At 43.1% G+C, this 57,176-nt stretch overlaps 1 protein-coding gene and 1 long non-coding RNA gene across 3 annotated transcripts; one reads left to right on the forward strand and one right to left on the reverse strand.

Moving 5' to 3' along the window:
- Positions 1–2,036: 2,036 nt before the first annotated feature.
- LOC146173796 (uncharacterized) lies at positions 2,037–34,023 on the reverse strand. 2 transcript variants are annotated; one of them, XM_084583817.1, is made up of 5 exons: positions 33,907–34,023; positions 13,809–13,963; positions 13,273–13,355; positions 10,651–10,746; positions 2,037–2,326 (listed from the first exon to the last, which is right to left on the reverse strand). In XM_084583817.1, the coding sequence occupies exons 1-5, from the start codon at positions 33,937–33,939 to the stop codon at positions 2,175–2,177; spliced, it is 519 nt and encodes a 172-aa protein (XP_084439943.1). In that variant the 5' UTR covers positions 33,940–34,023; the 3' UTR covers positions 2,037–2,174. The 2 variants fall into 2 exon arrangements, with proteins under 2 accessions (XP_084439943.1, XP_084439944.1); XM_084583818.1 differs by lacking the exon at positions 33,907–34,023 and adding an exon at positions 32,793–32,893.
- Positions 10,322–34,082, forward strand: LOC146173797 (uncharacterized). The gene is made up of 3 exons (XR_014701928.1): positions 10,322–10,470; positions 21,818–22,027; positions 33,989–34,082. It is a non-coding gene; the product is annotated as an uncharacterized LOC146173797 (long non-coding RNA).
- The last annotated feature ends 23,094 nt before the right edge of the window (positions 34,083–57,176 follow it).

Below are 57,176 nucleotides of genomic sequence, written 5' to 3' on the forward strand. Positions count from 1 at the left end.
ATCACTGTGACAGGGATGCCAGACCTGCTCGAACTTATTTTCGAGAGAGTATAGAGTGGTTTATTGCCATTCAAAAATTGGCTGCAGAACCTCCTGAATGGCTCTCAAGGGTAGAGCTTTTGTTGTCTCTGCAGGAGTTTTAAAGCGACGAGGCCAGTCTAGCACTGGCTGATCATGACATTCATTCATGTACATTGCCTTGTGTGCTTTTTTGTTTTATCGGAGTTTCCTTGTGTTTAATGTTGTGTGCGGGCAGCAAAGAAAAAATGCGGGGCGTGGCGCAGTGGTAAAGCGGTCTGCTGGGGAACGAAGGGATGGAGGTTCGAGGAATATTCAATAAACCAATTCCAATTCCCTGGTGGGAGAAAATGTGTTTTATTTATTTTTTAAATATCAGAGCCGCCGCAAAAGCGTGAACCTTTACTGACAAAAATGAATAGCTATTAAAAGTCTCCGCCCTAATATTTTGGCTTGCAGCCGCGAGAAACATATAGCATGCTCTAATAGCAACCATTGGAAGAGCGCCGGACAATCAAATGAGTGTCATACTTAAAGCATGGATGCTAGGCATATAATGTGCTATGTCTCTGCGTCAGCAAAACTAGCATGCCCCGGATCCCATAAGTGTAGATATTCTGATTCAGAATTTTACATGATAATGTCAAGAAGGCAATTGCGGGGTAATATCTTTACACTGCAGCCAATACCAGGTGGTTTTATCATTTTTATCACTTCATCATCGGAATTACGACTATGTATATGGTTCATCTGGAATTATCAAGGCACCCACAACATCTTGTTCGTTCTTCCAGTTTTCTAGATTGAATTATAACGCCTTTTTAAAGATTGCTCAGCAAATTTATAATCAAGGTCGCCCTACAGCAGACGCCATTACGTTTGTGAATTATCCTCGAGCGCTCTGTATGTGCTAGCACCAAAGAGCCGTGATAGCAGAAAACCACTACTTCACAGGGTAAATCGACAAACCCAGAGGTATGTGAGAGGGCTCGAACTTTGCGTTTCCCCCTGAAATCTATTGTAGTGGATTAAAACTCCGGAAAGGTTTTAGGAAAGCGAATAAAATACTTTAGAGCTATCGCTGCAGTCGACCGAAATGCCTGCTAACTATGCCTACGTTCTTATTACTGTATTCCCTCCCGCTTTCAAAATAGCAGTAAACATACGGCCAACACTGGCGTTGGTACACGCAGGTAATGAACCACTGTCAGTTCCCTGGCTGGTGTTGTTATCGTCACGTTGCGCCTTGCAGTCCTAACGTGGCTTTACTGGGTGCTGCTGTGTCATGCGACTTCACTTCTTCAAGTGCTTTGTCGATTTGTCGTTTCGGTGTGATGCCTTATCGCCCTAAAAGACTAGCTTTTGAAAAATTCTCCTATGCAAGCGGGGGCGCTGTGTTTGTAGAAGTGTTCTAACAGCTGCGGCAAAAAATCTAACTTACTCCATAGATGGTAATGGGGAGTAAAGTAGGTGTTTCTACAATGGACACTGCTCTCGATGCAAGCAGGTCTCGAATTCTGAGGCTGCCAGTGCAGGACTTGGACGCGAGCATTCGGATGAGAATTAAGGTAACCTTAATTGCGTGTATGGGCATTGTCAAATGGTGTGGACAGCTTCACCATGGAGTTACTAGAGTGAAAAGCTGCTGAACGGTTTGGAAAAGTTGCACGTTGTGGCGCTGAAGAGCGGTATACAAGGGCCGGTTACGGGACTCTGATGTTGAATTCGCGAAAATATGTATCAAAGAAAGGGCTGGGACAAATATAGAAAGAGGCTTATGTTTTCAATTAGAGTAACGTATTGAATATCTGCAGTTTACGGCTAATTGAATCGTGCCTGTGAGCGACCCTACCTGAACCTTTGCCAGCAGTCAACGTGTGACCTTGTCAAACATTTTCCTTCGCATGTTCAAGTTGAGCTGAGGTTGATATGCGCAGTTAGCAAAAATAACATAGTTCTCATCAAGGCCAAATTCATTTTGTAAAGAATAATTATTCAAGTATGGTGAAAAGCAAACCAATATATTTTTACATCTTTATTTGCCGCAAAATATCTGTGCTACCCAACCCTTTATTTTTACCCCTGCCAAGAATCAATCACGCCAATGTTCACTCATTATATTCTTTCAGCCAAGGAGTACTTTGTAAAGGCATTTGTTAAGGCATTTGTAAAGGCACGACCGGTAGGCCTTGACATGACGGTTCATATAGAGTGATCCTTTCACCGGGGCAATTCTGATCAAAAACGTTCCAGCAATCTCCGGGAATGGTGTCATTTGCAAACTCTGCTGGTTGCAAGAGCTGGCATTCTGAAAAAAAAAAAGTTATACACTCATTTAAAATATCAGATATTTCGACCCGACTGTAAAAAACATTTCTAGGGAATGCTGTATGGGTGAATATCAGTTTTTGGAACTTTTACTATATCTCTTATTCCGAATAAATTAACTACAGGTGAAACACCTTCCCTATTTACAACATCACCGGATTGAGGGCATCTAAACACACTCGCTACAGTCGTGCTGTCTACTGATGCTGAACTACCTCCCCTTTTGCGTAGAAGGTTGGCAGAGCTGCACAATCTATTCGCCAGGGTAGTCATGCACAAATATTGTTTGTATTATGACATTGCCAATGCAGTTTGACAGAGACATCCCAGGCAGCACATTTCATCGGCCAAATAATGGGGATTGATTGGGGATTACTGGCCCACAAGTGGCCCAATGGTGCCATTGAGCTACCAATAATGTGCAGCCACGCTATACCATAATCATTATTGGCCCAGTGAACTTCACCCATATCCGTTATTGGCATTCAACCGGCTAAGAGCGGTCAATAATGCCCATTCATATTGAACAGTTTGCCATTATTGTATACACAATGAGGCAGTCTGGTCATTATTGGACAACCAGCTGCAATTGTTTGCCAATATCTTCCACACCATGGTATAACCTGGTAAATATTGTCCGGTCAATAACAACGGCTTCTCAATATTGAATATATCTAGGCATACAGTGGTCAATAATGTCCAACCAACTTTGGCGGCTTCCTAACATTGTAATATCTTGGTTTCTAGTGGTCGATATTGTCTAATGAGCCTTGATGGCTGACCAGCATTGCACATATCATGGCATAGCTTGGCTAATATTGTCCGGCCATTATGGTTGCCTCGTCAACATTGAATATATCTTGGCATACATTGGTCAATATTGCCCCACCAGCTTTGGCGGCATCCTAACATTGTATATATCTTGGATTATAGCGGTCAATATTGCATAATGAGGTCTGATGGCTGGCCAGCATTGCACATATAATGGCATAAATAGGTTAATATTGTCCGGCCATTATGGTTGTCTTGTCAGCAATAAATAAATCATGGCATATAGTGGTCAATAGTGACCCGCCTGTCATGGCGGCCTGCCAACAATGTATACATATGCATTATATTGTTCAATATTGTTCGATGGACTGTGATGGCTAGCCAGCATTGCACCCTAATGGCATAGGTTGGACAATAATGCTCTGCCAATATGGATGGCTTGTCAACATTGCATACATCTTGACATAGATTGGTCAATATTGTCCCATCAGCTTTGATGGCATCCCAACATTGTATATATCATGGTTTCTAGTGGTCGATATTGTCTAACGAGCTTTGATGGCTGGCCACCTTTGTACATTTCAGGCTGCGGCGGCGCTAAAAAAACAGTAGAAGCAGCTCTGACCGACAGAGACGTTTCTAATGCTTGCATCTCAATATGACAGTGTGTTGGGGCTAATTTCGTCGCAACTAAATTTTTCGCTGGCCCGGACGTCAGTTTATGTTCAACTGTAGAAGATATTCATACGCCATACGTAATTTGGGCCACCATATATATAATGTTTATTGGGATTAATGTATAGATTGTCCTAAAATTGTTTGACTGAGCTGACCAGACAAAATAAACAGAAGTGCCCATCATGGAAAATGTAGAATATATTTTTTTTAATACATTTTTCGTGATTCGCTAATTGTTGTGTATGACCTGCGATTATACTTGACCATTTTGGTAGAGAACTCTTTTATTTACGACTTTAGGCACGATTAATTCTTATGTAAATTTCTGCATATATCTTCGAGACAATTCCTGCAGACTAGAGGCCCGGATGCCGATCACGCGTGGACGTAGCTAACACAGATGGTGTTCCGAACTTTAGCAAAGTGTTGAAAAAATTCTGACAGCACATGGAATCTACACTGCAGAAATTAGTGAAGGCGAGATTAATGCTACTGCATACGGTGCATTACGTATCATTATCGTTATCAACTAAACGCAGCGTCATTACCATTGATTCTGTCATCATTGTCATTATCACTAATTGCAGCGTCATTCTCGTCGCTATCATCACAGTAGACAATGAGAATTACGTATGGTGCTAGTTTCGCGATCCAGGGTTTAGCGCAGTTGGTTAAAGCGTTAACTAGCCTAGGAATTCGATTCCCGGTGGAGACGATTTGTTTTTCTGATCTCGTCAAATCAGGATGATTGAAAGTGATTGACACATCAATGCACAATGCACAGATATATCCATGCACAGATCTCGAACACATCTCGCGCACAACTCTCGCGCACGGAATTTCGTTCCATGGGCCTATTTATACGCATACGAGTACAAGCATACGCGCACGCTCGAGCACACATCTGATCTGACAAGCAAATGTTTAATAGATGCGTGTCCGCGAAAAAAATCCTGTGCAGTCAAGAAACGCAAGGTACTCGAATGCAAAGAACACTACAGAACGTGTGTGTCGCTTGAACAAACACCAGGGGTTACGTTTGGATAGTAAACGCAGAAACGATCGAATATATCCGGTGAATGCACATCCTGTAAACGTTTGTCCATGATTGGAAACACGCACGCGTAGCATCATTATTTCCGCCTTTTTTTTACGTGATGGAAAGAAACCCAACATGTTCAAGCTAAGCAGAGGTGGGAGAGATCGATCGCGCTAGCCAATCAAACACGCACTGCATGATTCGCCATTACGCTAGCTGTTTCCGGCATTTAGCATAAGCACCGACTATACCACGCCTCAGTACTAGCTGTTCTTATAGACAGATATGTTGGGCTGCTTTCAGGGCCTTCGAGTTCTAATATCTACTAAACACAAATTTGTACTGCACTCCTTTGCGCTCTGCTGTGGGCTTCAGCAACAGACAAAGACTGAACGACTTTGGCCATCGGTGCAGCAGCGCATAAAATATTTCAGCTCAAATAAAAAATACAAGCAACATATATTCTAAGTTATGTCTAGCTAATTCACTTGACAAGAAAACAAATCTGAACTGTTCTGGAATGGTTCGTATTCTAATGCGACGTAAATCGCACACTGCCAAAAATTAGTGTACATGATAAAAGATAATAAAAAAAAATCAACAGCACTGCATGGGGCAAGGCAAACGAAAAAAAAATAAAAATTTAAAACAATTACCAACAGTGTAATGAATGCGCGCACATGTGTCGCCAGCATATATGGTAACAAAATTGAAATTGCATAATAACGATGTTCTTTACGGAAGTTATTTTTGTTCGAAAGCGGTAATATATGGCTCATAATGATGCATTTGACCACAGCGTTTGACAGCGCTCTCCTAAGCATTGTTCAAAAACTATTCTTCAAACATTCAATGCCTTATTATCCAACCATATGATCACCGCACCGAAGGTGTTTCCCTTCAGAGAACTACATAATTCTATCCCATCATGTCAACCAGGCAGCTAATTGCGATACATATATATTAAAAGTAATGCGAGTGCGTTACTTTAGCAGTTTTGAGGCATTTTTAGAGAACACCACTCTCGAAGAATTTAACACATGATTGAGAATTAGGGTTCCTTTGTGAAATATTCTGCCGCTTTCACAAGCGCTGCTTCCGCGGGCTGAAAGATGATTATACCGCGCTTCTTTCTGAGGACAACCTTGTCCCAAGTTCGTAGATATAGTTTCAATGTTGACCCTTGCTTTCTTTCTGTTTTCTTTACTGCAAATTTAGTTCTTCAGATCGTAGCTCGTCGAGTATTTTGTATTTCTTGATATGCCCACGCTTAGTTCTACGCGGATTTTTTCTTGCTCTAAATGTCCACCTGATTTGAAAAAAAAAAATGAATAACATGGGAATCTTTAACCTTGAAGTACTCGTAGTTATGGTCGTTTTCGCTTTTCTTTTCCTTAATAGGAATACAGCAAGTATACGGGCTGTTGCATCACTCAGTTGCGCGTGATGACGTTTCAAGAGCACTCCGTCATGAACAGCGACCTGTGTGCCACCTTTAATAAAAAAAAAATATGTCCATTTGTTCGAACCGAGGACGATTCCGTGAAAACTGAAGATTGTTTTAGGTATGTGATTATTATTTGAAACTATGAGGCAAAACGTATTTTGCATTAACAAAAAAAAAATATAGCGAAATTATCATTCCATTGAAAATGTTACCGAGCCAACAGTCGAGGCGACCAAAGAGCTCCGAACGCACTCCTCTTTGTTTTAGCGAAGCCAAGGGCAAAACTCTGCGCCTTCCTCCTCACACGCTTGGCGCAAAGAACATATGGTTTTCATTCTCTGGTCCTTTTGTCGCCTCTCAGCCCGAGGGCCTTGACTAAAGCAATTCTCCAAACCGCTTTCAACTTCCCGTCTTGTAGCCTTTTCTCCCCGTAAAGCAGTCATCGCGGAAGGGCAGCGACCTTCACTGCCCTCTCTTTCCTCTCGGCTAGGCAGGCGTTGCTCACAATGCCCCCCACTCTACTCCCCCTCACTCTTCCCTTCCTTCCCGCCAACTTTCCTGGCCGGCAGCCTTCTGGGCTCACGTGGTCCTGCGGGACCTCTTTCATTTCTCTCACCCCCTTTCGAGCTTTATGCCTACTCTTCCGATAGATCTCAAGCAAAAAAAAAGGGGGAGAGAAAACACAACCATCCTTCTGCCCCCTTCCAACCGTGCCTCAAACCTCGACACAAGCCGCTGATTCAGAGGCGTCTGGTCGGCCACACAATCCCCACCAGCTCGAGCTGCTCGAGCTCCCGCAGCTTTGGACAGCAGAACCGAAAAACCACGCCTTGTGAAAGTTCCGATTCGGTTTAATGGCCATGCCTGAAAGAGGATATTTGTGAGTACCACCAGCATTTTAAGTTGTTTGTTCATAACTGAGCTCTCTGAGATTATTTCTTGCTTTGTCTCCTTGTAAGATCGCTACTTTTTCTTACCAGGTGTATAAAGCATCAGATCCCTGGGATGTACTTTGCGTGGCAGCATTCATTTTAGATTGTTGAAACTGAGGTCTGCAAATCTGCGCTAGCCGTATGGTAAGATACTTTTTTTTGCATTATTTGATGCAGTATGTTTTCAGCCTTGATCATCATGTCAATAACCGATATGCTTGCGAGAACGGAAAGTCATTTATTTCGACCGCACCACGCCAGTCAGTTCTGAACTGTATTTTCAGCGCACTATTTTGTATGCATAAACTCTGGTCATAATGACAAAATTTACGGCGCAGAGGTGGCCAATTTGTATTGCAAAAGAAAAACGTGGTCCTGTAAAACAAGACGCGTGTTTTGTGTGATTTTCAGGTTACAACTTCATCGCGCGTGTGTTATGTGTCTGAAGTGGTCAGTTTCTTTTACAAACTATATTCAAAACTCAGAGTTAAGTCTAGCTTTCTGGGACATAATTTTTAGTTGCGAGCGAATATTTAATATTGTAATTTGACGTTATGAATGCGCTATTGGAATGGTCTAAACGACGCGTAGCTTATTCACTTGTTTGATCTTTCTCTTGCGCTAATCCCGAGTAGTAGAAGGGTCATAAAATAGCCGCTTAAAATAGGTTATTTACAGTTGCTACCATAGTTCTTATACTTTAGCACATATAAGAAACTTGTTCCCACAACAAACGTGATGCTAAGTTACGGATTTCTTTATTTTTCAGTTCGAGTGTATCATACAAACCCCAAAGCATCTGTGTCGTACGTTGTTTTAGCTGCAGCTTTGATAACTTTTAAAACGTTCTGTTTGCAGTAATGATGCGGTGCACACTAAATTTAGCAGCCGCGGTCGGAGTGCGGCTGCCATTTTTTGTGTCTGTTTTTTCCTTTGTAGTTTCTTTTTAGTTCTTGCGGCAATCTATTCAAAGGAAAGCTATTGATTTGAAGCTTCCAGTTATGACGACGTCTTTCTTCTACAGGTGTTCGATCACAAAGGCACTGCAAGTATAAGGGGGCAAGCACTGACTACTGTTTAACGAATAGATAACGGCAAATATAATTTTGTTTTATGTTTCCAGCGTCAACAACACATCCACATGGGAAGCCGTGCACTGCCAGATGTCGCAACCAATGTAACCAAGTTAATATGGCCGGCCTCACTGAGCATGCAGCTTATTTCAACCTGAGTAAATCAGACAAGAAAGTTGCCTGAGGGCCAGCAGGTAGTGCTTTATTTTGCATTTTTACTCCACGGTCTAGCTGCACTTCCACTTTCCAAAATTTTTCTGTCTTAATGGGATTTATGAATGTTGCTTTTATTTCCAGGTGCTATCTGCTAAAGGAAATACATTGTTATGCACGCTGCTCAAGTCCATATCTTTAAAGGCTGCATGGAGCTGCTGCCCCTACAACCGACCACAAAACAAGCTGCGATGAACGCAGCGCCTTCCTCCAACCTGGGACCTGAGAACACCTTGCCAAGGGACGCAAAGACAGGAGGAGCACTGAAGTCTAAGAGTTCTGCCTAAATGTTTCCATGCCCTGTAACACGTGCACACCTAATAAATCCCCATGCAGTGAACCTTTCAGCTGTATTATTTTCTGTGCATGGATATCCTCGGCATGCTTTATTTAAATAAAAAGCTGCATGAAAAATATCTGCACTGCATAAGTAGGGGATGGCTTTGCAGGTGCCTATTAGTCATAGCACGAAAAAGCAACTAGCCGGATTGCCAATTGCTCTGGCTGGATGCCAATAATGCAAAACCACTGGGCAAGATTGGACTGGAAATATTGGGTAGCCGATAAATCTGGCTGGATGCCAGTTGTGAATATCCAGTGAATAAGCATGGATACAAGATATTGGATGGCCAGTGAGCTTGGCCGGATGGCCGTGATATAACAACCAGTGAGTGAGCTTGGGTGGAAGATATTGAGTAGCCATTGAGTGCCGTTGAATGCTGGTAAACAAGGTAGTATGCCAATACTGGTTTTGATAGGAGAGCGGATCAAATTGGTTGGCATATATCTTGGCTCTTTGTGCGCCCCAATCAGATGCCATTATTGACCAATATTGGGACCAATATATCCCAATATTGGACCATTGGCGGTCCATTGACGGCGTGCTGCTTGGGATAGTACGAGTGCTCGAGTGAGTGCTTCTGCGAACCTAGTACGTTAAATGGGACTACAGCGGGGAGGGGTGGCTAGTATGCTGTGTATTCGCAATGAGCGCACTTTATTTTTCTTTAAATATTTTTAAAAGCCATTACCTTAAAAAATGTGACATCCTCTCAAGTAGTGTTAATTCTAAACTGTATTTTTTAAATACTCTAAACTTTAACACGTTACGGGCAGGTAGAAGACACATTTGAGCGATGTCTCCGTTTTTTCTAGAAAGCCCGCATAGCTCAGCTAGTGTTGTGCTGACCAAATATCATTTACAGAACTCGCTTTATTGGCTCCGTACAAGTCTCCTATGTAGATATTTATGTGTTTCTCTTCAACAGCTGGCGCCATCTGCTGCATCATACATGTACACTCAAACTTACTCGTTTTTGCGATTTCGAACCAAATAGCGTGTAAAGAAGCCTGATGTAGGTGTATTAAACTAGTCTCACCTCGATGTTTGGCGAGAAGAAATTTGCAGATGAAACATGGACAAGAAGCAGGCAAAGCACAGACTCAAAATAGTGCTCCTCATTAATGTGTATTTGCGCAGTTTTACTGCTAAAGAGTGCACGGCGAGTTCGCACAACAACCTGATAGATATTAGCTTTCCAGTGCCCTTACGGCTTCATGTAACCTATATTGCCCGCATTGTACACAACATTCGGAATTCAAAAGTTTTAGGTAATCGTAAATTTCAAGTCCACAAAGTTATTGTCTATGCTTCTTTAGAGGAAAGAAGGAGCGAGGTCGTATCAAAGTTGTCGGCGAAGCCTAAATGCTTTGTCGTTGAATAAACATTAACTTTGTGAAAGGCGGCATTATTCTTCCTTGGAGGAATATTGTTTCTTTTAGGTTTTTATATGGAGCCTTTATCATTGCTCCCTTTCAGGAATGCGTCCTTTTTCTGCGCATGAGAATTTTATGTCAGTATGAAAACAAGATTGGTTCTTGTCGTTGCAAACATCGGTCCTGGTGACCTACGACCAACGAAAATAACACATTCTACTTTATTCAACGATAATTCACAACGGGCACAACACGGTGAGCAATGAATACTATAGTAATAAATGCAGCGCCGTTATTCTGTGAAACAAATAACATAATAATAATCGGGTACAGTGAGAAATATTTGTCTCTTGAAACTTATTAGACAAAATAGATGATCGAATTCTCATTACTATAGGCATTTGGGCTCTGTTTCAAGAACTAATCGGTACTTACTTGCTGTTTCATGTGAGGTATTTCGGTTATTTACAATAACCAAGCATGTTCTGTTTTTGTTTATGTACATCATTTTCCGGAGCATCGGCGGAGCCCCTAAAAGGATAGAAAGCGCTCAGACAGTAAGCCAAAAATACAAAAAATGATTCTTACCCTGTGCCATTTTAATGTTTTCACTCTAATTCAGCTTTGTGAACAAAAATTGAATAAACTCGCGCTTAGAATAAAAACATTGTGCAATTAAAGATGCATGCACATAAAGCTATTTGCTAACTCGTAATAATAACTTTACTTTTACGAATAGGTATCTCGCGCTAGGCCGTGAATGATGCTCTTATGATCTCTATGAATGTTCTTTGGTGCAGGGCGGCAGCACAACAGTAGATGCATAGGTATCAATAAACAGAATGGGGATAACCTTATATAAATATCCTTACGTTCGACTGGATTGTTTTATTTAAAATCATGCGCTCTCTGAGATATGAACTAGCAAATATATCTGGTAGTTTGATCTTCGTAGCTCCAGAAGAGATTAGCGCGCCTCAGTTTTAGAAAAACGGAACTTAGCTGAATGTCCATTCACTACCCATTTAAAATAAGGCTTCCCGAATGAGAACCTTTAGAGCTTGAAAAAGGAATCTGTATAAAGCACCGTACGAGTGCCTCTGATTTTCGTCTGTGGTCAGTTTTGTAGTGTTACGCCACTCATGGCACAAAGCGTCAGCCTGCTAGCGCTCAGTTGGTCTGCGTAGTACGTGATATAACCAAGCTTATATATGAGCCGCATGCACAAAAGTTCACTTCTTTGTAATTTTTTTCTTATTTAGACAAAACTTCATCCCTGCTTGCACAACTTGAAGGACGCACAGTCATAATATCAGTAAACTAAGTACAGAAACGCTGCTAATAACCAATTTGAGCACTTTTGGTGTTATATAGATTTTTGTTATTGGGGTTTTATTTTAAACTTTGCAGTTTTAGGGCGCCAGATTTCAAAATTCCGGCAATAATCTTCAAATAGTCACACTTATTGTGCCACAGAAGTAAGGTCAAACGTTCTGTAATGCAATGAAATTGGGAGAAGTTGCATTGTACTTATCTCAAGAAAATTATACTTCTGCCATATAATACAGATTGTTTTGCCCGGCCGAAGTAGTTATTAGCAAAATTGTTTATACTTTAGTGGACATGTTAATCAACAATTATATTTTTTATTCGAATTAAGTGAAATTTATGTTGTTCCAATTATAGAGTTTCATCTCCTCTTTACGCCGATCAAATTTCAGGCATAAGTGAAAAAAATGGGGGCTTGTGCAGCTTTAGGATAAATCAGTAATCATGCCAGATGAGTGCGAGATTACTCTTCTTCTTTCTAACACACGGATATACAAAGCTGAGGAATGAATGCCGGGCTTTCGGAATGACTATATTTAGAAAATATTATTTATGGTGCATAATTCTCAGAAACAGGTGGGTGTTTAAAAAAATCGTCTGAAAAATATTAGTCATTGCATTAAAGCCTGATAGCTGCATCCCGTGCATAAACGAAAATCATTACCAACAAAACATACCTTGATGTTTTAGAGAATTACATAAAATCCAAAATACAAAAATCATGTGTAGATAAAGTGCAAAGCTGAGAAAATGCCGCCTAATATCAGCAGACATGTTCTCGCGGAACTTAATTTTTGGGGTAAATGCGTTTTTTCTAAGTTCAACTAGGGAAAAAGAGTTGTACCTCTACCTACTTCTGCAACGTTGTAACACGTGATTTCGGTAATTACGTCCTTCAAAATTGATAAGGCCTCCATCTTTCTAATCTAACAAGCTCTTTATTTTATTTTCTATCGCCATTGTGATTGTCTTTTGGTGTAAAAACAATGTCAACCAGACAGCCAGAACGCCAAAACAGGTTTTTAAGATGATTACAATTTTCAGAATGCTTATACGCATAAAATTGCATTGAGGAAAACTATTAATTTCCTCAGTCTACAGATACCACAATGTCACCCAGCATAAACCGCTCATTTAGCAGTCTTCATATGGACCACAAGTTGCTAAAAATATTAAATTTATTCAAGCCCCTGACGACGTTTAAAGTAAAATGTGTTCGCTATACCAATTTCAAGCGCAAAATAAAAAAATAAAAACTATGTACGATTGTGATTCTATGCATAACGAGTCCAACTATGGCTCTTCGCATAGGCTCACAAAAGTGTGACTCAAAATGCTAGACTATTTATGTGTATTGCTTATTCGTTCATTCAAGCATTCGTTTTTGATAAACAAACGCAAACATACATATAAACAGCAACAGAGTGAATTTATTCAAATAATAAATACTTTAGAACATGCATAGTGTTGCAGGAGAAATTAAAATTTAGATTTTTGTGCACGAAATATGCATCAAGCCACTTTCTTTCCTCCAAAGTAAACGACGAAAATTTATTTGTCGAACACATAATTTGCACATTTGGACTCCCAGTCGTCAATGTTATTTGCCTTTCTGAACATATTGTACATATAATTATACACCACTCGGCACTTGCCGCGCACACAGACGGCCATTGGACAAGGATGAAATCAATGCATTATCTAGTACATAGACTAAGAACCGCTTACATGGGCTGAACTTGTAGGTCATTCCATTGTACTTCTGGTGCGATCCCGTCTTCGAAAGTTTGAGTGTTGTCTCAAATGTTGTCCTGAAAAAAATGAAATCGTGATCCTGTACCTTGCTCCGCGCGCGTCCTGATCAGCAGGACGTTCTTTATAAAGCAATTTGAGACGATGTAAAAGCTGAAAACTGATTGTTTATTACACTTCTGAAGTTTTCGTTCTGAATATGCTGCATATAGTTCTGTGAATTTGTGCATTCGTCTTCATTCCTACCCATGCCTGAGAGAAGCCTGCAGCATCATTCACCGCCAGTGCCTGCAAAGGAAGTGTCTAGTTGTTGCGAAATATTAGATATCATAGCAGCGAGTTTATATATGCCGTAATGTACGGTTTTTGTATATAGCTTATTTATTTGCAAAGGTGCGAAAAGTATGGATCCTGAATAACCGGAATAACACATAGTGTTACTAATAAATTTGCAGTTCAAAAGGAATCTCATCGCATTTAGTATGATAAATATAGGGTAAAGATGCGCTTACAGGTGTGTTTGATTATTCCGTAGCGTTGATCCAAGAGTGAATATGTAACGGGTCTTACTGATGGTACTTTTGCGTTCTGCGAAGAGGCACATTGCATCTGTGGTCAAGTTGTAATTGACCGTTGTGAGATAAACTTTTCCTGTTATATTCACTGCCTGTTCACGGGAAAAGGAACAAAACGAAAACTTCAAAAATGTTATGAATGCACCATCGGTGACTATTGCTTGAGAGCAAATATTCATAAAGGCATGCCTGATTTTTACTTTTCTGAGGAGCCGGTGCTAAATTAGCGATCGCTTAGTTAAAAAATTTATTACTCTTTCTTTACCGATTGTTCAAAAATGAACATTTGGGCCAGTGCGCTCTCTTATTCATGCATTTCTAATGCCTCTTATGGTATAGGGTATGGATCAAAATTAGGATATAATGTACAAATGAACAAGGAAAATTGACATGTTGGAATACTGAAAACCTGCTAGTCATTTGGACTTTGTATTATAAACAAGCACAGAGTTGTCAGTATATTTAAAACAAGGGAATCTGAGTATTTTTTAGGCAGACCTTTGTAATTTCAAGCGGTGCCCTTCGCCCAAAGGCGTCATCATTTAAATCGGTTTATTTCGGGTATGCATCAATCTCTGAATGGACTAAAAGAACTTGCCTTCCATTGCAACGAGGCGCGAAATGCGTGCACAAGGTCTAAAGTCAATACTTCTAGCCATAGAATTGATCTTTTACGCGATGTAGAAGCATCTTTTTTTGGTGTGTGAAAACCACTATCATGAATATAACTTTGCAATTTGCATTTTTTTGCCAAAAGCTGATTATACCACTTCTACAGAGTGCTGAGTCTGTAAGCTGGAGAGGAAGAATAAGCGATATCTCAGCAAATATTCCCAATAAAATACTTTCCGAAAAGTTGTGTCTTTTTCGCATAGCATTGTGCCTTGCTGTGATGGCCACCTTTCGAATAAGTAGCTATAAATCAAACACAACAGGATTTATATATTTTTACTTTGAATCGTAACACAAGGTTGACCATAAACAATTTTCTTTATACTTTCTTTTATAGAACTAGTGACGCTCTAACTAGAACGGTTAAGAATGTATAGAATGCAGGGTGCGATGATATAAAGATAATTGTTGAATAAAGAAGGTTTGAAATTTTATTGTTTGTGCATCCATTGCAGCGAAACCCGCAATATAAACGAACAAGGGTAGGACCCGCTTCGCGCTTTATTTCCTTTGTTGAGGAGAACGCTTCATTAGTTGAAGACAACGCAGAGGGCCATGGAACCAAAAGTGATAAGAAGCGTCTAGAGTTGGTCAGAAAAATAACCTATTACTCCTTAAGTTATGTGAGCGGATGAACTTAAGAAGTTTCCAGAGGTCAAGTAAATGCAGCTAGCACAGGACAGGGTTAATTGGAGGAATATGAGAGAGGCTTTCGCTCTGCAGTGAGTGTAGCCTACCTGACCATGATAATTCTGAATAGTGCAATTTGGGACCCAACTGTCGCAACCACTTATAAGATTCGCCACTAGGTACATGTGCTTTTTTACGGCATGTATGGGCACATCTTTAGCAAGCGCGCACCCCACCATTCTCTATAAATAATTCTCTAGCGTTCTAGCAGGGTACCATGTTCAGGACAGTGTAATGGTTGCAGCTATGAAATTAGGAGACGCTAGCTTTTGGGAAAGAGATCCATGGCTAGCGCTGACCGCCTAGTTAAGAGCAGAGACATCAGGAGGAGGAGGAAGAGGAAGATGAGGAGGAAAGGCAGGAATGTTAACCCGTAAAAGCAATCGGTTTGCTACCCTGCACAAGGGAAAGGAGGTGAGTGGATATGAAAGTTATAAGAGAGGAATGATTGAAGTTATCACAGTCACATAACAGACATGGCACATCACATCACGTCAGAGTCGTATATCACTTAATATAACAGCAAACTCATAGTCTTTCGATTAGGCCTGTGTTTTTCATAAAGCGGAACAGTGCCTGGGATGCCTTCACCGCAGACGATGGCCGTGGCCAGGGGTTTTTCAGAGACATCAGACTGGCAACCAAGATCCGTATAGCTCGTGCTATGGTCTTTCTAGTTGTGATGTATGGATGCGAGAGTTGGACTGTGAAAAAGGCTGATCGCCGAAGAATTGACGCGCTTGAATTGTGGTGCTGGCGGAGACTCTTGAGAGATCCTTAGACTGCCAGAAGATCAAATCAGTCGATATTGTCGACCATAAACCCTGACTGCTCATTGGAGGGTCAAATTTTAAAGTTAAAGCTCAGCTACTTTGGTCATCTGATGAGAAGAGAGGAGTCGCTGGAGAAAGATTTGATGTTGGGAAAGGTTGAGGGTCGCCGGAGAAGGGGTAGGCAGCGAACGCGATGGTTAGATGGCATCCCCGAGGCACTGCAGATGAAGTTATGTGATTTTAGGAACATAGTAAGAGACCGGAAAGCATTGTGTGACATAGCTTATAGGTTCACGAAGAGTCGGACACGACTGAACGACTGAACTGAACTGAATTGTTGAACGCCAATCCAACCATATTTTCATCGCATTTACTCCGCGGTCAGCCCAGTGTGGCTTCTTCTTGATTCTAGCTACGCAAAAGATGTTCTGATGTTCATTCATAAAGTTCAATCTCTGGAAACGGTTGCAGTGACAAAATTATTTGTTGGACCGGTTGAGATGAGTACGCCAAAAACAGCCATGGCACTTTTATATGTCTCAAGTAGAGGAAAGGTATTCTAATATGAAGGAAACTAGAGCACAGTGTGTGGCTCAACTTGCATAACAGCTGAACAATTTTGTTCGATTCTGTACATATTTCACGTGGTTTGGTTGTTTCGAAATGCCTAAAACAATTTTCAAACTAAACATATATTTTAGGTATTTGAACCAAACATCTAATTTGAATAATTGCGTTATATTGATGATTATTTTTAAACAATATTTAAAAACTTTTTGGGGGTCTTGACACGGGTCTTCAAAGGCTTTTATTTTTCCAGGGGCTTTAAAATCAACTCTCCAACTTCGAAAAGACAACAGCATTTGTTAATCTTCATTCCTTCTTTTTTTGATGTCAACATGTCCTCTTCTGTGATTATATTTTTAATTATTGACTTCATTCCAAGGGGTAAAATGTGGCATTGCTACAAGATGGCTGATACGTGTCTTTACAAAATTATGCACGAATTGTGTAACGCGTCTTTGGACCGAAAACTCTAACGCACTTATATGGCCTCGAATGGGCTGTTCAGCTTTCTTGTTTGCAACGGTTTACTGTTTGGAAGTTTCAATGTTTCTCTCGGCGTTTTCGCGAAAGCGCATCTTCTCGGATTGAGGGCATTTTTACTGAGTACAGTTGCAAATCGGCTCCTGCCTTGTGCTTGCCTCTCTTTTGTCGTACGCATAGCGTACACGTTAATATTAAATTGCTTTTCCACTTTGTTTTCAAGACTACGATTGAAGAAATGCCTCCCTTTACATGCTACAGAAGGAAGCCTTTCTTGGTAGTGCATTATTACTTGATTTGTAAAAACGTGGAGCTCCTATAGGTTCATAATATTGATAAGGAACATTACTAGAGGATATATTTTGTGCAGTACAATGACGCGCTTCGTTCGTAAAATATTTTCGAGCTTTAATTCGTTGGCTATTAGGAAGACACAAAATAAAGTCAACATCCTATTCCCAAAGGAAAGAAAATCAAAATGAGGAAACTGCTTTTCTCTCCTTGTGGGCGAGACCTTGTCCTGATAATAAAAGGTAGCATGGGCCATGAAGCCCTCTGAGAGGCGAAAACCATTCCTACACAATTATCATGTTTTTACGATATTCTTACCGCAATCACTGGGCCAGCGTGACGTATTGAACCCGAAGTTTTGCTTGTCCGAATGTTCTACGTTCAATCATGCGGTAAATGCTACGATTCTGAGCTCTAACTCATATGAACAGGCAAAAAAAAATGTAATAAATAATGTGCTAACCAGAATAGAGCTCATTTCGTTATCTTTCTTGAGACCTTTCTTCCAATACACCCTCTATTTAGAGGCGAGAGACTGTGGGAAGGTTGGTTGGTTGGTTTGTGGGGTTTAACGTCCCAAAGCGACTCAGGCTATGAGAGGTTACAGTTGTAAAAAAATGATTGAATTTGGAATCTTGGTAATGGTTGCGTACGCTGCATCTCAATATCTCTTAATTATGACAGATTGTTTTCATATTGGACGGTACTGCGGAGGTTTATATCACTTAGTATCAAATCGACAAAAACATAATTTACATATGCAGAGGATAAAAACAGCGGGTTTTTCACTGTGATTGTAATATATTTAGGATGCAAAAACGGTCTTACCGCTCTAGCATTCTGTTCAGAGAAATGACTGGGGTCTTCTTCATACGGAACAGTGGCGTTGCTATCGTTTTCCAATTTGGCCCCATAGATGCAGGGCATAATGGCTAGTGCTACGATTAAAGAAGCAAGCATCTTCATTGTGGGCAACTACGTTATCCAGGTGCGGAGTTAACGCCATTTATATATTTGGTTGGGTTCGTTCTAGGTATGGTTTTAATAGATCTACTGTTTTCCCAAAGTCATTAATCTATCTCAAGAATAATGACGTCTACAATAAGGCCCGTTGTGAGTATAAGAAAAAAATGCGCATCCCATCAAAGCATGTGATCATAGAGGGCAATTTGGAGTCGCACCTGTTTTGAACGTAGAAACATATAATTACAAGCATCTCGAGCACACCAGAAGCATGTTGTCAAAGGTTTGTTGGGATGGAATTCTTTCTGCGAATTTTTTAATAAATGGCCGAGCCATACAAGTCAATGCTTTTTATTTTATTCCCTCCGTCATCATTTAAAGAACAATTTTTCTTTTTCCTTTTTTGAGCAACGAACCATACCGCTCCATATCTTGACACTCAGCAGGTGGCTCAGGTTTTATTTTTTATGAACTTTAATGCTCTTCCTCTTTTCGAACAATACATGATAATATGAATATCCTCATTTGAAAACATGCTCTTCGATGTGTGAAACAAATGTACATAACCCCAGCCCCTCTCAAGAAAAATAGACGCAATATGTGGCTTTAACAATATAAACTTATTATTCACATGTGTAGTTTTGAATATCATTTTTTTTAACACTCATCTATTTTATGTGCAAAATTATTAGTTTAGCTAATTAGCTCGATAAATATGCTATATGCAGTATCATTCTTGCCGTCAAAATTTATGTGAAAATATAAAGTAGGAAAACTCCCATCTAAATAAATCATTTGTTGTTTATTAGAACATTCTGGCGCTATATGGATTGTTCTGTTGGTTGTACTTGGCTGGATTCGAATTTACAGCCTATAGCTTGTTTATGTTTGATTACTGAGAGTTCCACACTAATTGTAGAGCCATGATATGCGCCTTGGCTGTCCTTTCCTTTTTTCTGCCCTTTTATATTCTTTCTATTTTTGTTTTGTCCTTTTATTCATTCCTTTTTATTTTTATCAATAAATATTTTGTCAAAAGGTATAAGCATTTCAATATTTTATAACAATGCGCTATACAAGAACGTAATTACGCGATATTTTCGCCCAACCATTTGCTACTGCTTTCTTCGCTTTATTTACACGGTCAATACATTATTTCTCCAAAGACCTCAGTGGCAAGCAGAGCTGTGGTTTCTAGTTCTTGCATGCTGGAATGTTAAATTGGTTGCTAATATCATTCATCAAATAAAGATGCAGTGGGCTCTTGATTAAAAACCAAATCAGCAAAACGGCTCCGTATATACAAAATGTATATCGCCCTTTCAATCCAATATTCCATATTTACGGCCAGTGTTTAAATGCGAAAGCTCTCTCTAGCCGAGTAAAGACGCGCTGCAACATTATCCTTTACCGCTAACGTGAGTGGGTGAGATTGCAATTAAGCTTTCCAGGGCACTAGGATAAAGTCTACAATCCAGCTTTCCAGGGCCCTAGGATAAAGTCTACCTCCAGCTTCTTTCATCAAAATTGAACTTCGCAGTTTCTAGACTACGCGCACATGCTTGTATTTCTTGGATGAAGCTCAAATTTATTCATGACATCCCTTTTAAGTTCCGCAATACATCACGGTGCTCCTCAAGAGCGAGCCTCTGGCAGGAGATAGTAGACAGGCGATGTAATCGGGCAAAAACTGATCGGATGTTTCTATGATGTCACGTTTATTAAAGCTGTATTTCAGCTCTCCTGTAGTAAAGCTGTGGCGAAAGTGACGCATTTCATTGCACGCGATTTTACCGCAGAAAATGGCGTGATCACTCGCGTGCTTTTAGTACGCTTTTTAAATTAATACGGTGGCCGGGTAAATGTGCCAATGGTCGTTGACGTCGACACATTGCGTTAAATGACGCTAACAACCACGAATGAGTAGGCAGCTAGTAATCCACGTATATTACCAATCTGCCGATAAAAACTGGGCGAAACTAAATATTACGCAAGATATTTTAGGTTTACCTCTCTGCAATTTGAGTTTAATTGTTGCAGGCCATAGCACACTGATGACATCCTATTTAATACAGTCCACAACATCTTATCCAAAAGGGGTCAAATGCTCACGAAAGATTTAATCCCCCTCGGCAGGAGCACCCTTAGACGGCTTGTGGTCACGTACCGTAAAAGCAACCCTTCTGCCAATCAAGGCAAGAACATGTCTATTGCCAAGTGCCACCTAGCAGAGCCACTCCCTTTATTGTTTCTCACCGTAACTGCCAGCAATATTAAATTTTCGGAAAAAACCTTTAGTCCTATCTGGATTTTACATTGCAATACCGCTTGATTCCCCTCATTGTGGAATGAACACCAACGTTCTTTATCTTCGGCTTTGAAACTGCACTGTTTGGCAAGAGCTTGCAGTTTTACCTTCACCTGATTGCGCGAAACATTTTCTTGTTCAGTTATTTGATTGTGTTCAAGTGACATCGCAAGTGTCATTTTCGGTTACGGTGATGGTCCGCATATTGAAAGCTGGTGCAAGTTGCGAGAAACGGATCGCTATAGTCGCATCGATTTCCCATGCTACAAGCATTAGACAATGCCCGCAAATTTGACGTGCAAATATACACTTCATATGCTTAAAAACATCTCTCGGCCAATGTATTAGAAAACTTCCTGGCCCTCTCTAATTATATTCAATAGTACCTATCTAAACGCGTATTTTATTACCTAAGTATGCCCAGTTCTTGGTGGACAAATAAATCCTTGTCCTTCTGTGATGTTTCATTAGCTTCTCAGTATTGTTACTGTTTCAAGTCCCGAGTCAAGAGCCTAGACCTTCTTAGCCCACGTAATATTTTCTCACAAGGTATATTCTAGCTTCACCAGGTCTATTTCCAATGCTATCCTTTTGCACGCTTTTGTCGTGCGACTGGTTCTTTGTGACTATCCTCCGTATTGTCCGTATTCCCCATTACGATCGTGCCAAAGGGTATTATGACGATGTTCGCATACATATTAACCAAATTTAACATGATCGATTGTAAAAATGCCATTAAGCCTGTTTGCGTGGTCAGGCGCCTGTGTAACACTGACATTTTAGTATACTATTCAGAAACAAGATTTCTCGTTTGGCCCCATTTCATGTAATGTTTTCTTAAGAAAATCAGATAAAAAGGCGTGTTCACTCAGTAAAATTTGACAGGAGCAAAACCAAAACGATTATATTACACTGCAAAAACTACTCAATACAATTCGTTTCACACTGGCACAGGGGACCTGCAAAATACTCGTTTTGCTGCTACTGGTGAGGAAAACTTGGGCTGGATACTGAGAAGTGGGTGACAGCAGCTTTGAGTTATTTGCAGACTTTGCAGGACAAAATAGCTCAAGAGCCAGAAGGTGTGTATTTCTCAAAAGAATGTGGAAGAGGCGAAAAGAGAACAGCCCGAGTAGGCAGCGTAGAAGTTATATAGCTTATAACATTATCATAAATAATTATTTTAAGCCGTGCTTGTGCAGGACCACAAGATCATCGAAAGGATTCGTTGCAGTGCTCTACATTGTGACAAGCTCTGAAACCAGTGTAATTGTTAAGAGAAGTAATCAAGCATTAAAGATGGAATTCACCAACTAGTGAACTGTAAATGGGGAAGAGAATTCAGGACCTGAAACACAAAGAGAATTGATATCCGGCGAGGACATCATAAGCGATGCAGGATAAAAGATAAGGTAAGAAATATTAATGCAGAGTTCTTGCTGAAAGAGAGCGTAGGAGAGCTTGTTAGGATACCGGTAAACACTCTAATTACTCGAAAGAAATAAAGAGAGGATTGATATCCGGCGAGGACATCATGAGCGATGCAGGAATAAAAGATAATGTAGAGAATATTATTCTGAGTTCCTGCTGAAAGAGAGCCTAGGAGAGCTTGTTAGGATACCGGTAAACCCTCTAATTACTGGAAATATATGATTACGAAATGAAAAGTATGAAACGCTGCTATTAATTGTCCGAAATTATTTACCCGGCCTATAAACTCAATCGTTAACCATAACTTAACCCAGATTGATCTCAGACTATGAGCAGTGTGATTTGATCTCTCTCACAATTTTTTATGATGCTCACTTTTCACAATTTAGAAATAAGTCACCTCTTTGGTTCCAGATATGTAGGAAAACATGTTTAGGCCATTAACAAGCGTGCTTACTTTTTTTTTTTTGCGAACTCGAAGCTTTACACCATTAGTCCAAGTTTCAGCTTGAGTCTGTGTATAAGTGGCTAGAAAAATTCGCCGTTGAATAAATGTTCCGAAACACAATGTTTTGTTTCCAACAATACATTTTCTCTTAACTGTCGTGACATAGTAGATAGACATATTCCGAATTCCAAGAAAGGATTGATTAACGTAGGTTTCTTGAGAAGTAATTCTTTAAATTCTTCTCACTCATATGTCGTACAAAATATGGTTGAAATAAATTACCCTACAATCTAAGAAGATGCTACATACCACTCATACATTATTTTTAATTTACCAGGTCCTCTCAGGTGACAAAACCTTTTTGTTAGTAGCTAAGGAGGTGACAACAAACACTTTACGCAAACGAAAAAAGTGGCACTAGGCGTTTTGAAAGTTTACCGAACCTTGCTTCTACGTCAGCTCTATGAACAAAATCAAAACATACTACATGTATTTTCTACGAACAAGAGGTAAGCGACATACGCCTAATTTCTTGAGCTCAGAAAGACTGCTATCTATTTAGGAGAGCGGAAACTTGTGCGAATTTGATGACATGCACGCTGAAACGTTTGCGCGTGGACACAAAGACACGAGGGAAAAACAAAAACGAGCGCTAATTCACAACTAAAGTTTATTCAAGACGTACGCCCCCAAGAAATAGGAGGGAACAAAAAAAAAAAACAATGCTAAAATGATGAAAAGCTTGTTTTCCGGGATATCTTAGTGATTTAACCAAGAATCGAAATTTTCTAACAAAATATTCTCTATAATTCGTGCAAGTGCAGCACAATTGATAATGAAAAGAAGCTCAAATGTAAACTACAATTTGATAAAATAAAAATCATATTTAGGCACAGGGATCAACTTGCGGAAATATGGGAGCGTTCCACATGTGCATCAGTGAAGATAAGTGCGTAAGTGAGATTTTCGTTTGCGTTTCTGGTAGAGAATTTCAATTCTTGGACAAATCACTGAGATATCCTAGGTAACACGATTTTCTTCGTATCAGTTTTGTTGTATTTTTTGTTTTTCTTCCTGTTTATTTGGCCTTACGTCTTGAATAAGCTTTAGTTGTGAGTTAGCGCTCGTCTTTGTTTTCCTCTGTTATCGTTGTAACTTTTCAGTATCTGTGCGCTATCTGTTTCCTCACTGAGCTCCGTAAAATTTGTAGGTTGCTTAAAAATGGGCTGACCAATATTCTGCCATGCAGTTAAATACATGAGGACCTTGTCAGCTTTAAAATTGCTGCTCTTCACAACCTCAGATTAGGAACGAACAACCATTTCTTCCTATTTCGATAAAAACTTGCAATGAGTGTCGTTCAATTGAGTGGTATTTTCTCTGAGTGGTATTTCCTCTTGCGAGCAGTGAAAGGGTTTCAGTTCGCCACGTGTACGAGAACCTTTCATCATTTTCTGTACGTGCTTGACCGCATGACTTTGTTCTAAATGATGTAGTTTTGCTAAGTCAAAAAAGTGGTCTAGTACACTGTTGTGAAGTTGCAATGATCCTAGTAAGGATGCCAGGTTCTGGTAATCCTGCAGTGACGCATTTGAGAGATACAGTATGATGCGTGCCTGCATTGTCATCTCTTTTATAAAATCTTAAACTCAACTTCTCGTGCCTCTTTTGAAACGTTCAACCATTTGCTAATACCTTAGTGTATGTTTGAAAAGTCGCCAACGTCAGCAATAAGGGTAGTTTTGTCTTCAAATTTAAAACGCAGTATGTAGCAGGAATGACAACTAAAATGAGAAGCGCACCACCGATTTTAGTTTGACTCAAATGCACTAGCTCAATCTTTCGATGCGGTAGCATCAGAAATTCCTGACTCCGCGTGCATTGGTGTGCATGTCACGACGCGCTTGTTTCACGCGCTGTTTCACTTTCTTGAATGCGGCGAAGAAATGTACCAAGAACTTTCGCTATTAATGCTCACGCTCTTAAAAAGCCCAACCTTTTCAGATTCCAAAGACACAAGTGCTTAAGTTACCCAGTTGTATGGAAGACAGCAATCACAGAAGCATATAAATTCTTGCATTATTAAAGCCAGAACGACGTGGTTGCATGGCCTTGCACTAGCATGTCATAGTCATGACTTAACTTTGCTGGACGGTGCTATACTCATCAAAGGAAAATGTGGAGTTGCTAGTAACGGTGGAAGAACGGGCTAGTTGATAGTTCATCTGTGCACACGGGGATCTTTAGTCACCTCCACCAAGATGATACGTAGCAACGTCCGTCCACGAAGCTTCGTCCAAGATGACACAGCACACAGCACACAGAAGCACAGCAGCGTCAACCATCTTCTAGCATCATCCGTTGCTACCACTTCGTCTTCATCTGTGTCACTTTTGCTGATCGTTGTCTTCTTCAACGTCCAGCGACGCAGGGCATATATGTCCCAATATAAAACAAACAGCGCACACTCGCCGCACGGACAAAGAAACAAACAAGCACACAGCGCTGACTCCAACTGGTTACTGTATTGCAGAGCGATAGAATATATATGTTCTAGAGGTGGGCAAAAAAGCATGGGCAAAAGGTGTTGGGTTCGCACGAGACAGAAAGACAACGTAAAAAAAAAGATGAAAAGACGCTAGCTAACCAAGCTGAACATAACAAAGCGAGGCAACAAAGCTAGAGAAATAGAAGGGCGGTAAAGAAGGACGGAACCAATAGGAAAAAAAGAAACTGAAAAGAAAATCAAGTGAGTGCTGCCCCACACCACCAACATAAGTTTGCTGTGGTGTCTTACCTGCCTACCGTTTCTCACAGGCTTAAAAGGATCGGGCAAACGGCAAATGTCCGTGTTGTGTTCTTGGCGCCCGACAAGATATGCAGGCTTTGTCCCAGAATGAATTCCCCGCATGTACGAAAACCAGACTGCCCTGTTAGGCACCAGGCACCTGCCTTTCGTTCCCTGCGAAGTTTGTGCGGTTGATATTATTCCTATCAGCTGTCGCAAGGCCTACGTGGGGCATAACTGGCGTTGCCTCGATGAACGTCTTATGGAGCATTCATATAACGTGCACAACACTGCCAAAATAAACCTGGCTCTCCAATTTCTTAAGTGCCCCTCTGGCTCCTGTGAGCTCCTCCTTCATGATTGCACTGCCACTGCGAAAAATGCGCAGCAGATCACACGCGAAACCATACAAGCCGCCCACATAGCGCAAACGAGACGCGAGTTCGACTATTTCAGCCAATCACAGAGTAGTTTTAATGTTTAGGATTCCGGACTACACTTCTATCTCTTAAAGGCCGTTAGGCATTGGTTGTTTTCAATATTCTGTTTTTAATTCCCTTTTTGGATTTTTTATCGCTTTTAATTTTCATTATGCTTTTAGCGGCCTCTTTGTCTTTTGTGCATTTTGTTCTCGTCATCTCATAATGTTACTTGTTATTTGTTTGTTTTTTTGCTTTAGGCTTCATCTTTTTATTCGCCCTTCAAATTTTCTTGTTTTCTCGCCTCGCTTTGTTATGTTCAGCTTTCTTCAGTTCAGTTCAGTCGTTCAGTCGTGTCCGACTCTTCGTGACGCTATGGACCATGTCACTCCACACTTTCCAGTCTCTCACTATATTCCTAACATCACATAACTTCATCTGCAGTGCCTCGAGGATGCCATCTAACCATCGCGTTCACTGTCTACCCCTTCTCCGGCGACCCTCAACCTTTCCCAACATCAAATCTTTCTCCAGCGACTCCTCTCTTCTCATCAGATGACCAAAGTAGCTGAGCTTTAACTTTAGAATTTGACCCTCCAATGAGCAGTCAGGGTTTATGGTCGACAATATCGACTGATTTGATCTTCTGGCAGTCCAAGGAACTATCAAGGGTCTTCGCCAGCACAAGAATTCAAACGCGTCAATTCTTTGGCGGTCAGCCTTTTTCACAGTCCAACTCTCGCATCCATACATCACAACTGGAAAGACCGTAGCACGAGTTATACGGATCTTGGTTGGCAGACTAATGTCTCTGCTCTTTACTAGGCGGTCAAGGATAACCATTGCTCTCTTTCCTAGAAGCAGGCGTCTCCTAATTTCATGGCTGCAGTCTCCTTCCGAGGTAATCTTCGAGCCCAAGAAGAGAAAATCTGTCACAGCTTGCACTTCTTGTCCATTGATGCTCCAGAACTCGATAGGGCAAGACGCTATGATCTTTGTCTTTTTAATGTTCAGTTTAAGCGCAAACTTCTCACTCTCTTCTTGTACGCGTATCAGAAGTCTGTTGAGTTCCACTTCACTTTCTGCCATTAAAGTGGTATCATCCGCATATCTAAGGTTGTTGATACGTTTTCCAGCAACGATGCACTCTGCATATAGGTTAAATAGGCAGAGCGACAATATGCAACCTTGCCTCACTCCTTTCTCAATCGGAAACTAATCAGTAAGACCATGCCTAGTTCTGACTGTGGCCTCTTGCCCTTCATACAGGTTCCTGAGGAGACAGATGAGGTGAATTAGAACTGCCATCTCTTCGAGAGCTTGCCACAATCTGCTATGATCTACGCAGTCAAAAGCTTTCGCATAATCAATAAAGCAGAAGTAGATGGGTTTCTGGAACTTTCTTGCTTTTTCCATGATCCAGCAAAGGTTGTCAGTTTGGTGTCTAGTTCCTCTGCACTTGCGAAACCCAGCTTGCACGTCCGGAAGCTATCAATCCACATACTGCTGCAGCCTACCTTGGAGGATTTTCAACATCACCTTGCTAGCATGCGAAATAAGTGCGACCGTGTGGTAGTTGGAACAATCTTTGGCACTGCCTTTCTTTGAAATGGGGATGTAAACTGACCTCCTCCAATCCTGTGGCCACTGCAGGGTTGTCCAAATCTTCTGGCATAATGTATGCATAATGTTAACAGCGCCATGGTTGAGGTTTTGAAGCAACTCAGCTGGAATGCCATCAATTCCGCTAGCTTTGTTCTTAGCAAAGCTGGCTAAGGCCCATTCAACTTCACTCTTCAGGATGCCCGGCTGGAGATCAGTAATCACAACCGTCTTATGTTGGGTTTGCACATTCGGGTCCTTCTTGTAGAGTTCTTCTGTGTATTCCTGCAACATCTTTATCTCTGAGGCTTCAGTGAGGTCCTTGTCTCGTTTGTCCTTTATCACGCCCAGCTTAGCACAGAAGCTTCCTTTGATATATTTGATTGTCTTATACAGAGCTCTTGTGTTCCTTAATTGGCTGTTGTCCTCAACTGCTAGGCACTTTATGTTCAGGAAAGCATTCTTATCTCTGCTTCCTATTTTCTGAAAATCCGCATTGAGAACCTTGTATCTTTCTCTTTTCCCCATAACTTTTGCCATCCTCCTTTCCTCAGCTATTTGCAGAGCCTCTTCAGATAACCAGTTTGCTTTCTTGCATTTCTTCTGCTTTGGAACTACCTTAGTGGCAACTTCTTGTATTATATCACGAACATCAGCCCACACCTCTTCGGGCTCTCTGTCTTCTAGATCTAATTCTTAAAATCGATTCCACACTTCCACAGCCTATTCCAATGGAATTTGATCCATATCATACCTGAAAGGCCTTCTAGTTTTCTGCGTTTTCCTCAATCGAAGCTTAATTTTGGCAACAAGAAGCTGATGATTGGTGCCACAATCGGCCCCAGGCCTTGTTTTTACTGCTTGTATAGCGCTTCTCCATCTCTGCCTTCAAGGAATGTAATCGATCTGATTCCTGTACAGACCATCCGGTGAAGTCCATGGGTACAGGCGCCTCTTGTGCTGTTGAAAAGGAGTATTCGCTATGGTCAGGTTGTTTTCTTGACAAAACTCTACTAGCCTCTGCCCCGCTTCATTTGGCTCACCAAGACCGAACTTTCCTATAATTCCGGATATTTCTTCACTCCCGACATTAGCATTCCAGTCTCCTGTGAGAAAAACGATGTCTGATGATGGGATGCGGTCTAAAAGGCATTGTGGGTTCGCATAAAATCTCTCAGGGTCAGCTTCTTCAGCAGTAGTGGTCGGTGCATAGACTTGGATAACTGTTATGTTGAAAGGGTGACCTTGGATCTGATGTGAAATCATTTGGTCGTTTTTGGGGTTGTACCCTAGCACTGCTTTGCCCATTCTTCTGCTTACATGAGAGCGACCCCATTCCTTCTCTCGGATTCGTGCCCACAATAAAAGACATAATGGTCGCCGGAGTTAAATTCTCACATTCCGGTCCACTTGAGCTCGCTGATACCCAAGATATCAATGTTCAATCTGTCCATTTCTCGCTTGACGACATCCAGTTTACCTTGCGTCATAGATCTTACATTCCATGTTGCTATGTGATATATCTCCTTGCATCATCGGACTTTCCGGTCGCTTCCCGACACATCCACAAGTGAGCGTCCTTTTGGCTTTAGCCCAGCCGCTTCATTCGTCCTGGAGCTACTAGGAATCGCCCTTTGTTCATCCCCAGTAACATGTGGGACGCCTTCCAACCTGGGGGGCTCACCTTCCGGCGCCATATCATTAATGGTATTTTGACTGGCCATAGGGTTTTCTTGGCAGGAAATACTGGAGTGGGTTGCCATTACCTTCTCCAGTGAATCACATTTTGTCAGAACTCTCTGCCGCGACCTGTCTATCTTGGATGGCCCTACACAGCAGAGCTCACGACTTCATCGAGTTTCGCAAGCCCCTCCGCCACGACATTGCAGTGATCCATGTAGGGGTAGCTTTGTTATCTCGCGCCTTTTCAAATTTTGTTGCGTTATCTCTCTGTCGCGTGCAAACCCAGCAGCTATATCCATGCTTTCCCGCCCGCTTTTCGAACATATATATGTTGTCGCACTGGAATCAAATAATCAGTTAAAGTCAGCGCTGTGTCGTAATTTCTTTCTTTGTTCGTGTGTCAAGAGTGCGCTGTTTTGTTTTGCTAAGAAATAAGGAATTGCCAGTCCTTGCCGAAGCATCTACTTTCGTAACCGCATAAAACCTGCCTACAAAGAAGCACCTGGTCGTTTTCCATGCTGTTACCTGGCTGAGCCTTGCCTCCTATGATTTCCTCACAATGCCCACAATGCTGTATTTCTTGCTAAGTGGGATGTATATATATTGTTGTCGCATCATAATGATTTATTGATTACATGAGCTGTAAACGGCGTATACGTAAAATAATTTGCATAACGGGAGCTGTGCATCGGCATAATAAATGTCATATTATTATACGCGCCGAGGCGCAGCTTGAATATCTCCCCTAAATAATTAGTTTCTGCTTGCGCTTCAATGAGCTGCATAGATAAGGCTCCCCTTGACTAAGCAACATCCGCTGGAAGTGCGTGTTCTGTGAAATCTCGCTTTTACGATAAAAAATAGATCAATTAATTGATCTATTTTTTATCGTAAAACACGTGCAAATTTGCACGTGTTTTTCCTGAAATATTAGCCGGTATATTTATTGGGAACAAGCAAGCACTAAAATTGCTGCTATCAACGTTTCCTCCTGGACCACGATTCAAACCACATAAGATACAATATGAAATATTGAGCAACTAGCACTGATTACACAATATCTAGACCCAGGAGCAGTGGCGCAAGTATTCGTATATAACTGTTCTGTACAGTTGAAAACCTAGGTAAGAATTCTGCATGTTGAAAACTTAGAACTATGGTATTCCATAGTTAGCATATCAAAATAAAATTACAGACAGGTGAAAAAGGTGCTCTGCACAGGAAAATTATCCTTTCTGGAGTGATGTAAAGCCCCGTCTTTACTTTTCAACTCAACGAGTATAATTCAGCAATAATGATGACTTTTTCTGGTTTGACGTGTATATTTTTCCACACGTATATTTTGACAGCCCTCTCATGCTGAAAAAATTATTCACTGTTAAGGAGTGCTTGAAAAATCTCCCACTTTGATCAAGGATCTAACAGCTGCACGGCAATATCGCTAGGCACTGACTGTTTCGCGTGTATTATTTCATCACGAGACCCGAACACTCGGCAGTAATTGCCACTTAGGACTCATCCTTTGAGGCTTGAGAGCGACATGAGAACCGACCACGTCAAGACGATTACATCTATGATTGCACGTTTACCTGAGGATTTTCAAGCTCGTTATTAAGAAAAACGCAGCGTAGAACTTATTGGGTGCTCATAGGTTCATAGGCCGATGGCTTTTGCTTAATGTGAGAACTTGTGACGTTCCACAAATGAGCTTGAAAGTGAGATATTATAGACACAAATTATTGGATTCGTGTTAACGTAGCAGCATACTATACCTACTTGAATGAGGACAAGGTAGGGATCTGCACACATGATCTAATAGAGCTATTTATTACCTCATACCCAATAAATAGGAGCCGATATGTCCAACCCGCGCATCTTTGCCATCTCCTGCCGTGTCGGACAAAGGTGTGGCCTATGAGAAAGTTCTGAATGCCATATGCTGTCCCTTCAATGAAATTCGCTGAGACGAAAGAAGGAAACCAAGTATGGCCTACGTCGCAATGCCGTTTTAGTGGTAGCAATGTGCCTCACGCTCCCATATTTTCCAACAGAATTGTTTCAGGCTTCATCCTAACACATCAGAGGCTAGAAACTGTCGTCATCATGCACCGCCAGGTGAGTTTATTACTGATATTTTTGTGACCATCCATACACTTATAGGCCTTATCTTGTATGAATGTGCCAGTAGTTGGTTATGCTAATCACGCAGGTGGACTGACATCATTACACTCGTGGTATAGCAGTACCCACGCGCCTTCCAGGTGTTAGACGTGAACCTATATCACTTTTGATATGTTTTCTTCATCTGGGAAAAAAAGTGTTATTGTCTCCAATGTCTGAGTGGCAATTTTGGAAACTTTGTGGTGGCATGTTTGTTTCCTCAACGGGAAGAAAGAAACTGCGGGACTGAAGTAGTTATACTCAGCAGCGAAATAGAAGCTTTAATCGCCGTTACCACACCACTAGAATTTCAGTTTTCCCGTGGCATAATTTCTATCGACAAATGTCTTCTAATTTCGTTTACGCATTGATAAAAAAACGTCGGGTGTCCGAAGCACACCTCGAATGTCCTTCGTTGTCCTGAACTGAAGTAGAACCTTTTTCGTTAACCTGCATGTTTCAGCCCCATTGGTGAGTAGTGTTAGGATGCAACTGTTATACCCTTTCATCTTGAGGGATACTGGCAAGCTAGTAGTCATAATGCTTGAGTACCTTCTAAATGCGCTCCATCCAAATCATATTCTTCTAGTTAGTGCCCTTTCGGATTCCGGATCTGCTGTCACTGCCTGTCCTAAGTAGACATACAACTTCGAGCGGTGCGCTACCTATCTTAGACTGTTGTTCTCTTCCTAGGCCGTTCAACATTACCATATAATTCTGCATACTACTTTTAAGCCTACCTTTCTGCCTGTTTTGACCAGATCACTAATCATTAGTTACAACTGGTACCCTGATCTAGTTAACCAGGCAATGTCATCAGTGAATCGCAGGTTACTACACTGCTGCCTAACTGCTCCCATTCCATTTGTTTTAATACTCCCTCTAAGCAAGCTGTAAATATCACTGTTGAAATCGTGTCTCGTTGCCTAACATCTTCCTTAATTAGAATTTTGGTTTTGGAACGTCGAACCATAACAAGCCAAACCACTTAAACCAATTGGAATTTTTGCTTTCTTAATGCATAACTATGGTTGCTGTGTAGCCACTACAGATAATTCTAGTACTTTACCATACAGCTCGTCTATGCGCCGATTTCGAATACCTTCTGAGGACCACGTCATCGCGAGCGCTACGCCGTGGCTCTTACAGACGTGGGCTTCTGTTCCCGCTTCTACTAAAGCTAATCCCAAATGCAAATTCAGCCAAGCGCTAATTACACTTGGATCTATCGTGATAACCCATATCCTGCATATGTATTCCTGCCTCATCGCACTCTTTTTGCTTCTTTTCTGCTGGCTCCTACCTTCTCAAAAGTTCCAACTTTTTATGAATCAATCTTTTTACATACATAAACATATTTTTCAGACCGTAAAGTACATCTATTTATAAAACCATAGGCACAATGTAAGACCGTATGCCTATACCATGATTACCTAAATTTGTGCCGTTTTACCTTTATCCTCATTTACTTTCAACGAGGTAAAATTTTTATAGTGTTACAGTAGCACCCCGGGAAAAATTCTTAGACAGCGATTGCTATATTCAACATTAAATAAACAAAGCTGTAAATGCACCTTGTTCATGACTGGGAGAAACGGGTTGTTTCCCTGAATGCTGACGAAGAATCAACTATGGATGTGACTTACTTGCCTGCCCGGAGTTTGTGCCAAAATCTCCCTCTTGTTTAGGCTGCTGGCATTGGGAATGCATTGAACAACTTCGTGGTTGCTTTTTCAAAACGCTGATCTACGAAAAGGAATGTAAAGTACAGGTGTAAGCGTTCTTCCTACCACAAAGCTCTTCTAATGACACCCGAAACTTTTCTATATACGCCGCACCAACTGGAGGCAGCGCAATACTACTGAGCAACATTTATGTTTCACAAGTGCTTCTTTGAGTGCATCGACGCACGGGCAGTGTGTGGTGTTGATAGCGTGATAATCACCTATATATTTATGCATCCCCATTCGGCGTCGTCAAGCTATTTCGACTCTCGGCTTGCCAGCGTACAAAACAGTTATGTATGTGCCGACTCTAATGACGACCCTAATGCCGACGCCTCGACAGGGCGTGAATGTTTTTTGTTTTTTTTTAGCAGGAGCAACATTTACACAGATAATTTTTTACTAACTTGCGAGCGTGAGCATTACAGAGAATGGAAGCTTCAGCGTGTAAAGCGTTCACCAGCCTCAGCCACACACCAGGATTCACTTTCCTAGATATGAAAAGAAGAAATAAACAGCGACAGTGCAATTGTCTTCGTATCGGAAGTGGGAAAGGCAGCTTCCTCACAGACTCCCTACCGCTTTCTTACACTTTCGTCCCCTTCCAATAGCTACAAAGCTGGTAACACTGTTGGCCTCAAAGAAGGTCATCAATCAGCCTTCCATTTCCATAGTAGCAACAAGCGCCCATGTATCTACATATTATTTGTAAAAATATCTTTTGTCCAATCTGTAATTCCTACACTACTAAAAATAAATATCAGTTTTTAAAGAGGATCAACCGAGCAATAGTCGCAGATAAGGGCACTGTATAACAGTTTTCTCGCAGCATGCCTAATGATGATTCTGTTGTTTTTGTTTGTTTTGTCTTGATATGGCCTTTACTTGGCTTAATAAATCGAAGACATGCCGCGCAAAATACCTTTCTTCAGTTTCACACTATAAATCAGGAACAACAGCGAAATCTCGCAATACACCATAAAACAAGCATTACGCTAAAAAGGGTTTAGTAGCGCAAGCGGCGTAGTACACCAACCATTGGCTCCATGCGGCTATGGAAAGGCCTCATAACGTCATGCCGTCTGGTATATTGTCTCAACCTCTCTTGATTTTTTCAGATTGGCGACGCCTCTTCCCGTGCTGCACAGCAATGGTTGCTGTTGAAGCTAAAAAGAAGAACACACTCATTGCTGCTAAAACGTCTATTCTGGCTTCGAAAACTCTGACAAGTTATTGTCTGATTCGAAAACTGCAACTGCTGCTTATGAGACTGCATTTGAGTTTGAAACTTTTTCGACGCCAGTCTCAGGTTGTCCTTTCATGTGAAATGAAGCGCTAAGATCTTTCTGAGGAGAATGCGCATTATTTGAACTTTAATATGAAGCTAAAGGGTATAACATTTTTAAAAGCTCATTGTGCTCTCAAGCGAAAGCAATACTTTGACTGTTGAAGACAATCCCAATCGAAAATAACAGCCTTCCGCTATCTCCATTTGCATCTCTAGGGCCTCAATATATGCCAACACCTTTAATTTGTACTGACAACTGTCTAATCTGCTCTGTCTCTACACGTTTAAAAACCTGCAGTTGGCTCAAGTTCCCGGTGCCATCTACTGCTGTACATACAGAACTGTTTCATAATTTTCGAAACTGTACAGTCTTGCTAAAGTTTATTTAAAGTTTATCTAAAGTTTATTTAGGAGAGATTGTATACAGCTGAGCACGCTCGCTCACTCTAAGGGCTAATTACTGTTTCATTGCCGTATTATTGGGAAGCTTACCACTTTGGATAAAGAAAATTTCCCAACCGGTGTTATTTGTGTTGTCACTGGGAATAATGAAACCAAGTACTGACCAATAAACAGTCATTAGGTTTTGTAGTTATTTCATAATAAAATAAAACAATTGAAGATGGTTGGAACCAGCAGCGTTTGAACACCAGTAGTTGGATTCAGTAGCCTACTCTTTAACCACTGTGACACCATCACGGGTGTTTTCAATGGTTATAAGAAGGTTTAGTAACGGTAAACGTAGCCATTTAATTCAGCGGTTCCCATATATGGCAGCATGAACAGCAGAAAGCTTTATCTTCCTGTGACTTTACACTCTCATTTGTTTATTTGACATAGCCGCTGCATTTTTGCTCTAATTAGGATTATGGCATTGCGTACAAAAAATTGTTTATAGGCCATTTAAGGCCCAATATGAAAGCGTGAGTGTTGTTGGAACTCTGCACGTAATTGTTTTGTCTTTTTAATTGTGTTTTTTTTACTTTGGAAAAGTTTCCGTGCTTAAAATATTTTCTTTGATTGCTTATTTGAATTATTTTTTATTTCTTTCCTCAACGCCCTGAAACGTTCTTACGTTAGACAAAATTAATTATGAACATGCTGGGTAGAAGGCAATTTAGAATAGTGCTTGGCTCTCTCTGCTGAAACAGGAAAAATCTATTTTTCGATTCCTAGCATCGACGAGACTTTCGTTCCCAAGTGCCAGTTCATAAGAACCCACTTTTGCCACAAAGGAAAGAAATGGCTTCGCATTAATAGTTGAGGCACATATGATACGTAATAATACGGTAGAGTGCATTGGTACTCAATCGTTTATTCTATTTGTTGACAAAAATTGCAATCCTTGAAGGTAATAACAGGTACATTCGATGAGTGGCTTCGCTCTGTTTGATGATGCAATGACTTCTGTATATTTGTTCCGTGCAGTCAATAAAATGTAGTTTCATGTTAGGTGGTGTCCCCTTTATCTCTCAGGTCCGTGCCTTTAGGCCTCGAAAGAATAAGCTGGGGTGATGTTAAGTTCGTGTTCGGCAGGTACAGAAGCAGATGACGATGATCTGATGATGGTCAGGAGGAGATATATATTTACAGAAGCAAAACTATTTACATTGGCAAACAGTCACAGTAACAAGAGTCACACAGACAACTGCAAATTAAGACAAAATAGACTCTCACACAGAGAAGTCACTCTACAAGCCCTTACTTTTCTACCGAGAATTTCGGTTAAAGCCTAGGGACTGTAAATACGTGCTAAGCACGGAGCCTCAAACTTGACTGACAAACATGGTCCGAGGGCCGCTTTTTGATGAAAAACATCAACAAAGACCTGAGGGCGGTCACCTTCGGTGATCCGCCCCGAAAATAAAGCAGCCAACCAAATTATTGAAAAACATGCCACAACCCCCGTGGGTTGGGAATAATCTCGTACCCAGGTTCCTTAATTACTTCAAATAAAAATACAACATTCAAAACACACACTCTTTCCACTCACCGGTCCCCAAACTCTCTCACACGGCGCCTGTCTTTGTCTCCCCTCCTCAGCGTGTTTGCGACGCGACCTTGCAGCTGGTGCCTTTGTGAAAGAAACGCCGCGGGGGATCTCGAGACGAGGTCACTCAGCCGTCCCGTTCGAGGAAAAGGGGGCGGGGGGGCACTGTCCCAGAGCAGGTACAGTCGCCGTCGCGCGGACCCAACGTCTCGTGCCACGGCGAGTGATCGCTGAGATTGCTGGACGAGCTGGCCGTAAAGTGGTTCGCAGAAGCGTGCCATTGTTGTTCCCGGCTGCGTTCGCGTCTTGTTGACGCCTCGGGGCGAAAGGATGAAACAAACCAGGCCTCCCAAAAAAACAACAGCGCTCGCTCCTTGGCCTCGGCGCGTGGGGGGGTCGACCGCCAGCGCGACTCCACGTGCGAGTCGCTTTTCACTGCGGCCTTACACGCCCCTCCCAAGAGGGTAAATGAGCTTGGAATCCGGTCATTTCAGCCTGATCCAACACAGGCTGCAACAACCCGTGAAGAAACAAAACATGTAAGACACTTCGCACGTGAATGGAACACCAAATGAAACTCGCGACACAAGATGGGTTTAACCCAAAACAAATCACACATTCGCATCGGCGGACCGGACAGTGTTCGTGAAAGTCCCGCGCACGAGCAATTGGATGTCCTCACGTCAAGTTCACGCGCACTCCACCGTTCACATCACACACTGCACCGGGTACGCGGGAACATTCACGCGTCGTCGAAAGGCCATGGCTCAAGCGTGTGCTTGCTCTATGCCCCAAGTCACATTGGGGACACGGGTTAACGCGTCGGCGTTACCATTGCTTGACCCTTTCCTGCCTTTGCGTCAGCCCACGCTTTCTTTAAGGTTTCGTCTGATGCTTGGTCGGATCTGAATACCTGGCGCTGTTTTAGGGCTGCGTCCGCGTCACCCTGGATCGAGATTACTTCTTCCTTCTCGCTTTCTTCCAGATCTACTTCACAGGGCTGTTCCGTCGCCACACCCTGCTCACCACTCATTAGTTTGTCTGCCTCAGGCCCCGCCGCTTGCTCCTCGTGTGATGTAGAGCTCAGCTTTGCGCTCTGCTCCGCCATGGTGACAGACGCTTTAACTGCTTCAGACAGAGGGCAGGCCTTATTCATAACAAGTGCCTCGCAACGACTGTCTAACTCCGAAAGCAGTTCCCAATCCTCCCTGGAGAGCAAACAATCCACTCCCTCCGCCAGCTTATCAGAAAGCTCGCATACAATGTCTACTGCCTCGGGCCCTGCTATGTGTGCGGTGGGTCGCCTGATGCTTACCGCAAGAGTGACCAGTTTTGCGTTAATCGTCTCCCCAAAAGCGAAACTAGCTTTATCGAGCCGGATGGCTCCCGACATATATTTGGCACGAGGCCTTCCCTAACCACGGTTATCTCGCTACCGGTATCAATTATAGCTGTCGCCGGTATCCCTGCGCACTCAATCTCCACCTGCTGTAGCTTCGATTTGCGTACCTCGTCGAATGACCGGGGAGTTTTTATCTCTGCTACTAGGGTTGTCTGGTAGGTTACTGACGCCGGTGTTTCGCATGCCTCTACGTTGGCTACAGCTACTTTTTGAGCTCGAGCGCGTTTCTCCTTCTTCTGCACGTTTTGTGAAGCGTGAGGGCATTCCTTGGCTCGGTGGCCAGAAGCGCGGCACTCATAACACTGAATTGGCCGTTAGCTATCATTGTTCGCCGCTTGCGGGGGTCCCTTCGGTTTTTCCGCATACATAACAATTTGTTTCGCTGCGCGCCCCTTGCCCTTAGCCTGTTCAACGTTTGGAGAACGTCGGATATTTCATCCGGTTTTAGCCACCTCTCCTCCTCACGAAGACGCACATACTCTAAGCCTTCCGGGTTCAAGCTACCCTTTATGCGATCTGCGATGATCAATGATACCAGGTCGTCTTTGGTTTCTACGTCCCGTGACCGAATGTAGTACTGAAAGTACGTCTTAGTGCGCGAGGTGAACTGCGCCCAAGTTTCATCGCGGCGTTTCGTCGCGCGCTCAAAGAGTTCGAGGTATTCTGAGGGGTTAAGCTTCAGCTTCTTTAAAACGGCTGTTTTTACCGACTCGTAGCAGCCACACTCATCGTCCCCGAGGTTACGTAGAAGGTACCTGACACGCTCAGCTAGTGCTGGCATGATTAAGTAAACGCGGCTTTCGTTTGGCACCTTGTACGTCGTGAAAATTCTCTCGACTTCCTCGAACCATAACAGCACGTCCGCGTCACACGGCAGCTTCAGTCCCTTAAGGACTTTAGCGCATTGGGAGACTGGACCGGGCCCTATTCGACGCTGATCGTCAATGTCTGACCTTACAGACGTCTGCCCGCTTCCCGCTATCGCCATTGCAACCGCTGGATCTAGCCCAAGTTTCTGTAACTCTAGGCGTTCCTGTGAAAGAATTTTCAATTTTTCCAGCTCAAAATCTAGTTCCATGCGGCGAATTGCAACCGCATCGGATACCGACATCTCCGCTACTTCACGTAGCGCTCCTGCTACAGGCTGAGTTGTCGCTTGCTGCGACTGCTGGCTGCCATCTGTTATATTTCCCCCTATCTATCTCTCGCCTACGCTCGCCATCATGCTCCGTGTTAAAACCATACGCCACTTTACACTTGAGCCATAGCCACTTCAACAAAGCGCAAGAAATCCCGCTTACCCGTGCTGGTGTCGCCAGTTGGGGCCTCCGTCCCTTGGTGCCGCAGCTTCGTTGGAGTCCTTCCAAGGTAGATATAGTCCTTCCCCAGAACGCTGCCTCTGGTTCGGGGCCTGGATCACCTTGCTGCTTCTGGCTGGACGTGCGGACGCTTGTTTCCTAGTGGGTTCCTAGGGCCTGGGTGCTCTGGGTGATGCTAGTGGTCGCTGGGTGCCGAACCCTGTCGTACTGCGCCAGTGATGTTAAGTTCGTGTTCGGCGGGTACAGAAGCAGACGACGATGATCTGATGATGGTCAGGAGGAGATATATATTTACAGAAGCAAAATTATTTACATTGGCAAACAGTTACAGTAACAAGAGTCACACAGACAACTGCATCTTAAGACAAAATAGACTCTCACACAGAGAAGTCACTCTACAAGCCCTTACTTTTCTACCGAGCATTTCGGTTAAAGCCTAGGGACTGTAAATACGTGCTAAGCACGCAGCCTCAAACTTGCCTGACAAACATGGTCCGAGGGCCGCTTTTTGATGACAAACATCAACAAAGACCTGAGGGCGGTCACCTTCGGTGATCCACCCCGAAAATAAAGCAGCCAATCAAATTATTGAAAAACATGCCACAACCCCCGTGGGTTGGGAATAATCTCGGATCCAGGTCCTTAATTACTCAAAATAAAAATACAACATTCAAAACACACACTCTTTCCACTCGCCGGTCCCCAAGCTCTCTCACACGGCGCCTGTCTTTGCCTCCCCTCCTCAGCGTGTTTGCGACGCGACCTTGCAGCTGGTGCCTTTGTGAAAGAAACGCCGCGGGGGATCTCGAGACGAGGTCACTCAGCCGTCCCGTTCGAGGAAAAGGGAGCGGGGGGGCACTGTCCCAGAGCAGGTACAGTTGCCGTCGCGCGGACGCAACGTCTCGTGCCACGGCGAGAGATCGCTGAGATTGCTGGACGAGCTGGCCGTAAAATGGTTCGCAGAAGCGTGCCATTGTTGTTCCCGGCTGCGTTCGCGTCTTGGCGACGGCTCGGGGCGAAAGGACGAAACAAACCAGGCCTCCCGCGCGTCCCGCGAGCCCGCGCCCAAGAAAAGGGGAGACAAGGAAAAAAAAAAACAGCGCTCGCTCCTTGGCCTCGGCGCGTGGGGGGATCGACCGCCAGCGCGACTCCACGTGCGAGTTGCTTTTCACTGCGGCCTTACAGCTGGGGTAATGCAGCAACAGTTGGGTCGCACTCACGTCATTGCGTACGCCAATCAACATGGTTCAGCAGTAAAGCGAGTGTATTCTCTCACTGGACGTAAACACCTGGTAGTGGATTTAGACATTTGGTTGACTGCACCTTTAATTCTTTGGATATTCTTACTCTATCTTCAGTGACTAGCATACCCTCTCTTTCCTTTATATCTTCTTTCAAAGTCATAAAGGAACGTTTTATTTGTTAGGCCTTGCGCCTACAGGAGCACACCTTCAGTGTTGCTTACAGGCCCCGATATCTGTATCATATTGTTGACTGCTTATCTCGACACCCCCTGCATGCATCTAACTTTGGTGACAATGATATGTCGCCTTCTCTCTTCGAAATTTCCCATTAGTTGATTGTGGCCACCGAAAGGCAATGCGGTCCTTTGTTACACGCGATCATAGAAGGCAACGTAGCAACGCATTCAATCCTCATGGACACTTCTCGCAACAAGCTAGGGTTCTACACCGACGCCATCTTCTCCCTGGCGGGTCTGGCCAGCTACATGAGCGAAAGTGCCTGAGTACGCCTCTTTTGTTACAACTTCACAACCTGCCTATGACTGCACATCTCCTTCTGTCTCTGACATAACACATTACGCGCTTCCCTTTCTTTGACCAAGATAGTTAAATATCAGGTTCTTTTTTCTTGTTGTTTTCTGTAGAACGGAATTTGCGTTTCTTCCCTTGACGAGAATCTTTGTCACCCTTGTGACCGGTCCACACGCAATCATTCGAGGCCCGCCCCATTTTTGGCCGGCGCGACGGCCGTGGTGCCTGCGGCTCACGCGGATGACCCGTGATTTCGTCTCCCTGGTCAGGCTAATTTCCTGCGGTCGCCTCATCGCAAACGCACGCGCTCGCTCGGTCATCTATCTCCTTCGACGCATCGCTGACAGTTAGCTCATGCATGAGCTCCTTGCAATCTGCAACCCTTTCATTCAAGCAGTTTTTTCTGTCGGCATTGTCGCTACCTTCCTGGTCTGCTGCGATGACCATTACAGTTGCTTCTGCCTCATCACACCTCTCACCGTTGTCACAATCCGCATCGCGGACCGTCATCTCTACGCGCACTACGGGTGTCGCTTATACATGCCCCGGATTTGTGACATCCTCAACAATCGCATCTCCCTCCGATGCCAGCGTGCTCTTCGGAGCACCAAGCAGCGCAGTGTCAACTGTGCGCCAATTCAATATCGGCTTCTTTTCTTCTTCTTGTTTTCTTTAAATTTCACTCCTCAAGGTTCTTTCTTCTTCTTGTTTTCTTGAAATTTTCACTCCTCTCCCGATTAACCTGGACCGGAATTCACTCTAATTGCAGAATACAGAATTTATTCGCTCTATATACACATTGCAGCACAACTTCCGTCAGGGTGCGGCCTCTCGTCACGGCTCCCGAAACGAGTCTCCCCGTGATGCCCACCCCTTTGTTTGGACTCACCGCTTGTTTCTTGCTGGCCGCCGCTGCCCTGACAGCTTCCTCGTACTGCAAATCCGCTGCTGCCAATTTCATTTCTGCAATTTTCAGTTTCAATTTTAACCGCGCCATCTCGCGGGCAAACGACAACCCCGAGCTTCCGCTGACGCCCCTTACCTTTGCGCCCGCCACCAGCTCTATCTGCCCATCTCCAGCACCCCGGCCCCATCCATCCCCGCTACGGACCCGCAAACTATGCCCCACAGTTGTCATAGTGCGCCGCGGAAGAGGGACCTACAAGACACCAACTTGTGTCTTGCTCCGAAGATGGCTTGGCCCGCTGGTCAGCGCCAGAGGTTCATGGCTCAGCCCTGGCTCCTTTGCTGTCTTGCCTCCGTCGATCCGATGGCAGGTCCGTTTCAAATCGGAAGATCCTTGCCGACTGCGGCAGTTAAATATCAGGTTCTTTTTTCTTGTTGTTTTCTGTAGAACGGAATTTGCGTTTCTTCCCTTGACGAGAATCTCTGTCACCCTTGCGACCGGTCCGCACGCAATCATTCGAGGCCCGCCCCATTTTTGGCCGGCGCGACTGCCGTGGTGCCTGCGGCTCACGCGGATGACCCGTGATTTCGTCTCCCTGGTCAGGCAAATTTCCTGCGGTCGCCTCATCGCAAACGCACGCGCTCGCACGGTCATCTATCTCCTTCGACGCATCGCTGACAGTTAGCTCATACATGAGCTCCTTGCAATCTGCAACCCTTTCATTCAAGCAGTTCTTTCCGTCGGCATTGTCGCTACCTTCCTGCTCTGCTGCGATGACCGTTACAGTTGCTTCTGCCTCATCACAAGGATCAAACTAAATCATGCCGTGCTATGTCTCGTCTTGCAGCATGCCTCATCGCCAGAAAGAAACTGTTTTTTTGCCACCTAAGGGTCATCAACAGCCGACTGATATACCTCCGGTACCTTTTACCTTGTTGTTTTCTGCATACATGGCCTTTTTAAGACCGGCAGATTAGGCATATAAGTTGATGAGGTCGGCACGGACGCCATTACATATTCGTTGCCTATGACGTGCGGTAGAAAAGTTCCAGACTTTCTTCTTCAAGGCAACATCCCTAAACTCGCGGTCAATATTTTTTTACGAAAGTCTAGAATGTAATCATTCGCTTTTGCAGTGTCAAACGCCATCTCCACAGCATCCTGTTGTCAAACTAATGGGCTCAGCTAATGAATACATCAATCTTTAAGATGCGCTGCGTATGAACCCTACCATCGCAATTTGGAAGTTCACTGGCTATTTGTAACTGACACCGTGGCACTTTCTCTTCTTGTTTCTTTCTTCCGTTCGGCCCAGGTCCTCCTTTGCGTTTGAATACAATATCACCTACCATGACTTCGCGCTGAGTGCGCAAATGATGTCATAGCATGCACCGAATTTCCGGACCAAGCTGCTCCCACTCATCTCGTATCATAGTATGTCAATCAAAAAGCCGTTCGCGATTGCCAGCCTCAGTACTTCCTTGCTATCACTCCTCTTCCTGTGAAGCTGACGGGTCGCCTTGGACACTAGAAAACTACTGTATGATACACCGGACATTACTCTGTGCGGTTTCAGCTATAAGTGGTGACGTTCAATTAGTGTAGTCCTTTATCCGACACCACCCACACTCCCTGTGACTGTTGTCATTGACGTGGTTTGGTTTAAACCTTCCTCATTCATGACATGGCTTCTACTTTAGCACTGCGATGAGGCTTTTGTTGGTATGGTTTATGTTACGGCTTTGAGATTGCTGAAAGAAGAGAGCGAAGAGGGGAGGGCGTGTTGTCGGCAAGGAAGATAGCGTGTGTTTGAACTCTAGGATCTGTTAGATGACTGTTTGATTCTGTGTCCTTGTAACAACTTCAATCCTCCTTCCTACGTATAAATGTTTTCTCGTTTGAACAGCTCATTGATAAAGCTTACGTGTCCCTCTAATATTAGGCTCTTCTCTGTTTATTATGTCTTACGAGTTCTGCTTGGAAATGCCGCTCACATTTTAAACTCACCGAGATGAAAAAATGTGCTATTTTTATAGAACCAATGGGTGTTTGATCTCAGTATTTTGATGTTTGCGTGCAATTAGCAATTCTTGCGGAAAGGTTTATGAGGTCACCTTTTTCGTTCCGGTTGGGTCAAAAAAGAGGCAATGCCACTCAAAATCTATCGTTAACCGCACAGCAAGAGACCAGCGTTCAGAGTATATCCATCGTAAAGTGCGAGGTCTAGAGCTTTAAATCCTCGAGCAAACTGTTTCTTGAATTACATCCAAAATTTTGAATCCAAAGTTACTTTTCCACATCTGACCCCTGTCGCAACCTGTGCTTTCATCGTGGCACATATCTCCTGAGACCCGGCTACGGGGATTTTGTCCAATATATTGGACAAAGCTTCCGGGCGACGGCAAAAATAACGGCTGCTTTGTCGGCCACCAAACGTCCTGTACAACAAATTGGACATTTAGTGGCGCCACCCGCCGCGTGGCATGACGATCGGCGGAAAGCAAGCCTAGCGAGAGCAGGTCAAGATGGCAGCCTTCAGCACCGGAGCGTTTTACTATAGTGCCTAGAATATTCTAGGCACTATAGTTTTACGGCAGCGTGCGCACAAGTACGATTCAGCTATTTGTTAGGTGCTTTCTTCCGTTTTTCACACGCAAATGTTCTGCTTTATTCTACAGAGAATGCGTTGGTTGCGGGCATAGGCGTAGAACGGCATCCGTTGTTACAACAGCTGCATGAAATTGCGATGTCCAACATGTTGGACAACAGGACCGAGCCCACATTTTGTTTTGCTCATCCGGTTCTTCAAGCGTATTTTCATTCTCTTTCTCTACGGCTGTCTTTTGTTGTCTGCGTAGTTTTTAAAGAAGGCGCTATTACTGCACATGTTACAGGAAATCGACCACGTGTCAGTGATGAAACTGCCGACCGAATACTCGAAAAAATCGCGGCCGGACAATCGTCTGATCTGGATCTGTCCGACAGCGATGAAGAAGCTCCAGAGAACGCGGCTGGTTCGCCTCATTTGGAAGATTTGGAACCGGACCTTGATAGCAGTGACGACGAACCTGTACAATCTGCAGCTCCTCCTCCTCCTCCTCCTCCAAAGAGGGTGGCGCTTTGGAAAATGAGTGACAGGTGAGACTCACCATGGCAGGGCTAAAGAATCGAATGTTGAAGTGTCAAACCGGAACTTTCCTTACCTCGTTTTGCCCCGCCGTGGTGGTGCAGTGGTAAGACGCCCGACTACTGTCCGGAGTTCCCGGGATCGAATCCCGGCCTCGGCGGCTGCGTTTCGATGGAGGCGAAACGAAGTGGCGTCCGTGTGCTGTGCGATGTCAGCGCACGTTAAAGATCCCCAGGTGGTCGAAATTATTCCGTAGCCCTCCACTACGGCCCCCCTTTCTCTCTATCCACTTTCACTCCCACCTTCATCCCTTTCCTTACGGCGCGGTTCAGGTGTCCACAGAGCAAGTGTGACAGATACTGCGCCTTTCCCTTCCTATGAACCAACCAACCTTACCTCGTTTTCATGAAACGCTGAATCTTAGCACATTAGAGGCTGCGTCTGTGATTGTTTTTGATATTTTGCGGGACAATTTTGCAGTACTTGTAAAGAATACACTTCACTTCCAGATCGCCCCAGCCTGGATGCCAGACTTCAGCCCCGCATCTGAAAACGTTGGAGGGCGAGCCTTTTGGAGACCGTTCGAGTAAAGACAGGCGTTGCTTTGAGCAGGCACACTCAAAGCACTGAAGCTGAAGTTTTGCTGCAAACATTTTGTGCAGTTCTGTTAATATTGATGTCTATTTTCGTTTAATATTTGCGAGATCCCTGCATTAACAAAAATATCAAAATTGCTGAAGGGATGTCAAACGAGCAGGGTACTCGCCTTGCAGATGTGCAATGTATTTAAAAGTGAACAGTTCTATTTCGCCTGAAAAGGTCATGTGGTGAATGCAATAAACATTTTCATGCAGTCAATTTATTTGTCTTCTTTGTTTATATAAAACATAAACAATTTATGTTACTTCTTTCTCGAGCACTACAGGTTTATAAAGGCCTAGAGACCTGATGTCCAATATATTGGACATCATGCCACGCCCAAACAACTAATGATAGCGCAGAACTAAGTGACACTTTTTGTTAGGGCACTCAGAAAATGCATTTCTGAAAGTTTCACCAAATTTCATGCTCCTAAATTCACCCTGGGTCTCAGGATGCACTGGATGCACTCAAATTAATAACCAAGATTTCATTATTTCAATAAATATTTTTGCTGCAAATTTATTCATTTATGAAATATATTGGTAAAAAAAATACAAGAACACAGCATTCCATATGTGTCAAACAAATATATGTTATGAATATTGTCCGATGATGATTATTTTATTTTTCATAAAATTGTCACAGAAATGAAGATTGCTTTTGGTAAAATGTTCCTTGAACTCCCAGATATGTTACAGGAAATGTAACAGATCATCCTGCATAAAACATTTCAGGAAGCTATGTTACAGTTACACAAGGACTTATCAACACTGCCTAGATTCCAAGCCTTATGCAAGAGCTATCTAGTCTCATTATAACAAGAATTTACTATAGACAACCAAGAACACAAAGAGACCCCATTCTTCACTAAAACATTCCGGCGTAGTCCCTCTTCGAGGCTTTGTGACCAGGTTTTATTCTACGGAATCACACTGTTTGTATATATGTACTCGGTGCCTTTCTGGGCACATATAGGAAATCAAACAAAAAGCATCACCTATGTGTAATGTCATTTTCGATGTTCGTACTTAACCCCCGCTCGTAATCATTAAAACGAAAAGTAACTATACAGCACTAACAATCCTGTTTTAGCTTGAAAAGAACGTTCCAAAAGAGAGTAGCATGTGGTATTTTCTGAAGATTTTATGTGGACACTAGTGGCTTTTGCATAATATGAAAACGTATGAAACATTAAGGAACATCTGAAGTCTTAGTGAAATATGAAAAGAATTGCATTTGGTCATATCCGCCTTTGGATAATCGGAAACGACACTTTATAATTGCCCTTTTGGAGGAGCCCAGTGATGAAGTTTTCTCGTTAAGCAAATGCAAAAAATGCGCATGACTTTTAAGTGCATGGATACTGATCTTGGAATGCGCCTGTGGTCGCTATATGATTTATGCTGAATATGTCCTCCTCAAAGAACATGACGTTAAATTAAAATATAGATCATGCCAAGCATAAAGACATTTTCATAAAGCCCATGCTATGACTTTCTGCCTGCGCATCAGCACCCACACAATGACCATGACGTTAAATTAAAGTATATAGGTCATGCCAAGCATAAATTAATTTTATACAGCCCCCTCTTCGACTGCAATCGACTGCAGCAGTTTTCCTTGCATGGGTTAAAGCAGGTAATTAGAATATACTCTGAAGAACAAATGCAATTTATTTTCTTTCATTCTCAGTTAATTTATTTTAGATGTTGCAGTCTTTAATGCCTTTAAGAGAAAAATCTTAAGGTCGACGAAGAAATAGTTACTTTATATTTTCCTGTATAAAGAGAATACACATGTATGAAGATGTGTCCCTACTGAAAACTCCTGTGTAAAATTCGTAAAGGAAATTGTATACAGGTTTACTGTACAGGATCTGGGATACAGGATTGGGGGCTGTTTTAGGAAATTCCTGTGCTGCCCTGGAAAGTTCGGATTGAAACCGCGCGGAGCTCTGATACCGGAATGGCCTATATGGTTGATGGCCCTCGTTTCCGGAAAGAAACGCGTCGCCAGTGTGGAAAAAGCATGCAACAATATAAAAAAACGACTGCATTTAAAATAAAAAAAAACTTTACTGCCAAGTAAGGAATCGATAAAAACGACTGTATTTAAAATAAAAAAAAAACTTTACTGCCAAGTAAGGAATCGCACCTCGGTCCTCATGGTCTTCAGACGGGCATCTTAACCACTACTCTACTTTTTGTTTTATTTATTGTAACCACTACTCTACGGCACGTGAAGCTAAAACGCCCAGTATTACAAATATCAGTGCACCGCATATCTTTGTATGTAGGAAAACTTACAAGCGTTCGTAGACGAAAAACCCATACGCACTAGTAAATTATGATATCTGGAGGTTTGCCTTCAATAAAGCGACGCATTATAAGGATACGGCACATTTGTGAACCCTCGTGATAACCTGCAAAGATATTCGGCGTGTTTAAAGGGCGATCGGTGAATTACGGTCACAAATTCTACAACCAAGGAAAATATACGAAGTACGAAAGAGCAAACGTAGCTACATATACTGAATAATAACCACTATAACTATAACCCGTCGTTGAGTAACCACGTAGAGTAATTACAGCTCACATTCTTTCCGCCTTCAAGCCTTCCAGCCAACCGACTATCTTCTGTGGCGATTTGAACCCAGCACCGAACCACCGCACATGTCAAGAATAGACTAAAAGCACGCCACTGACACAGCGCTCCAAATTGCATATACGGAGCACCAACGCACCACTGCCCTTGTTCGTCCGGTGTCCCTACTAAATATATTATTGTCCACAACGCACTCCATTGTTCAAGCACACGACAACGAAACAAAAATACACATCCCAATTAAACTGTTAAGCTCTTTAGTTGGTTCTAAGCATCAACATCGCCTTCTCTTCCCCACCTCTTCATTCTCTTTCTTTTCACTATTTTGTAACTCTTTCTAAGGAAGGTTTCAGGCTCGGATACTCTCTTTGCCTAATTGCAATCTTCTCGGTGTTACGCTGAGACACGTCGTACCGGGAGTAGAGAGCGGGCGCAGTGCTGCTTGGGCTGTCACCTGAGCTCATATTTCACCTGCCGACAAGAAATTTACTGCCTGATTACCCGCCTGAGCTGTCAAGGCCTTTACTCTTTTGAGTTTTCCTCAACATTTAGCATCCTCCACTCGGGCCTAGGGTCCTCGACACTTCTTGCACCCGTAGTGTCTCCCAAAATGAAATCGTAGATTGGTTGTTCTATTCATTTTGCCAGTACATGTCCGGTATAATATAGAGTGGAAGCTAAAATCCAGTCTTAAGGATTGTACCTGACTGTCCTACGTACAAGAGCGACGGCTGACGATTTCCCTCCAAAATCTTCGTCCTTCACCAACCTTCGCCGAAGCAAAACTGTTTTGGCTCCGCTGTCTCTAAGCACCAATATGTTACAGTCCCTTATTTGCCCAACCACCTCTGGCATTGCTGCGTTCCGCTTGGGTGTTCCACTCATGGTCTCATTTCCCAGTGGAGTTTGTTCTCCTTTAAAGCTTTGGAACTTCAGGTTGTGTGACAAGTTCTACCCGAGAGTCGACAATACATGCAGCTCGGTCCTGCGTTCTATATCGGCATTCATCCACAGTATGTTCTCTCCTCTTACAACCTTGACAAACAACCTGCGTCGTTTTGGCAACGCTACTCTTGTTGCAGTCAACTACACGGTGTCCCACTTTGCCACAGAGGAACCATCTTACTGCTGCCTTAGATGCACAGTCACAGACTCTTGGTTTTGCCACATCTCTCTCTTGGACCGTTTCAGTTTCCTCCTTTGCCTTAGTCATCTTTCTCAGCCCTTGAGCCTCGAGAACTTTGTCTGCAGTGTCGGAAAACTCTTCCAATGAAAACAACGTTCAGGAACAGCGTTAGCATTGGACTGCAACATACCAAACAATGATTTCGCCAACTTGCTACGTACTCCTTCATAACTCTTTTCTGTGTTTGATACTAAAAATTGCATTCGCCAGCTTGTCACTTACTCCATCAAAATTCTTTTCTGTGTTTGATATATCAGGCCAGCTGTGAAATAGTTGGTCAACCTGTAGGAAAACTGCTTGGTGCGAAATTTGTCGCAAAAACCATCTGCCGTAACGCTGAACCTTTGAAGGAGTGCATTCATGACTCTTCTTTATTCATGGAATCCGCAGTAGGCATCCTCTCAAACACATGCAGTGCCTCCCCGACTAAGCACATGCTCAACACCGTGGCCCATTCACTGCGCGCCCAGCCTTGTCTCAAATCTCTCCGCTCTAATCGCTGCAGATATGCGACCAAATTATCTCTTTTATCTTCGAAAGCAGCCATCAACTTTCGTCGACACATTCTGACTGGTCTATAACATTCGGCACCGACTAAATAACGCTGATCATTGTCCGTGATCTCATATCAACACGCGATATGCACCTCATTCTACAAAAGAAACCCATCTCGTCCTAGTCTTCCTTTCTCCTGCTCTTCTGCCACGCGAGCGTCTGCTCGTGCTTGCGTCCATTACTGTCTACCTTTTTGTCTCCTCGTCATAGGGACGCATCGCCTCTTCCTCGCTTAGAGCTAGCTTGAGAGCCAGTTCTAACATTTTTGCCAGAACCATACTTTCTTCCATCGAACGATCGAAAAGATCCTAGACAAAACAATAAGAAACAATGAAATGACTCTTAGCAGGCTCGCCAGTTAATTTGTTACGGATCCCCACAAAAACGCTCAGGCCGTAAGAATGGACTAGGCGTCAGGTGTATCCACACAGGCACACATTTTTTACACACTACGCGACACAACTAACGCGCAAAACTAAGAAAATACACACATGCTACCAATGGACACTACCCGGAGGAGGAGGAGGAGGAGGAGGAGGAGGAGGAGGAGGAGGAGGAGGAGGAAACTTTATTGAGGAGAATTTGGAAAGTTCTTTCTTCGTGGGAGTTCGCTTCTCCTCAAGCCGCCCCAGGGGTGGTCATCGCTCGATGGCGCTCGACGACCTCCTTGGCCTAAGCCGTGATTGCGTGTTGCCGGCTTGGATCAGAGCTAAGCAATGCGGCCTCCCACTGTTCCGAATTGGTAATCTGCAGTCCCTCCGGCGGATGCATGCTTTCACATTTAAACACGATGTGTTCGATATCTGCCCTCTGGTCACCGCAAAGTGAACATGAGGGGCTGTATTCGCCTGGATACCATTGTGCTAGCTTATACGGATTAAAGGACCACTGTCCACCTTCCGGTCAAAAATATTTTCTTCCCCGGTGACTGTGAGACATCGCCCCTAGAACGCAAGGCCGCAAAATGTTTTTGAAAAGAGTAACTAATAACGCAGTTACAGCCACCGCAATCACCCGATTCTATCATGCCTCTCTCCTTCCGTTCCCTCGCAAAGGGTTTTCACTCTCCTGCCCGAGGTCGTCTAGCCTCCGGAATACAAATTCCCCTTCCTCCTCCGCGTTTGGCGGGAGGTGGGGCGTGGCTCTCCGCGAGCGCGAAAAAAAAAAACGGTCGAGGGAGCGCGCGCCGCTGGATTGTCTGGTCGTGGCGAGGGAAAAGCGCGCTGCGAGCGGTAGACACCCATCCTTCTCCCGTCAGTCAGCGAGACGGACCAATGGACATCGTTCCCGGTACGTACGTCATTGCTGTGGCCCGTCGGGCCAGCGCAGGGAACGGGGAAGCTGGTTTCCCAGAGGAGAGCATGAGAGAGCTTTGAATTGTATTTTCGATGCTTTGCGGCGCGCTTGTCACTGTAGCATTTTGCACAGACTATCTCCGGTACCTGATAGAAAGACTGGGCTCCTTTGCTTAAAAGGGCCTTTCCTGGACAGTGGCCTTTTAAAGCACGTACTTGTTTGAAGTTTTCTAAGTAGTGTTTGTTGTGATTTGCTGAGTGTATAGTGTGGCTCCGGATATTTCAGTCTGTTGTTTTTATACCAATGCGTAATTCCTCTGTACGTAGAGTCTCTCTCGCGAGCCGATCTTAGTTCGGGGTAACGCACCTCCCGGCCTACGACGAATCCTCGGGCATACTGGTGCGCTGCCTCGTTTCCAGGATGACCCGCGTGTGCGGGGACCCACAAAATTTTGATCGAACGTGCGTTTTTAGAGTAATCAAAAAATTTCAAAATTTTGGCTGCTGGTTGATGAATTCTACCTTCTGCGAAATTTATAATGGCTGTTTTTGAGTCGCTAAATATGTATTTGGAGTCCGTCGTGACAATCGCCAGAGCTACAGCCGCCTCTTCTGCCTCCGCTGGCGTTCGTACTTCGTTTATCGTCGCTGAATTTTGTAGACGGTACTTGTGATCGACAAGTGCCAGGGCATAGGCTCTCTTATTCCGATATTCTGCTGGTCCACATATGTTGTATTTGGTAGACTAGAATAGTATTTCTCTAATGATTGGGCTCTTGCTACCCGACGCTGCAGGTGAAACTCCGGGTGCATGTTCTTAGGTAGCGGAGGGATTACCAGCATTTTGTGTATTGGACGGGGAATCGACGTTACCTGTGAGTGTCTGCCCTCGTAATGTATGTCGGTATTTTGCAATATCTGTCTTCCGGTCGATGTTGCGGTCAACCGCTCGTACTACGCCGTCAGGTGTGCTTCGATCATTTCTTCTAGTGTGTTATGTATCCCCAGTTGCATGAGTTTCTCGGGAGCCGTGCAGATGGGAAGACCGAGTGCTGTTTTGAAGGACTGCCGAATAATGGAATCGATCGCTTCTCTTTCCTTGGCCTGTAAGAATAAGTAGGGCGTGGAATATATGATGCGGCTGAGAACGAATGCTTGCACAAGTTTTAGTGTCTTTTTTTCTTTCATCGCTCTTTCTTCGTTTGACATCCTCCGAATAAGGCGAGATGTTTGATTACTTATACATACCCATTACATACATACCCAGTATGCGTAACTTTTCTACTCTCGGGATAGTGAAACCATCCATGTATATATTGATGTTCGTGTTAATGTTTTTGTATATCTTTTTGGTTTAATGACTAAAAGTTCCGATTTTTGAGATGAGCATTCCAAGCCAATTTTCTCCGTCTCCTCCACTACCGCATCTGCAGCTTGCTGCAGCGTGTCGGGAACACACAGTCCAATCGCATTCGGAGTTCGCGCTCATGGTTTGTTCCGGATGAAGCTTTGCATAGGTCCTGTCAGTGGCATCCAGGTATCAGGCTTCGAGGTGGCGTTTGGTGTGATCAAGCTGGTGTCGCTGCGGCGCCGTTCATGCGCCGAACGATGTCCCGGTATGTCCCGGTATAAGTGCCCATAAAGGCGCAGCAAGCGATTTCGGTGTTTCGGGCACCATCCGGATGGGTGGCAACAGCTGGTGGATGCGTCAGCCTCCCCAGAACCGGCTTAAGACAGGACGTCTACGGTGAAACGCAGTAGAACTCAACATCACCGGAGCGCTAGCCGGCTTTGCTCTCTTACAACCGAGGTACCCCTGAACCGCCGGTACCTACGCTTCACCATTCTCGTCCCCCGCCCCCCGTGCCACGTTATCCCTCGCGCTTTTATATTAGTGGCGTTGGTACTCGTCATCCTTGTCATCATCCTCATCGTCTTCTCTTTTCGAAGAATCACGTCTTACCAACTCAACGGATACTAGTTAATCTTCTTTATTCTTGGGTTAATAGATGCCGTTATCGTTATCTTCGTGATCTTCTCCGAACTTTATTAGTTCATATTTATATTTCAAACTTCCTGTTACATGTGACCCTTACTGTCTAGGCTAAGCTTGATCGTCCCATAAGCATGCATAACCATGCTTAAGAGAGCTTCCGCTTGCATGATTATTTCCTTGCCATGTAAAACCCCAATTTTCGCCTGGTATAGCTTAAAACGTGTTCTCCTGTCGACCCCGCCACAAAAAGATATTCTGCAGGGCACTCCAAACGCTCGAAAAAGAGATACAGAGCGCTCTAAACGTCAGACCACCAACGCAGTGTCATAAATCCGCCGGAAACGCAAATTAGACGAAGCCTTGTGTCGCTGCCGCCGCTTAAGCTGCATTCCCCACCTATTCCAAGTATCGTTGTTTATCAGACAAAACGACACCTTAGATGCCCAAAATATTTGTGGTTGAAATGAACGGGTGACTCGCGGAATATGCAGGCAGCTGGTTTCAAATCAGAAGCTCCAGATATCCTGGAGCCTGGATTACTGGCGATTACTGAAAGTACACTGGCGTTGACGTTCGGGCATGAACGTTTTGGTTGATAAACGTGAAAGTGTGTGAGGAGACTTCTGAAAAATAAGGCAGCATGTCTTCTTGTTCTCGAGCCTCCATTTAAGAGTATTTGTTTTGGTTGGCAAATGCAAATACTCGATATAAGTTTAGTACCTTTTACTTCTTTCATCCACTTCAACAGCCTCGTCTCACCTCCGTCTATTTGTTGCTTTTATTTTTATACAGTACTACAAGTCGTTCCGAGCTATTACTGGGTGAGCATGAGCAAAAGAAGTAGAAGTCCACAGGAAGTTTTTTTTTTTAAATACACATCACGGACAATATAATGATCACCGTAGCTATAGACAACTTAGGAATTGAGATATCTACAGGAAGGCATAAATCTTATTTAACACGCGTTTCGAATATTTTCACGATGTTTTTTGTTGATGCACTTCCGACACATTTTTGAGGGTGAAACAAAACTTAGGAATATCAACTCTTGCTGTGTAGTTCATAACTACATATACATGGGTAATACGCGGTGATATTCTTCAAAAAGTTCGCAGGCACATACAAGGATTGAGGCTTAAAATGCATCTAAGAGACTAAGTCAACCACATAACGCCAAAGTAAGCCTTTAGGGATTATGTGAAAAACATTAGTCAAACTTTTTTCTATAATGCTGAGCTGAGGCGGTTTAGCTTAAACGAGAAAACCTGTTGAGGTTTTTTGCAGTTGGTGAGCGCAAAAAAATGTCCGCAACTCTGCACTCGTACTAATTTTCAGCTGAGGTACTATCGGCATGGATTCCAGATTAAGGGTGCATATTCACAAATGGAAGGATGCTAGGTTTAGATGGTTTAGGAATAACATCATGGCCAGCATTCATAAGTTCTCATTTTAGCAAGCCAAGTACTTTTTATCAAACCACAGAGAAATTTTGCATGTTCACTACAGTTTAGATTGTTTGCAATTCCGACGTCGAGGTACTGCAGCTTGCTCACAATTTTTGTTTCGGTTTTATTGATGGCATACGTGGAAACTATAGGAGGGGGGGGGGAGGCTTTCGTAATACAAAGTGGATGTAAACCGGCTTTCCAATATTATAGCTCATTCCGCACTGACTACAATAACTGTGATTATTTCCCACAGACACATTGAACAAATTTTCATCGCGAGCACTTTTAACGAGGCAAAAGAATAGTCTATCAACAGCGAACACATGCACTTCAACAGAGGGATGTGTGCACTTACCAGTACTATGATTATATGACAAAAATAGAGATGGTTTACCTAAGTTATTCACAGGATATCGTGCAGCAACAGGGTGTATTGACAGGGTTGTGTTTGGCGTGTCTCAATAATAAATGTTATTGTGCTGTGGTAATCAGGGGGCCATGCATCCAGAACGCACAGTGCGTGTGGGCTGCAGCACTATAGGTTCTGGAAGCACTACAGAATCTGCAGTGGAGAAATGTAAAAGCCCGAGCTTTGCTGCTGCACACGTTACATCACGCGCCTTTTGTCGAACACAGCCACCAAGAATTTGAACACATGGAAGTTCAGCAGCGCTATATGATTGGCTTTCGGGATAGAAAAGGTGCCATATCTGCCACTAGCGGAATCCCGGTGAAACATCCCGCAGGGCAATAATGCAAGCTTCGGCTTACGCTTTTCACCAGTGGAGATTTTCAATGATCAAGGAAATTTTTATTATTCCCAGCATTACACAGATTACTATTCGCGTCGTTTTTTCAAAACGTTCATTGATGTATTTTATAAAATCCTTGGAACAATATTTTCAAAATGTGCTAGAGTAAATTTCAGCAACTCTAGGAGGAGTACCGAGGTCTCTGCAAGAATAAGATTCCCCGCATATATCAAGGAACGCATGATAATCATGCTGAAGCAAAACCACCCATCACTAAATATAAAAGATTTATTGCTTCGTTGTAGGACACAGTTCGGTTTCACGTTCTTGTTCGGCATAGCATTGCTTGTTATAGATATTGTAGTTGCCTTTGTCGGCGCAGAGGAGATCAAACAAGAAAAAGCAGCATGCGGGCGTAGTCCCGTTTTTCAGATACTTTTCGTTCACCCAGAGCTCGCATCCTGCAAACCAGAAGCGACCATAAAGTCTACAACGACTCAAAATATTTTATTGTCGTGTTGATATTAAGTTACAAAAATATTTTCTCTCGGTAAGCCATTTTAACGGCTTCATACCGATTACCACACCATAAGCCGGAAATTTAAGTGAAAATGCTTTAAATATTTACGTGTTCTTCTTTCGTTTTTGAATATATAGAAAGTATTGCACTAAATAAAGCAGAATATGACCGGATTGCCTGAAATACGCAAGATACTTAAACATTAGAGAGAATTCAATCTGCAAAGGAGCTTTAACGTGGTGGCATTGAAGCGTTCTAACGGAAATCCGTCGTTGTCTGCAATACGGGAGAGAAAGGACGGACGTGACTTCGGTAGGTGGTACTTGGCAGGTGGTAGTTGACGGCGGCTATTGGGAGGTGGCATTACCGTGTACTGACTGGTCGGCGTGTAGTGCTGTCCCTTGCCAAATGTGCTCCCTCGACCAGAAGATATGGCAAGGATGGCAAATCCGCTTCTCATCTAGGTTGAGCGAGATGGATGGATATGGAACGCTCCATGACTCCTGGGCGTGGAATTTGACATGCTACTCCTAGGGTTTGCAGGCTATTATGAATGGTTTGGTTAAACCTGGGCTTTAGATATCTATGTTGGTCGCGGTTTCACTCCAGTCGATAGCATGTAAATGAATACGTGCGAGAAAAAAAGAGGCGCAAACAAATGCTCCGGTCATTCAACGTCAAGGAAGGTGCTTACATGAAAGCAATAATCTGCAAAAGGATCCACACGCAGAAGCAAATAACGATATCGCGTTTTTTCTTGAAAAGCAGAGAGAGATTTAGGGTCACCGCAATAATTTATCATTTGTATAGAAACTGAACGTTGTTTTCGAGCATTTTCCTTTGCAAAAACGCCTAATGCATTATTATACTCGAAATCTAACGATGTGTTTGCCTACAATCTATTCGTTATCACTTATAGACTTATTTCTATCACGCTCACTTGCTTCCTGTTCTCGCTATCAAACTTGGGCCGTGACGTCAATGTTCTGGATACATCACGGGAATCATTATTAAATTGAAATATATACAGTGATTTGTAACTACCTAGTCAGAACGCATTATTCTGCCAGACTATATACATTTAAGAACGAAATAACGTTTAAATATGAAGCAGCAGTTGCAACGCACTTAGTTTCACGTCCTCTACAATAGCCTTTGGCGTCAAAGCCACCTTTAATTTGTGGAAACAAACAGCAACATACAATGAGAGATCAAAATCAATTAATGCATTGGTATAATGTGATTGTAAAAGTATAAAACTTAACATGCATTATAAGAAAAAGCCACCGCTAAAATATTTAGTGCCTCTACTCCTCAAACACCTTAATTATCCTAGATGCCACCACGGAGAGCAATTCATAAAGCGCCTACAAAAACAAGGTTGTTTGGCTGATGTCTTCAAATAAGCTTGCCGCAAATACAGTGAAAATAAAGTAAGGGAAGATACAATTCACTTCATGACACTTCCCATGCCAATATTGATGCAAAAAAATATAACTT

This window comes from Amblyomma maculatum, chromosome 11, assembly GCF_055883805.1.
Source record: "Amblyomma maculatum isolate TAMU_Amacu chromosome 11, ASM5588380v1, whole genome shotgun sequence".
Taxonomy (NCBI): Eukaryota; Metazoa; Arthropoda; class Arachnida; order Ixodida; family Ixodidae; genus Amblyomma; species Amblyomma maculatum.

What these genes read in the sequence shown, in the direction of transcription:
- LOC146173796 (XM_084583817.1), bottom strand. Translation starts at nt 33,939, where the DNA reads ATGAGGCCTTTCCATAGCCGCATGGAGCCAATG. An exon ending in ATAGCCGCATGGAGCCAATG is followed by an intron (nt 13,964 to 33,906) that starts GTTGGTGTACTA and finishes TCCCGTGAACAG; the next exon opens with GCAGTGAATATAACAGGAAA. An exon ending in GACCTACAAGTTCAGCCCAT is followed by an intron (nt 10,747 to 13,272) that starts GTAAGCGGTTCT and finishes CTATCCTTTTAG; the next exon opens with GGGCTCCGCCGATGCTCCGG.